The sequence below is a fragment of the Miniopterus natalensis genome, chromosome 2, assembly GCF_054644295.1.
Source record: "Miniopterus natalensis isolate mMinNat1 chromosome 2, mMinNat1.hap1, whole genome shotgun sequence".
Classification (NCBI taxonomy): domain Eukaryota; kingdom Metazoa; phylum Chordata; class Mammalia; order Chiroptera; family Miniopteridae; genus Miniopterus; species Miniopterus natalensis.
The window spans coordinates 83,734,983-83,801,864 of NC_142082.1; the positions used below are offsets into that span (position 1 = coordinate 83,734,983).

At 38.9% G+C, this 66,882-nt stretch overlaps 1 protein-coding gene across 1 annotated transcript; it reads left to right on the forward strand.

Moving 5' to 3' along the window:
• The first annotated feature begins 6,662 nt into the window (after window positions 1-6,662).
• Window positions 6,663-54,947, forward strand: KL (klotho). Its single transcript, XM_016199526.2, has 5 exons — window positions 6,663-7,481; window positions 43,424-43,934; window positions 44,633-44,901; window positions 49,521-50,622; window positions 54,006-54,947. The coding sequence occupies exons 1-5, from the start codon at window positions 6,672-6,674 to the stop codon at window positions 54,338-54,340; spliced, it is 3,027 nt and encodes a 1,008-aa protein (XP_016055012.2). The 5' UTR covers window positions 6,663-6,671; the 3' UTR covers window positions 54,341-54,947.
• Window positions 54,948-66,882: the final 11,935 nt, after the last annotated feature.

Sequence of the window (66,882 nt, forward strand, 5' to 3'; positions counted from 1 at the left end):
CTGGCAGGGACTCTCTTACTTTCTAATGGTTTACTTTTTGTACTAGTTCCTAACAGATTTTTTTTGTTGTTGTTTTCCAACAATTGTACCAATTTTTAAATTTTATTTTTGTTATATTCTTAATTTCCAAGAATTCTCTTTTGGCTTTCTATTGTTCCTATTTTCATTCTTATCCTGTTCTTGTATCATAGATGCAATACTTTCTCTTACTTGAAAATATTAATGACAGTTTTTGTACTCTTTCATGAAGAGATTCCCTTCATATATCTGGTACTCCTTGGCTGTTCCTTTATACTTAAGAATGAGCCACTAAAAGGCTGTCTGGAAGGTTTATGTGCATAGATAGGGCTTGTGACAGATGGGGCTTTATTGCCAGGTGCTGTGAGGAAGTCCTGGAGCCAGCCTGGGGAAGCTTTGCAGAATATGATTTACTCTCTGATTTTTAGTCCCATGACTCACCCATTCTATTCTCCATATATGCTGTCCCCAGAGCTATAGCCTTTTTGGATCTGTTTCAGAAAGAACAATTTCCCTGTGGAGCTAGGGGGTGCCAGACTAAGGGTACTCCTAAGGGCAGAAAATTGGAATTTGACCATTTCTGTTTTCAGGCTTCCAGATGCTTCTCTCCTTTTGTGGTATCTCAGACCTTAAGCCTTTCTTGAGCCAGGTAAAGCATCTTGTCTCTCATGCACCTTTCCCTCAGCTAACTTACTTACCAGTCCTTCATCTTCATTCCCTTTCCATACACTAATCTCTCTCAATTTTGTTGAAAACAGATTTGGCTCTTATTCTCCTTGTTATATTGGGGATAATTTTGAAAGAAAAAGTAGAGACATCTTGGCTCTATCAACTCATTATCGAGTCCTTGATGTCATGTTTCCTGCTTCTAGACATAAGCCTTGTAAGGACATGTTTCGTTGGTGTGCAAAGCAATTCCAGGCTGTGGAGGCAGCAGTGTTCCTTAGTAGGACATGGTGGGGAAGGGAGGTGCAGGATCCAAGCCCTCAGGCTCCCTGCTCCACTCCCAGGAAATGAAGCCATCCTGGAACAGTCAGTTTTCGTGGGCTGCAGAAGCACCCAGAGCCCCATCTAATATCTCCACAGTCTACTTTAGTTTCAGAGAACTCAACAGAGTTGAAGCTTCCCAGAAACCCATTTGCCATTCTCTTGGGAGCTCCCTTTTGCCACCTTTGTAGAAGCTTTTTGTCTACCACCCCAATGTGCTGGTTTATGCTCCCTTTTCCAACATTATGGCATTTCAGCTGCATGCTCTTTGTTCTTCTGGTCTTGGTACTGTCTCTGTGTTTAATGTGGTGGGATCTAAAAGTCTACAATCAGGTGGTACTCTATGCTATCTTGCTTCATCCTTCCCTCTAAACTCCCTATTCTCCTTCTCCTGAACGTCCCACCTCTGTGCACAAATATGTGCAGAGTTCCTCATCTTGAGAAATTTTCTCTGAACTGTGCTAACCCCTCAAGTGACCATCCTTTCTCATTCCTTCTCATGGCCAACTTCTCAGAAGAATATATAATATGGCCTCTATTTTCTCACCTCCCATGGACTCTCATTAATGCCTTATATTGTAATCTGGTCTAAGTCCTCATTGCAATTTAAAAAATATGCCTCAAAAGTCACCAAATGATCAAATTTCTAGATCAGTTTTCTATTCTCATCAAGTTTGATTATCCCTCCTTTTTGAAATGCTCATCTCCTTAGCTTAGAAAACACATTATCCTAGGACTTCTGGCACTCCCCTTGGTTTTGTTTTTGTTTTTTGTCTCCTTTCCACCTGACCTACTCCCACAGACAGAGACATATATCAAGGCTCAGCCTATGACTTTAGTTGTTTCTTTTTGAACACCCTCATCTTATCCACTATCCTAGTCTCAAAATTCCTGGTCCAAATCTGCAGTCTGTCTTCTGAGCTTCAAAGATATATCTCCAATTATTTGCTTTATATTCTCACTTTTATCTTTGATGGACACTTCAATTTCAACATAGTTAGCATTGAATTCATCTTTCATCAAAAATTAATTATACATCCTACACATAGGTATACCCATGGTACTATTATTTGTATTTTCAACTAAGCTCAAAAATATTCAAATCATCACTTGGTTTTCCCTCTCACTTACCTCCTATGTTTAATTTTTTCCCCTTTCTGTCATTGTTTTGCCTCACACTTTCCCTTCTTTTTCTTGGCATTTTTTCACCATGCTAGGCATAAGCCTTCCTGAATTCATTATACAGGTTACTGTAGTTGCTTTCAAAGTGATCGTCCATGTTTCAGTATCTTCCCCTCAATTTGTGTTACTTCCAAATCAGTTGCTTGGTAAATTAATATTGTTCCTTCTTAAAATAAGTTGAGGCACCTTGCTCTTTGCCCTTGTAACTCAACTGCAAAAACTTTCAGTGGCTACTGAGTTAGGCTGGACTACAAAGGCCCTTACAGATTTGAAGTTCAACTCCTGAATTAGAAATCATTTTCATTTTTGTTTTGCTGGCAAATAAGCAGAACAAAGATACTAGTGGGTGGGAATGAATCCTGTGGCCTTCTTAGTTCTTCATAGGGGTGCTAATGTTTAGTGGTTCTGAAAACTTCTGTGGGATGAAGAATTTGCTAGGTCAGAGAAGCTTGAAACCCTAATATCACTGCCTTTTCAATCTTTTTGGGCTTGTCAGAGGTGTACCAGGTATACCAGGGGCAGAGGGGTATGTTGGCACTAGACCTATTCCACAGCAACATAGTTTTGTGTTCTATTTCTTGTGTCATCAGACCTACCTGAACTTTAGTAGAGTGGACTTGGACATGGCCTGCCATAGTCCATATGCAGGATGTCAAATATGGCACTGTTATGACTACTTCTCTTTCTTGTGTTCAAAGCAGACATTACTAATCAACCACAGCCTCCTCTAGAAGCCAGAATGTGGCTTCACCATTCTCAACAATGTTCTTCAGCCATCTCTTACCAATTCATTCATTCATTCATTCATTCCACAAATACATGTGGAATGTGTACAATGTGAAAGCACTGTTCTAAGTCTTAGAGATACTGTAAAGAAAAAAACAGATGCCTATTCTCATGGAGCTTACATTTTTAGTTGGGGATAAAGAAAGTAAACAAAGATAATCTGAGATACTCAGAAACTCAATGAGAAAGATAAAACAGGGCACTGTAATATTAGAGTGACTGTGTTAACTGCTTTCATTGGAGAGGTCAAAGAACACTGCTCTTAGAATGTGGCTTTTGCTCTAAGACCTGACTGAAGAGAAACAGGCAGTCAGTCCTGTGCAGAGCATTCCAGAGAGCAGCCAGCCAGTCAAAGGCCCTGAGGCTGGGAGCCAGTCTGGCTTGTTTCAAAGACAACCAGGAGGCAACTATGGCTGGAGCAGAGTAAAGAGTGGAAGAGTAGTGTAAGAGGAGGGCAGGAATTGTTGGCCTTTTTTTGTTAACTGCTACCCTCTTAGTGCCTAGAATGGTGCTCAGCACAATACAAACATTTGTTTAATGAGTAAATAAAGGTAGAGGCTCTGATGCAATATAATGATAAAACCTTATTAAAGACTCTTTACGGTCTCACCCCTACCTATCTTTTCAGTTCACTGTTTCCTTGCACAAATAGATTTATTATTTATTTTAATTCTATATATATTTTTTACCACAAATATACTGCAAACACTTTTTCTTCCATGGTGCTTCCCTATTATCTTTGCTTCCAGGTCTCCTTGCAAGTTTTACTCTTTAAACCCCAGATATTATCACATTGCTATGAAACTTTTCCAGCTGCTAAAAATGAGACTTCTCCTTCCCCTGAATTCCTCTAACAGCTATCACATGTCTCATTTGTTAATGCTCAACATAATAAACTAAACAATTTATTGTTACTTCCCTTACTCTGGTTCTCTAACCCAGGGTTGTCTTTAGGGCAGAGGTTGTAGTCTGTGTTTTGAAGTCTTAAGTTTCTCATGGTGACTTTGCCCATGGTTGTTGCTCAGTGTTGGTGATGATGTCAATAACTCCTCAGTGAAGCCAAGTGTCTGGTGAGGTGTGAGGTTGGTGATGTGATTTGGCCCATGTGGAGTAAGCCTCCTTCTATTACCTTCGCCAGGGAGGGCTCTGGGTCCCAGGAACGCACAGGAGAAGAACTGGCCACAAGGGACTGATGAAGGAATGTGTCAGCTTGATGACCACCTTAGGTTATTGAAAATCATCACCATTGCAAAAGTCAGTACTGTAAGTAAATTTAGACATTTCCTTTCCTTTAATGCACCAATAACTTCATTTTCATATTCAAAGCACAACAAATATTAAAACTCTTATTTGTGGGAGAACAAAACATTGAATGAAAGCCACATTTTAGATGTTCAAAGGTGGCTGTAAAAAGTAAGAATCAAAATGAAACAAAGCAAATGAGGATGAGTAGTAGCTGTTAGTCACACTTCAGGAATCCAGAGCATAACAACTATCAACAGACTTGATAAACATCGATTTCTGGGAAGAAAGTTTAATTATCATGCAATCTTTATCACTGGGTTAAATTAACTATCACTTGAGAACATCTCTGCAAACGCTGAAATCGTTGATGTCTAACTTAGGGTATATATGTGCTTTATGGCCCCTCCGAGAGAGGCATGAACTTTAAATGTGAAGAATTTAGTCAACTTGGTTCTTTTTTTAAATCACTATTAAAAACAAAAAAACAAAAACAACTTTCTTTTTTTTTTTTTACTGTTGGTTAAATAAAAGTAACAATAGACACAATCTGCCCTGAGCAAACAGACCATACATCAATAAGTGAACACTTAGCCTAAGCTATTTTCCATGAGACCCATGAAGCATTTCTAACAGAAACTTAACAAGTTACAACACAGTAAACAATCCAATCTTCAGCTCTAGAAAGGAAATGTGATCCTGCATGCAGACATAGAAGCTTCTTAATTTACCTGGAAGAGAGTGTGACTGTGCAGTTAGGTGGTGTAATTTTTTAAATTGCTGAAGTGTCATTGTTTTTTATTTTACATTTATTGAAAAATAGAAATGCCACATGTAGCAGAAGCAGTAAGTCTTGTTCCAGTCTGATGGCTTAATCTTACTAATTATGAAAATATATGCTAGCTGCAGTTTAACAAAATATTGGAATTTCTTATGCTTACATTTTAAGGGATTAATAAAAGTACCTTCATCTGTAATATTTAAAACTTTATTGATTTGTATGAAAGTGCAGGGATGATCACTGGACAAGAATGGATGTACCTCTGTGAGGATCTTCCTCATTCAACACACTGCAGGTGTGTGGGGACTGAGGCAGAAGGTACTGGAACAGGAGGTAACGGTATTATTAGCAAGATCTTACATTTGTCTGGACCTTTCATGCTTGAGTCATCTGTGTGCACATTTTTCATTTGAGCCTCACAAGCCTCTAAGGCAGCAGGGTCAACATACCTGTTTCCATTTGATAGATGAGGATCCTAAAACTTATCCAGGCTTCATGTACACACATTCTCAAATAAACATTGTGTCTCCGCAGCTTCTGTCCAAAGGGCTCTTTGGCAACTGGAAAGACGTCATGACCCTATTTTGTTGCACAGGGAGTGGACGCTTGGGCTAAATCCCTCCTCCTCTTTCCTTTCACAGCTCAGGAGACATTTGTGGGACCCAGGGACCTCTGGCTCCAGCAAAACTGCGTGCGAAACTTTACACAGTCAAGTTCCCTGCTAAGCCGGAGCTGAAAGCTAAAATGTGGTAATTCATAAAACTGATGAAAAGGGTAATAAAGGTGAAAGACAGTTACTTAAAGCAGAAACCATGGTGTTTTTTCGTTCTTTCCTTCCTTTTTTTTTTTTCAGAACAATCAACAACAGCTGTCTTCAAGCTCACCAAGCAATTCTGCACGATCTAACTAAAGAACAAGCGCTGGTCTGCAATGGTTAAGCGGTAACAGCATGAGGGACAGTCCCAAGGCAACCGCGTCTCCCGTGTCCTCCTCGAAGGCTACCTAGCCTGGGCCGCCGGCCCCGCGCCAGTGCGCGGCCCTCACCTGAAGGCTTTAAGGAGAGTCCACCTCCGTTCCCTGTCTTGCAACATTCTAAGTTCCCACCTAAGGCTCCCCACCTTGCCATCCCCATATGACTTCAGCCAATTCCTAATCGGCTCTAGTCACGTCAACCTAAAGCTTATCTGGGCCTCCCAGGGGTAGAAAAGAGAAACCAGGTGCCTCCGGGTCGGCGGACCCGCGAGGCTGGCAAAGGCCCCGAGCCAGACTCGGAGGAAGTTGGCTTCCCTCCAGGACCAACACCGGCTCGGCGGCTTCTTCCAGGAACGCGAGGGGACGGGAAAGAGAAGGCGGCACGCAGAGAACTCGTGTCGCCCAAGCATCCTCCGCGGCTCAGGGGCGCGACGGGGCTCCGGGGCCTTTTCTCCGACGTCCGGGAGCGGCGCCTGCAGCCCCTGCCGGTTGTCCCGCCCCCTCCCCAGGCACCCGCTCGCCTTCCGCGCCCTTGCCCCACCACTGCAGGGCGGGGCAGGCGCCGGCTTGCAGGTAATTATTGCCAGCAGGGCCAGCCGGGTAAGCGGGGGTGGGCGCGCGGCGGGGGGCGCGCGGCGGGCGGCGGGCGGCGGGGCGCGGGCTTAAAGGAGCGGCGCGGGGCCGGTGCTGGATCCCGCGCAGCATGCCGGCGCGCGCCCCGCCTCGCCGCCCGCGGTCGCCTCTGCTGCCGCTTGTGCTGCTGTTGGTCCTGGGCGGCCGCCGCCTGCGCGCCGAGCCTGGAGACGGTGCGCAGACCTGGGCCCGCTTCGCGCGCCCTCCGGCCCCCGAGGCCGCGGGCCTCCTCTACGACACCTTCCCCGACGGCTTCTTCTGGGGTGTGGGCACCGCCGCCTACCAGACCGAGGGCGGCTGGCGGCAGCACGGCAAGGGCGCGTCCATCTGGGACACGTTCACCCACCTACCCCCAAAGCTCCCAGGCGACCCCCCGGTAGCCGGTCTGCCGTCGGGCGCCCTGGCACCGTCCCTGCCCGCCACCGGGGACGTGGCCAGCGACAGCTACAACAACGTCTTCCGAGACACTGAAGGGCTGCGTGAGCTCGGGGTCACCCACTACCGCTTCTCCATCTCGTGGGCGCGAGTGCTCCCCAATGGCAGCGCGGACGCCCCTAACCGCGAAGGGCTGCGCTACTACCGACGCCTGCTGGAGCGGCTGCGGGAGCTGGGAGTGCAGCCCGTGGTCACCCTCTACCATTGGGACCTACCCCAGCACCTGCAAGACGCCTATGGCGGCTGGGCCAACCGCGCCCTGGCCGACCACTTCAGGGATTACGCCGAGCTCTGCTTCCGCCACTTTGGCGGCCAGGTCAAGTACTGGATCACCATCGACAACCCCTACGTGGTGGCCTGGCACGGCTACGCCACCGGGCGCCTGGCCCCCGGCGTCCGGGGCAGCGCGCGGCTTGGGTACCTGGTGGCGCACAACCTCCTCCTGGTGAGTTCGAGGGGCCAGGCGGAGGGCCACGCCGGGGACAGGGCCTCTGGAGACGCCGGGGAAAGCGGGGTGCCTGAGCCTCCAGCTCAGACGAACACATTTGCGAGGTCACCTAGGAGTCGCACGGGGCTGTGGGGGTCCGGGGGACTGAGCAGTTCAGGCTTTCCTTGCGGGGCGTGGAGTTGGGGTTGGGAATGGGAAGGAAATGCCGCTGTGGGCAGTGGGTGCGCGAATGAGTGCCCGGAGTGAGTGCCCCTTGGAGACCGTTTGTCAGATACTGGGATCAGTTTCTAGGGTGAGAAAAGGGCGCTCCTTTTAATGGGTGTAGAGGAACCCCTAGAGGTAAGGCGGGGAGGATCTGTTAATGGTAGCCGTGGGGAGAAGGAGAAGGGTGGGTGAAAGACCAGTTTGTTCAGAAGCTGCGCAGACTTCTTTACTCTCTGCTAGAGTTTGTGGGGATGGCCGGAGTTCAATGTTAATCCAATAAGATCTGTGTTGCTTGTGGCTCAGTCCACACCGGCTGCAAATGCAAAGGTGCTAAAATCGCGTATCGTGGAGAGGTGGGTTTAAATGTCTTTGGAAGTTCTTTCTCTCTAACCTTACTTAATTGGCAGGGATGTGAAAACCCTTAAAACAGTCTTAAACAAAGCTAGCCATAAAAAGACATAATTATAGAATGATATAGGTTGTGTCCTCCAAGTATATTCCCAGATTGCTCTCTCCAATGGGAAGGATTCCTCCGGATGAGATCCTTAATCTGATAAAACTGATTTTAACACTCTTGTACAAAAAGCTGAATAAAATTTGGCTGTAGAAAGTGTTGATATGCCATGATGAAGTTGTCTCCCAAACAATTCTCCCTCTTTTTTCTCCTTTATTTAATGTTCAAAATTAGGTCCCTTTGATTTGAGGGTTCATAATGTCAGTTGTTGGTACACCTTGCACAGTTTTGTATCAAGAGAATATTTTATTTGTATGTACAAACATTTTAATAAAAGTGGTTAAATGTATAACTTTTGGTACTGTATTTTGGTGACTCGTGGGCCTACTGGAAGATCTATTTTTAAAGCCACGTATTCTGAACAAATTCAAGACAGACTACTTCTGCATACTTTTCACTGAAGCTGCAGAAAATTGAGGGGCCACATAGTGGGTTATTGGGTTGGCTTAGTGCTCTGAGATGCCAGCAATGTAACAATGGCTAAGTAGGTTGTATGTCAGCTCCACAAAACCTGCTACTACAGGTCATAGAAGAGTGCTGGACGAGTTCGAAAAAAATTGAGATGTTAGTGATTTTATATTGATATATATCTTTTCATTAACATACTTCAGAACAATGCTAATAAGCTTTCTCAGTCTGGCTATCCTTTTAAGGAATCAGAAGATCCTAAGCACCACCTGTTTATGATTGTGATAGAAAAACCATGGGAAGAACTGGCCCCTCTTTTGAGGAAGACAAGCAAATTTCAATCCATACCAGAAAAAATAATAAATTAGTGGACCAGCTAGAGGACCAAATAGACCATTTCTGCAAAATTACCATTTTAGATTTAAATCATACAAGTTATATTTTTAGAGTGTATGTAATAACTCTGTGTATCTATACAAAAGTCACCAGTTGCTATTTTAGTGACTTACATGATTATTTCATATATAAAATCAAGTAGTGAGACAGCAGGAGCTTTCTGGTACTCTGGTATTTACACAGTCAGCATGCTTTTGATTCTTATGCCCACTCTCAGCCCTTTGATTAACTTTTCAGTTATATTTTTGGATCCTTACACACACAAAAACTTGCCAAACACTAACCATCCTTCCCAGAAATGCAGTGGACTCTGAATTCATAAGAAATTAGTGACAAGTGGACACTTTCTTTTGCTGATGCTGCAAACAAAATGCTGGTTGCTGTAAAACATTAATTTTGCTTTCAAATTTCTTTGGTTTGGAGCTTAGTCATTTTTGTATCTTAAGAAGTAAGTTGTCATTATCAAATAATACCTTAAATTATTTTTTTCATGAGATATTTTTATTCTCTTTTTAATATCCTTTCTTGGTGTAGTGTTGCAGGGAGGGGGATAGGGAACTTTTGACTCTACTTAAAAAGATAAAACATATTCTGCAGTTTTTGTTAATAGAACATTTCATCTAGGGCTTACATATTACTGTTAGAAGCCACTGAGCTCCTTACACATTCGTTTTTATTTGGAGATCTGATGCTAGTGAAGGATAAAGCTGGCCAGCACCCCTCCCCTGAGGTTCTGTTCTGTGCTTCCACTCCTTTAAAAGTAGGCTAAGGGACCACCTGAGGACATTGGAAATTTGACATCCCCCCCCCCCCCACACACACACACCCTCAGAGATTCAAGAATCATTGGTGGGATGGAAGACAGGAGGCAGGTCAAACTACAGGATGAATAATGAGGGAATGTGCTCATAATGGAGGTCTCCATGTTCCTTTGTGGGTTCCTGATACTGGGATAAACCGAGAGGGTGGGGGGAGGGAGAGAGAGATGGAGAGAGAAAGAAACATAGCATTTAGAACTGAAAGAATTTCCCTGCAGAGCTATGGGAGGCTGGGCTGCTTTGCTCATCTGAGTACAACACAGAAAGAGAACACACCTTTTCTCTCTGATTTGAAGAGGGACTGTGTGTCTTCACAGCTCTTCAAAGATGGTTCTTTTGAACCCCTGAAAAACAAGCATTGATGCCTATAGTTAGGAGTTCAGCCTCTGAGTTTTTGCTCTGCCCATAGTTTCCTGAGAGGAACAGGACTGAGTTGAAGATACACATGGGCCTCCCAAGGAGTCTTGCCTAGGTCTGTACAGCCCAACTGTGGAAAAAGACAACTTATTTCACTTAAGGAGGTGAGGCCAGGAGATGTTACTTTGGGCATTGATGTATAGTACAAACATGATGGGTACTGAGTGTTTACATATGCATCAACATCCGTGCTCATGTCTTAGCTGACTTGTCTGCAACATTTGTCTAGACGTTCTTATCTCTTCCTTGACACACCTCCTCAACTCCTCTTCCAGAACCCCACTCTCTCTTGCTTCTCTTCTCAGCTCACTGGTGATACCTTCTCAGTTCCCTCTGCTTATGCCTCCTCACTTTGTCTCTGATATTGGCATGCCCAGGACTTCACCCCGGGGCCTGTTCTCTAGATTCACGCCAAGTGATTTCTTTGAATACTCTCTATATCCTGATGACAGCAGACTTTGAGTTTCCAGCCAGAACTTCTTCCCTGAGCTCTGGATATGTATAGATAGCTGCCTTCTCCACTTAGATGTCCAATAGGCATGTCACATTGAACACATCCAAATGCAAACTCCTGTTTTTCCCCATCTCCATTATGGCAACTGCTCTTTCAGTTGGTTGAGCCACAAACCTTAACTCCTCCCTTTCTCTCACATCTTATTTTTAATCCATCAACAGATTTGACAGCTCCAACTACCTTCAAAATGTATCCAGAATCCAACCACTTCTCTCCCTGTTTAAAGTTACAGTCAGAGCACCCATCAGATTCTGCCAAGATAATTGGAATAGCTTCCTAGCTGATGTCCTTGCTTCTGCCCTCACCCCTTGCAGTGTACTGTGATGGATAATCTCAAGGATATTGTTATATGGGAACCAGATAAAGTTCCTTGTTTATGAAAATCTCACCTTCAAGAACCAGCTAATTTGCTCCCTTCGGTCCCACACCTGAATGCTATTTCTTCCTTCTGTGGAATCCCACAATGCTTCATTTTGATGGCTCCTACCACGTTGTTCCCTTATTTAACCATTTACCTCCTTACACCATTTCACTTGCTGGGCATTTCCTTAAGTGAGGAAACCATGTTCACTTCATCTATCCTAAAATGCCATCTTTCCCTTGGTAGGTGCTCAGCAAATGACTTTTAACTGTTTAATAGACTGACGCTGCCTTTATGAATGATGCTTCTAGGATTTATTCTCTTTGTCAGTCTTTCTGGCTACTTTCCACTGGGAAGTACCAAATCCTAACCAGATAGGAAAATCAGTAAACATAATGGGGCAGAATTTGACAATTTCAGTAAAAGCTTAAGGTTCATCAAATTGATGATTCCATTGTAAAAATTTCCAAGTAATTATATTTAGTTAAAAAACTATCTATAATCACTATGGAACTTTATGAAGAAGTTTTCAGAATGAGAGGTAGGGGAAGTCTCCTGGCTGGATTTAGGAGCATGAATTGGAAGTTGCTTTGTTTTCTGGTTGAATTTTCATTCCCCAAGTAATAGGAGAGGCAATTTATCTACTAGATACATGCTCAAATTATATATGCTATGTGCTTTTGGGAAGCACTGTAACCATTTTCCTCTAATTAAAATGTATTTAGTACCTGGATGCAATAACCAACTGGGTTGAAACTATGTATTTTACAGAATGCTACTAAATTCAATTGCATGTTTAATCAGAAATAGTTAAAATCTCCCAAAGAGCTTGATCACTCCTCTTTGAATACCTGATTGAACAAAGTGTTTCTTGAAGGTTACAGTCAAGTCCAAGAAAAAAATTAAGAATAGAAAAAGAAGTAAAAATTTAAAATCGTAGCAATGTTTAACAATGTCGATTATTTTGAGTTGAAGAAAAGAGGCAAAATACAGATTACTAAGCATTCAAATAATGTCATTGTGCATTTCTTAAGTACAAAATGAATGAGTGCACAATTGTATTACCTGGGTATGTAGTTAGTCATGACTTTTGCACATAGATGTCTTCTGAGTTATCTTAATTTTTCAAACAATATGATTGCTCTAAGTCAGAATTTTATTATAATTAATTTGTACGAAAGGAGCCTTTCTTTCAATGGATGTTATCTTTTAAAGCATAAAGTAAACTTTAGCTATAGGAGGAGAATAGAATACATATCTATTGGGAGGACAAGAAATAAAGAATGAGTGAATAAAAATACATACTGTTACTGAATCCTCCAAGATCACATCTTCTGAGGAAACTCCAAAGTTGTATTTGCAATTTCTACTTAAACAGATAAGCATAATCTACCGTTTATATACTCTTATCTTGACATATCTGGGTACAAAGTTAATTTGAAGGATCGCTATACTTCTTCTCTCCATTATCTAGGGATAAACTCTTATTTATCCTACAAAGAGTTGACATAAATACTCCTATTTTGTGATAACAGAATGGATTATAGACTACATATCATATTTATTTAAAAATTTTAAGTGCTTATTTTAGCCCTTGGAACAGAGGAAATATTCAATGCAATATTTAATGAATGAATACAGATGTAAAATGATCTGTACTTGTTTCAATATGCCATTTTTCTTTCTTGCAGATTGGATAGTTACAGTCTGCTTCTTCACACAGTGTCTAGGAGGGAATTTTAGAGTTAGGAAGAATGGAAAAAATTCCCGCCTAGATAGGTTTATGACCTTTGTGCATTTCCAGGACAAATAATATCCCAGTTTCCTCCACTGCACAGGGAAGGAGCAGAAGGGGAAGAATGTGGCTGACCTGGAGGCTGTACCATCCTTTCCACTCACATTCTATTGGCAGTACCCAGTCATATGGTGTAAATAGCCTGGGAATTATTGTCTGTTGTGGAGCCCTGTGCTCAGTGAATAATTTTATTATGTTGAAATCAGGTGGAAACAAACCATTCAGGGCAACCAGCCACCTCTGCCACACTGCCTACCTCTGAGATATATCGTGAGAATTAAAATCATGTATGTCAACATATTTTGAAAAATATAAAGAGCCCCACAAAAGTGAGGTATGAATTTATTATCAATAATAATAATGGCAAAAGTACTGGAGAAATGATCCTCTTGAGCTGTTTAGAAGAAAGAAATTAGATAAATGCTTAGAAATTAGAAACTGTTGTCTCACTTCTTCTTTTGCAACATGTAGCATGCAGTGGGATGAAGTCTTTGAAAATTTTTTAGTAGTATTTGGTTAAATATTTTCAAGAAATAACTGATTTTATATAAAACATAGTATTACCAAGTAACTTTTCTGGACACAGCTTGATGTTTATATTTTTTAAATTAAAAAAAATAAATTATTTTTAGAGAGAGAGGGAGGGAGGAGAGAAAGATAAATGTGAGAGAAAAACATCAATTGACTGCCTCCTGCATGCCTCCTACCAGAGATAGAGCCTGCAACCCAAGGCATGTGCCCTGACTGGCAATCAAACCAGCAATCTTTCAATGCACAGGATGACTTCTAACCAGCTGAGCCACATGGGCCAGGGCTGGACACATCTTGATATTTAAAAGAAGTATATTCAGTTTATTATTGATATAATTTCATATATTGACTAAAGGTAAATATTTAGTAAACTCTTGTGGCCCCAGTCTGAATATATATATTTTTATCAATAACATTATTGTTTAAAGTATGAATGTCAGAACATCATCTCTGAATCAATATCATAGTTAGATAAAATACTCAAACTGAGAGCAGTGATATACATTAAATTTAAGCAAACATTTCTATGTCTGTAAGTGCACTTTTATTTGATGATTAGAATGCTAGAATTAGAAGGGATCAGGGGATTCCAGGTCTAATTTCTTCCCAGGAAAAACTCCTTGTAGTGGCCCTCGTGGGGTGCTCCAGCTTCTACTGCACTATTTGCTGCAAGAGGAACTCGGTACCACTCCATTTTACCTTTGTATTGAATGAAAACCTGCCTCTGTACTGGACTTATCCCTGGTTGTCTCTTTGATTTTCCAAATCTCAAAGAATAAAACGAATTGTTTTTTGAAGAGGTAGCTTTTCAAATATCTGAAAAAGCCACTATGTTTTTCAGGTATGTTGCTGAATGGTGAAACAAATGTGACCCAAGAGAGGCCCTTTTATCTTCTGACACTTGAGGATAAGGTGGGGAAAGAGATGGAAAACTTGACCTTTCTATCTACTCAGTGGGGTGGGTCATGGTCTTCCAGAAACCAAGCAATCTCAGATTGTCTGTGGGACACACCTCTGTCCCATCTTCCTTAACAAGGGGCTGCTGGTGAGGATAGATGACTGAGGATGAGGGACCCCATGTCTCTGGTCTCTGGACCCTGAAGAGAATTGGAACTACTGTGCCTCAGATGCATTTAGAGGTTTTTTATGTCAGGGACCAGGAGGTGGCCCCAAAACCACAACTGAGGGGAGGGGAGGGGAATGCATGTCACATTTGGGAACGCATGACACCTCCTCCCCACTTGACTCCCCCTTCTCTCTGGATTCTTCATTGAAAGGTCCTCTCCCTCTTGGTGACCTGCATTCTTCCTCAGTGTCTGGCCTTCCTCTGCAGAGGTGGAGGCAAAGTTGATAGGGGTCTGTCACCTTGGGCTCAGGTACATTCTCCTTGATATTATCTGAGGTCAAATATAACTCTGTAGCATGGTTATTTCTTTACTAAAAGCACACTGGGCTTCCTGAGAGATTCTGTGCCCTCCTATTTATTAATGTGGACTGTGCTCACTGTGAACAAGTCACCTGGCCCCTTTCTTCACCTCATAACCAGGTCACATTGCACAGCTCTCAGCAAAGAGGGCAAAAGATTGTCTCTGGGTCTGCAGGTTTGCCCCAGCTCTAGAGGGGGCTAGGATCCAGAGGGTGGGGAACGATCTGGCAGTTTAGTCTGGTGAACCAGCAATCTTTTGGTGCAGCTAAGGACACCCAACCAACTGTGAGCCACACTGGCCAGGGCTGTTGTTTATTTTTGGACTTTAAATCTTATTAAATTTCTTCTTCAATGTGCAGAGATAAGAGGAGAGTTCCCACAGATGGGTGATTCTTAAAAATTGGAAATAACCTAAATATATTTAAGTGATCAGTTAAAGAAATAGTGGTACACATGTCCAGTGGAATAGTATTTGGCTATTAAATTGTCAATGTATGGTCATTAAAAGTCACACACAAAAAAGCCAGTTATATTATGCTTCTTCCATATCTCTGTTGTATGGAAGTATGACTAAGTAGTAAGCACTTTACTGCTCTTCAGCTGTGCTGGGCTCTCTGCCTCCTGTCCTTTCCCCCAGGTCCCTTCCTTGACATGCTGAAGCCTAGGTTTGATATTCCTGCTTTCTGCTTTGTAAAATCTCATCCTACCCTCTTTTAGCACATTTATTGAAATTGTTTGTCTTCCCACAAAAGCCCTCAGGTTTGAGATGCCAGGAGCCATGTTTGTCTTGTTTTCCACTTTATACCGACAGTCTTCCAGGGCCCGGAGAGAGGAAGCATGCAGGTATTTGTGGAATGAATGAAAGAATGCACACACACCCTGGCTTCCCCCCAGAGGTGAAGGAAAAAAGGAAAATGTTAACAGTGCATTATTACTGAACTGTGGGATTAAAGGCGATTCTTTCATTTTGTTCTGATTATCTGGATTCTCTAATTTTTCTCTAAGTAAAATGTATTGTTTTGTGATGAGAAATAGTAAGCAGTGTTTCCCGTAAAAGAGGGCAGATTGTATTTACCCATCTAATTATTTTCTCTCTTGAAACCCAATAAACTTTGGTAAAGAAATGGTTAAAACAAAGAAAGAAAGAGGGAGGAGGAAGAAGAGAGAGTAGGAGAGAAGGGAGAGGAAGAAAGAGCCACAGAGATGGACAAGAGCAAAGTAGCAGCAGCATTTTAGAAGCTGAAAAGCAGATGGTGAAGCTATTGACTTAGAAGACCTAAGAAAGCTGACTGCTACGTTGGCAGTGGGAGAAGCAAAGAACCTATCCCAAGTTGCATAACCTTCAAGAGTCACAGAGGGTAGGAAGACCAGATACTTTGGAACTGGAGGGCATGGGAGAGAGTGTAACATGAGAATTGGTTGTAAGCTATTTAAGAAACAACTAGATTTTTAGGTCCCTTCCTTAATTCCTCATTGCTGGGCATCTGCCCCCTCTTCAGTCAGAGAGAAAACCAGAAGTTAATTTTTTGGAGAATATAAAATGGGAGGTATCTGAACTGAGAGACACCAGACACATTTGAAGTCATGAGCACTATATTGAAAATAAGCATTAAGTTAACATGAGCAACTGAAAGCTGAAGACTCTCCCACCCCCAGCTCAAACCCCCGTACCAGCCCTCTTCTCCCACCATGCTTTCAGAATGGTGGCAGCGTGATTTTGCCCTCCAGGTAGAGATTGGAAGAGTCTTCTCCAGGGAATCTGATGAGCTCCTGAGGAAAGACCTAAGGTGCTGATCCTACAGGTTCCACAACATATATCAGAGACAGATCACTCTGCAGTGAAGCTCAAAGTCAACAGACCCTACCGACATGCTCAGACCTTCCAATCGGGTATTTTGTTTCTCATTCTTAAAGATGAGTAGACAATCAAGAATCAACAGACATCTGAGAAAAACTTCCAACATGAAAGATTGAGACCCATACAAATAAACAAAACAGAAAAGCAACTTGGAGGAAACAAATTATGCAGGGAGAAATATCAACTAAAACAAACAACACAGTCAAAAGGTACAAATATCTAGTTATAAAATAAATTAAATCATGGGATGTAATGTATAGCATGGTGACTATAGTTAATAATTTTGTATTGTGTATTTGAAAATTGCTAAGAGAGTAGATCTTAAAAGTTCTCATCACAAGAAAAAATATCATAATTATGGAGATGGATGTTAACTTGACTTATTGTGGTGATCATTCCATAATACATACAATGTTGAATCATTATGTTATACAGCTGAAACTAATATAATGTTATATGTCAATATGTCAAGTATCTGAATAAAATAAATATTTTAAACACCCAATAAATATTTAAAGAGAGAAGAAAAGATACTGCGTCTAGAAAATAAGAATAGGATAACAAAATATGGGGGTAGGGAGGAAACACTTGGAAATTAAATACATTATAGCAGAATTGAAAAAAAATAATGGGTTGGAAAATAAAGGCAATAAAGTCTCTCCAAGAACAGAGTAAGAAGGCAAAGAGATGGAAAATAGTAGAAAAAAGTAAGAAAATGTAGTGGACCAGCCAGAGGTCCAACATTCAAATAACAGGGATTCCAGAAAGAGAGTATGGCAGGTACTGTAGGGTGTTATGCCAGCGGCCCTTCTTGAATCATGTAGCTAAGCATTCATGCCTTGTGTACTTGCCTCCCGTAGAATGTGGGCTTGACCATGTGATTTGTTTCATTCAGTAGGACAGTAGTTAGTATGATACAAACAAAAGCTTGATAAATACATTCACATTAGAATGTTTCTTCTTGGATCACTTCTTAAAAGACAGCTTCAGTAGTTGGGCTAGGTTACTGAAAGATGAGAAGCCATATGAAGAGAGACTTTGTGGGATTTAAAAATGGCTTGGACATTCTTGCCCCAATTGAGATCTCTGTTAAATATAGCCATATGAGTAACCCCTTTGATGTTACATGGGGTAGAAGAGCTATCAGCTAAGCCCAGTTAACCCACAGAGTCAAGAGAAATAATAAATCCATGTTACTTCAGTACCCTAATTGGGGTGGTTAGTTTGATAGCAATAGAGAGCTAAAATAAAGAGAAAGGAAATAATGAAGTAATTTAAAATAATTTTTCCTAGAATGGAGGGCATGGATTTCCATACTGAATGCAAAGTACTATGGGAATCATTACAGAGCATACCTGCTGTGTTATTGCAGGGTCTTTCCTCCTAGGGACTCGGCCACCTCTTTGGCTGTCTGCAACCTCTTTGGGTTACAGATCTGGCAATTGGCTGTATGGGAACTGAGCAAGTGATCATGGATTTTTATTTTGCCATACTTTATCTGTCTGTGCTAGCAACCCATTGGACCATTCCATTGTAATGGTATTTGTGGCCTCCTGGCTTCTGGCTTTAAATGCTATCCACTACCTGCTTGTTCTCTGTTACTTCAGAGTCTCATAATGTCCATGGATGGTAATAAGCCCAATTCTGTGACCCAATACTATCAACCCTGGAGGAGCACCACCACTGAATTTCTTAGTGATGCTGGTGGCCCTTGACAAGCATATTCATGATGGCCTTGGTAAATGGTGTGTCTCCTTCCCTGGCATTCCTGTGGTGGGTTGTTTGGCCTCACATAATATATCCATTCCAGCAAGTCTACTTCTCTCAGCTTCTTTTAGTTCTTCCTCTACCAGCTGTCAGGGCAACTCAAGCATTTCTGCCCACTCAGCATTGGCCATCACTTTTTCTAGGCTTCTCAGAGCCATCCTAGCAGCAAGATTTTTTTTGCCCATTCCCTGGAGTCACTGCCAAAGCATTAAAGGGCACTTCTGGAGAAAGTGCACCCTAGTCATTGAATTCTGTCTCATCCTGTCTTATATTCCAGGCCCTTGGTCAAAGACCCTCACAATTCAATCCCTGGGGTTTTGGCCAGTACATGCTAAATCTTGAAGCTACTTTAATACATAACATCTTTTTCCCTCTATCAGGCCTTGCTGTTTCCAGGTGGGTTATACTGGGATTTAACTCTAGTTAGTGTGGCCTGTCAGCCCCTAAGGGGGGACAACTGTTACCTTTTAGGCATGAGCCCTCTTTAGCATAGGGATGTGCTATCTCTTACTAGGGAAGGCTGGGCCATCTCTGTAAGCTCCAAGTGTTTCAAGGGGTCTAAAGAGCCCAGCTCCTCGGGGGCTTCAACTTCATCAGTAGTTATTGGCCTATTCAGGTTTTCTGACTTCTGATTGTGTTTTGGAAGGTTCTATTTTTCTAGGAATTTGTCCATTTTATCCAGGTTGTCCAGCTTGTTGGCATATAGTTGTTCATAGTATTTTCTTATAATCCTTTGTATTTCCGTTGGGTTGTTACTTCATCTCTTTTGTTTCTAATTTTGTTTATTTGGGTCCTCTCTCTCTATTTCTTGATGAGTCTGGTTAAAGGTTCATCAATCTTATTTATCTTTTCGAACAATCAGCTCTTGGTTTCATTGATTATTTGTAGTTTTTTTAGTCTCTATGTCATTTATTTCCACTCTCATCTTTACTATTTCCTTCCTTCTACTTTGGGCTTTTCTTGTTGTTTTCTTTCTAAGTTGTAGGGCTGGATAGTTTATTAGTTTTTCTTGTTTTTTGAGGTAGGCCTGTAGTGCTATGAATTTCCATCTCAGGGCTGCTTTCACTGTGTCCCATAGATTTTGGGTTGTGTGTCCATTTTCATTTATTTTCAAAAAGTTTTTGATTTCTTCTGTGATCTCTTTGGTAACTCATTCATTGTTTAATAACATGCTATTTAGCCTCCATGTGTTTCAGTGTTTTTGTGTGTTTTTATTGTAGTTGGTTTCTAATTTCATGCCATTGTGATCCGAGAAGATGCTTGATATGATTTCAGTCATCTTGAACTTGTAGAGACTTGTTTTGTGGCCTAACATGTGTTCTATCTTTGTGAATGTCCTATGTGCCTTGAGTACAATGTATATTCTGTAGCTTTGGGGTGAAATGTTCTCTAAATGTCAATTAAATCCATCTGATCTAGTGTGTCATTTAAGACCACTCTGCCCTTGTTGATTTTTTTGTCTAGAAGATCTGTCCAATGATGTCAGTAGGGTGTTAAAGTCTCCTACTATGATTGTCTTGCTGTCAATCTCCCCTTTAAAATCCTCCAGAGGATTTTTTATGTATTTGGGGTCTCCTATATTGGGTGCATATATGTTTACCAGGGTTATAGCCTCTTGTTGGATCGACCCCTTTAGTAATATGTAGTGACCTTCATTGTCTCTTGTTATGGCTTTCATTTTGAAGTCTATTTTGTCAGATATGAGTATTGCGATCCCAGCTTCTTTTTCATTTCTGTTTGCATGGACATTTTTTTCCCATCCTTTCAGTTTCTTCCTGTGTGAGTCCTTTATTCTGAAGTGGGTCTCTTGTAGACATCATATATATGGGTCATGTTTTCTTATCCATTCAGCTACCATATGTCTTTTGATTGGTAACACTTAACCCATTTACATTTATGGTTATTATTGATAGGTACTTCTTTGTTGCTATTCTTTTTTTATGTCTGTGTTCCTCTCTCTATATTTCTTCTTCCTCTTCTTAGCATTTCTTGTAGTGCTGGTTTCATAGTAATAAATTTCTTTAGCTTTTTTTTTTGTCTGTGAAGCTGTTTATTTCACCATCTATTTTGAATGATAGCCTTGCTAGATAGAATAGTCTTGGATTCAGTCCCTTAATTTTTTATTACTTTGAATACTTCATGTCACTCCCTTCTGGCCTGAAGTGTTTCTATTGAGGAATCAGCTGCCATTCTACTGAGAGCTCCCTTGTAGGTAACTTTCTGCCTCTCTCTTGCTGCTTTTAAGATTCTTTCTTTATCTTTAATGTTTGCCATTTTAATTATGATGTGTCTAGGTGTGGATCTTTTAGGGTTCATTTTGATTGGGACTCTGTGTTTCCTGAACTTGAGTGACTTTTTCCTTCACCAGGTTATGGAAGTTTTCTATCATTCTTTAAACACCTTCTCTAGTCCTTGCTTGGATTGTTCTCCTTCTGCCACGCCTACAATGCAGATGTTGTTATGTTTCATGTTGTCCCAAAGCTCCTTAAACTGTCCTCCTTTAAAAATATTTTTTCTAATTGCTGCTCTGATTGGGTGTTTTATTCCACCTTTTGTCTAATTTGCTGATTCAGTCCTCAAATTCTTCTAATCTACTGTTGATTCCTTCCAATGTATTATTTACTTCAACTATGTGATTCTTCATTTATTCTTCAATAAATATGTTAAAATGCAGTCCTTATCTAATTATTCAAGTAGCAATTATACTATCTTCTATATAAGCTACTTTTCTTCTTCTTCACCTAAACAGTATCGTAAGATGATCTGGCAATTTTCAAAATTATTACATCCAGAAGTAGGCCTATTGTGTTCCCAGATAAGCTATGCAATATAATAAAAAATTATTTGAGGTCAGTTTGGCAGATTTATTTTTTGAATCCAGATTACCTCCTCATTATCGTTACTTTCTCAGTACTGGTGTATTTTTTTAAAAAATTTTTATTGAATTTATTCCTGTGACATTGGTTAATAAAATTATATAGTTTTCAGGGAGATTAAAGATGGCAGTAGACTGAGTGGAAGCTACACTGACACTCTACCGGGACCAAACTGGAATTACAACTAAAGTATAGAAAAACCGTCCTGAATAATCTACTGCAACTGAAGACAAGCTGGAGACAACCCTCATAACCAAGGAGGGAAAGTGGAGACCACATACAGACTGGTAGGAAATGCAGAAGCACAAGGGGGCTGGCTGGGCTCCCACAGGCAGCAGCTGAAGGTCCAGAGGGATATGTCAGCTGTAGGGAATTCCCTCTGGGGCCTAAACCCCAGGCTGGGCTTCCCAACCAAGAGCAACAGAACTGGGAAAGGTGCCCACATAACATCTGACTGTGAAAAGCAGCCAGGTTTCTGTCTGGCAGGGAGAGATGGCTGGAAATGCAGGCACCCTTTTAAAAAGCCACAGCACAAAGTTTTGTGTGCAGCCACTTACCTTGGGCTCTAGCAAAGGGCAGGCAGAGTGAACTGGACCTGTGTGAGGAGAATCTAGGGTTATGGGCTCTGGAGATAGACCTCAGAGGGCAACCCTCCCAGATTCCTGTGTCTCAAGTCATTTCCCCATACTGCAGAGGCAGACATTTACCTTCTAAGCAGCTTTTGCCTGAGGGGGAGGCAGTTGCCCCACCCTGCTTGAAAACTTCTTGCCTTATCCCCTGGAGTTTCTATAGTGTGAAGCACATTAAGAGACTGATAACAGTCAGCTGCCCCACCCTGTGGAGTTGCTATAGCCTGAGGCTCATTAAGAGAATCAGATTAATCAGCCTGCAGACAGAGGCAAATGTCAGAGTGCTTTGAGCCTTTGCCTGATCAGCTTCTGGACCCCTGCCTTGGAAAAGCAGACTTTGATATGCATCTTGGTTCTGTCCAAACACACCCAGCCTCAACAGAGGGGACCTCAAGCTGTGGTTTGTTGATAGCTCTGAACAGGGTACTCAAGGCCAGTCACAACAGCATCTGACATTGGCCTGCACCAGAGACCTTCCAAAAAGACTGAGAGTCCTAGCAGGCCTACCTAATACATAGAAACAAACTCAAATAGGCAGCCAAAATGGGGAGGCAAAGAAACAAGCCTCAAATGAAAGAACAAGAGAAGTCTCCAGAAAAAGAGCTAAATGAAATGGAGATAAGTAATCTAACAGATATAGAGTTCAGAATACTGATTATAAGGGTGCTCAACTGCAAGAAAAAAGATATGGAAACTATGAAAAATAACCAGTCAGAAATCAAGAATGACATAGCAGAAATAAATAATATATTGGAAGGAATAAATAACAGAATAGAGAAAGCTGAGGATTGGATCAGCAAATTAGGAGACAGGTTAGAAAAAGTCACTCAATCAGAGATCCATAAAGAAAAATCAATTAAAAAACAGAACAGTCTAAGGGAGCTGTGGGACAACATGAAATGTAACAATATTTGCATCAAAGGAGTGCCAGAAGAGGTTGAAAGTAAGCAAGGGTTAGAGAACCTGTTTGAGGAAATAGTGGCATAAATCTTCCCTAACCTGGTAAAGGAAAAAGTCACGGAGAATCCCAAGCAAGAAGAATCCAAAGAGGCCCATGCCTAGACACCTCATAATTAAAATGCCAAAAATTCAAGTCAGCGAATTCTTGAAGGCTGCAAGAGAAAAGCAATCTATTACCTACAAAGGAGTTCCCACAAGGCTGTTATCTGATTTTTCATCAGAAATTCTACAGACCAGAAGGGAATGGCATGAAGTACTCAGGCAATGCAAAACAAGTATCTGAACCCAAGACTATGCTATCCAGCAAGGCTATCGTTAAAAACAGATGGTGAAATAAAGAGCTTCCCAAACAACAAAAGTCTAACGGAGTTTATCACCACAAAGCCAGCATTGCAGGAAATGTTAAAGGGACTGCTGAAATTAGAAGTAGAAATAGAGAAACATAGGCATAAAGAATTAAAATGGCAGTAAATAAAGACCTATCAATAATTACCTCAAGGACTTTAAGGGAGAGATCAACAGCAATACAGTCATAGTCATGGACTTCTACACCCCACTAACTTCACTGAATAGATTTTCCAAACAAAAAGTCAATACAGAAACAGAGACTAAATGGCACACTAGATCAGATGGATTTAATTGATGTTTACAGAACATTTCACCCCAAAGCTACAGAATATATATTCTTCTCAAGTGCACATGGGTCATGCTCAAAGATAGACCACATGTTAGGATACAAAGCAAGTCTCTACAAGTTCAAGAAGATTGACATCATATCAAGCATCAGATCACAATGGAATGAAATTTTAAATCAAGTACAGTAAAAACACTCAAAAACATTCAAACATATGGAGGTTAAATAGCATGTTCTTAAACAATGAATGGGTTACCAATAAGATCAAGAAAGAGATCAAAAACTTCCTCGAAACAAATGAAAATGAACACACAACAACCCCAAATCTATGGGACACAGCAAAAGCAGTCCTAGGAGGGAAGTTCATAACACTACATCCTACCTCTAAAAGCAAGAATTTTTTTTTTTTTTAAATATATCTTTATTGATTTCAGACAGAGGAAAGGAGGGGGAGAGAGAGAGAGAGAAAACATCAATGATAAGAGAGTCATTGATCGGCTACCCTCTGCATGCCCCCGACTGGGGATCGAGCCTGCAACCCGGGCATGTGCCCCGACCGGGAATCAAACCCGGATCACCTGGTCGACACAACCGCTGAGCCATGCCTGGCCAGGCACAAGAAAAATTTTTAGTAAACTATCTAACCCTGCAACTTAAAGAACTAGAAAGCTCCCCTGTGAAGCTGTCTGGAGCAGGGCTTTTGTTTGCTGGGATTTTTTTTTTTTTTTTATTACTGCTTCGATTTCATCAGTTATTATTCGCCTATTCAGCTTTTCTGATTCTTCCTGATTCAGTTTTATATGATCTCATGCATATGTGGAATCTAATAAACAAAATAGACTGAGGGACAAAATAGATCCACAGACATAGAAGCATGGAACAGACTGATGAATCTCAGTGGGAAAGCGGGGGTGGGGGACTGGATGGAGAGAGATTAATCAAAGAATTGATATGTATATATGCATAACCCATGGGCACAGACAATAGTGTGGTAAAAGCCTGTGGGGGTGCGGATGTGGGGTGGACAGGATCAATGGGGGAAATAGGGGGGATATCTATAATACTTTCAATAATAAAGATAAATTAATAAAAATTATATAGGTTTCAAGTGTATAAGTCTGTAACGCATCATCTATAAATTGTATTGTGTATTCGCCTGTCAGGAACCAGCCTGAAAGACGAACAAACCTGAGTTCAAGGGGTGGGAATGAAAAAGACAAACACAGTTATGGGATCAGGAGGGCTGCCCTCCAATGAGGTGCAGCAGCCTCAAATGGCTTCAACGCCTTTATTATATAGTGAGTAACAAACAACTGGTAAGGAACTGAGGGTGATACAAAGTAGTTCTTTCATGGCTGCACAAACACACTTTCAGCGTAAACATCCTGCCTCCTGCATGAGCTCAGACCTTTGTAACTATCTTCATTTCGGCTCCCCACAGGAACCTGCCGGGAGGGTTGAGTCCCTGGCTCCAGGCCCTCAGGCTGTGTGGACCATGTCCAGACACATAGCGGGCTCTCAATATCAAGGGTAATTGTGGGGAGGGTCGAGTCCCTGACTCCAGACCCTCGGGTGGCGTGGACCATGTCCAGACACGTCACCGGCTCCCAACATTCACCATCCAATGTTGTGTCTTTCTGTCACCATTTATTCCCCCTATACCCTCGTCTACCTACCTCCAACTCCCTTTACACTCTTGTCACCATACTCTTGCCAGTGTCTATGAGGGGCTTTTTCACTTAATCCCTTCGCCTTTTTCACCCAGTCCCCCAACCTCCCTCCCCTCTGACAGCCGTCTATCTCTTCTCTGTATATATGAGTCTGTTCCTATTTTGTTTGTTAGTTTACTTGGTTTATTAGATTCCACATATAAGTAAAATTATATGGTATTTGTCTTTCTCTGACTGGCTTATTTCATTTAGTATAATACTTTTCAGGTTTATCAATGCTGTTCCAAAAGGTAAGATTTCTTTCTTTTTTATAGCCAAGTAGCATTCTGTTGTATAAATGTACCACAGCGATTTTATCCACTGGTCTACTGATTGGCACTTGGGCTGCTTCCAAATCTTAGCTACTGTAAAGGACACTGCAACATATGGGTGAATATATTCTTTCAAATTAGTCTTTTGGGTTTCTTCGTATATATTCCCAGAAGTGAAATTGCTGGGTCTTAAGGCAGTTCCATTTTTTATTTTTTAAGGTAAGCCCATGCTGCTTTCCACAGTGGCTGCACTGATCTGCATTCCCATTATCAGTGCACAAGGGCTCCCTTTTCTCCACATGATCAGCAGCACTTGTTGATTTCTTGATGATAGCCATTCTGACAGCCCTGAGATGATATCTCACTGTGGTTTAATTTGCATTTCTCTGATGTTTAGTGGCGTTGAGCATCTTTTCATATGGCTATTGGCCATCTGTATGTCCTCTATGGAGAAATGTCTATTCAGATCCTTTGCCCATATTTCAATTGGATTGTTTGTTTATTTGGTGTTGAGTTGTATAAATTCTGTATAGATTTTGGATATTAGCCCCTTATCAGATGTATGAGAGAATATGTTCTCCCACTCAGTGGGTAGTCTTTTCATTTTGTTGATTGTTTCCTTTGCTGTACAAAAACTTTTTAGTTTGATGTAATCCTATTTGTTTATTTTTTTTTCTTTCAGTACTGGTGTATTTTTATTAAGCCATTACATAATTTTGCTTAATGGGTCTATTGTTTCTGAAATCCACACGTTCTTCCTTTTTAAGTTATGAAAATTTTCATTCTTCATCACCATGTTTCCTACAATCCCTCAAAGTTCCATGATCATACCTGCAAATTCTTTTGCTGGGTCCCTCTTGGAGATGATAAATTTATAATGGCATGTAGGCTCCTGTTTGCTTTCCTCTTGCAATAATCAAGAATTCAAGTTTAAGGATGTAGTCTTAGGATAGGTAAAATAGAAGGACAAGAGGAAATAGAATAAAAAATGCTGCTGACAGTAGTTAAAATGATGCCTCAAGATTGATAAAGACAATCTGAGAAAGACCTAGAAGACATGAGCAGTACTGATGTGCTTCAGGAGACCTACCAGGTGTAGTGAATTAAGGAAGTCAGAGAATCAAATGTTATTGATTGCCTCCATCTATTACACAACTAAAATAAAGTATGTAATCTGGATTTAATTTCATGTAGACACAGTTCTGCTGATGAAGCTCAGAGTAACATATGGGTTGATATATTAGTAAATTCATGATCTGCTGGGTGACCTGCTGTAAGGTATAATGCCTAACAGAAGCACACAGGGGGAGGAAAAGGTATGACCTTTGACAAGCATTTGCCCCAACTAACTCTTTGTCAAGAAGGGTGAGGAGTGATTCTCTGATTTCAAAGGAAGCTTGAAATTCAGAATTTTGAGTGAGATTTAAAAATTTTTTTAAAAGATTATCTCGAAAAAATTTTTTAAGCATGACGAAGGCCAAACAAATCTGTGGATGTTGAGTTTATAATCCCTGAGCATCTGGTTCATCTAACAGGAGCATGATGCCAAACTCTCTAGTGTGTCTCATCCATCATTATCTGCCTGAGGTTTGAGACCAAGGCTGTGGTCTCCTCCAGGTGTTACCTCCCACTGGAGTGGTGCTCACAGACTAAGGAAGGTCAAATGGTGATGTATGTTGGAGAATGTGGATTTTTGAGTGCATAGCTCTTTAATGTATGGATTCTGCAATATTAAATACATCATGATATTCATTAAAACTTGTTTTATTTTATAAGATAACTAGGCTTTTGTGAAATCATTAGACAGTCTACTTAATCACACGGAATGCTCATACACTGGCCGCACTCCCAGGCCTGAGACTAGAGGTTTACTTTCAGGGAATTGAAAGAAAGGAAAATGGATCTTTGGGGCACTGCATAGAACAAAGGACTGAGGATGAGACACAGGGAAGAATGCAGGGACTCAGTTGGAATTGTACCTACAAAATTCCCATCACCCCTCCACAGTCTCATCACTCTGTAAGTAGATAGCGTCTGTCTCCCTGGTAAGAAAAGGGAAAATTTTACTCCCTGAAAACCCTGAATGGCTCCAAAGTAAAGATCTCACAGGCATTTGGAGATGTGTTTCCTAATGAAATGACTGACTTTCTGGCCAATCAACATAGTGTATAGCTCTCTATAAGGTGTCTACATGACTGTAATTGTTGACCAGTTTTTAAGTATTTTTAAGTATGAACGGATAGCCAAACTTCAAAAGATATTTGAGGAAAGTGCTCAATATGAAACAGTAAATAAAATAAAGAAACAGAAAAGCAAACCAGGAAAACAGATTATGCAAGATATTAACTACACACAAATTGAATAAGGAACAATAAAGAGAATATTTAAAAATTTTTGAACATCAACTATATGATTGTTGAAATAAAATGTTTAGTAGAAAGATTAAAAAGTAAAAGAAATGCCCCCGATATAATACAAAATGATGAAGAAATGAAAATATTTAAAGAAATGGGGAGCCCGGCCGGGCATGGCTCAGCAGTTGAGCGATCGGGGGTCGATTCCCGGTCAGGGCACAAGCCCGGGTTGCAGGCTCAATCAGTGACTCTCTCATCATTGATGTTTCTATCTCTCTCTCTTCCTCTCCTTTCCTCTCCCTGAAATCAATAAAAATATATTTTTAAAAAATAAAAAAATAAAGAAATGGGGAAAAGATTTAAAACATCAAGCACAAAAGCCCAACATCAGACTAACAGCAGTTCTAGAAAGAGAGTAAGGAAATGGAGGGCAGACAATTATTAAAGAAATAATTTTTTAAAATGCCCCAGCACTGAAGAACACGAACCCTCAGCTTTAAAGACCCCCCTGAGTTCCTAGCACATTAATCTCTACAACAAATGCACAGTTATGCAGAGATTTAGAAAGCTGACCTTCAGTGTAATCTTTTCTAAGAAGCTAATTGAAGGTATGCACCAGCAAAAATTACAGAGTAAATAAATAGGAAGAAGTAGGATTTTGAAAAGTATGGCAACAATCCAGAAGTAAAGGAAAATCCTAGGATGAGAGCAGCTCTAGATAGCATCTAGTTCAGATGGAACAAGGAAAGTGGAAGATTCTAGCAGAGAAGGGAAAAAGTAGACTCGATAGAATAGATGGTAATGGTAGTAAATATGGAGAATTGCAAAAGCATTAAAACACATGTGGAATATGATCCAAGTTTAATAATGAGGTGATTATTTATTCAAGGGGAAATAAACAGCTGTCGAAAAAAGGTGGGTGGTGGTGGGAGATGTTATAGTGTCCTATTTGGCTCTGTAACGAATAAGATTTATATAATAACCTTGCTATAAATACTGGTTGATGATTTAAATAAAAACAGACATTTGGGAGAATAAGGGAAGAAAATTGGGGGGGATATAAAAGAGGTAGCTCTTCATTATCAGGATGAATTGTTAAATTTTGTAATAAACATATTACTTAGGAATATAATGGTATTTACTAGAAGAAACAGCTAAAAGTTAAAAGTAGTTGTCTTCAGGGAGCAGAAGACGCTTATTGTTTATCATGATAAGCCTTTGGTACTATTTGATTTTAAACTACACAAATGAATTTATTTAATTAAAAATAATTTTTAAAAACCCATACTACTGAAAAATGCTTTATAGTTTCTGAAGTGCTTTTGTGTATTGGGTGGAGGTGGGAGGGAATTAGCTGAATCTCAGAGAGTTTAGCTGACTTTCCTCTGACTGCCAAGGGCTTGAGCTGGAATGAGAACTAGGTTTTCTGAAGCCCTGTTCCCAGTGCTCATTCCATTACTGCATGCTGCCTCCAACACAGTACAGATTTCATCTAGGGCAGGGGTGGGGAAACTTTTCTCCACCGTATAAATATCCAAGACCATTTGGATATTTATAACATCATTCGCGGACAATGCAAAATGATCAACTTAAAAATTAACTATGGAAAAAGCTCCTAGATTTATTGAATTTTCAGTCTGGCCTGCGGTTGCCTTGGCAGGGCCAGACCAAATAATTTTGCAGGCCATATGTGGCCCTCGGGATGTTTCCCACTCCTGATCTAGGGTATGCTAGTAATGTCTCCAGACCAAGAGTAAGTTCCCTCCTTGTCCACATGTTAGCACTCTGAAATGAGGAGAATGTCAGTCCCAAATTGTCACCAGCATCTTTAACCTTTATTAACATCTAGAGACTCACCATTACCAATTCTTTAAAAATCACTAACCCATATACATCCATCTGTTCCAGTTACTCTTGCTATATAATACCTCCAAACTTAGTGGCTTTAAATAACCATTTTATTTTGCTTACATATTGCAGGTCAGAATTAGAGATGGGCTCACCAGGGGTAGTGAAGATGAATTTCTTGGGTTTGGTTTTTAGCTTCGGAATAGAAGACTCTATAAGAGCAATTTAAAAACAAAATAAACAAACAAAAGCCCTCTGGCATAATAGTGGCTATTAAAAAAAATCTTTGATTCCTTCTGTGACCCCCTCCCCCCCCAAAGTAAGCCAAGTCTGTGGATTTAGTAGTTGTTCAACACCCTAAGATGAACTTTTGGAAATGAATCCAACCAAAATTTTGTGTGTGCTTGTGTGTGTGATAAAAAATAAAGTTTGGAGGTTATTTATGACCACAAAGGGAGACTGTCAGGAAAAATGTCCTAGATTTGGAAATTGGGCAAAAGGATTGCTAGTTTTCTTCAGAACTGACGCTGCAGCTGGTGTGCCCAGGTTAACCCCATTCTCTGACTGGTATTCTCTGTGAGTGGGAGGGAAGTCGGTGGGCAGAAGAGAGTGTACCTTTGTTGGATTTGCTATGGATTAGGGGATGTTAAATTCTGTAAGGGTAGATGTTAATAGAAATGAGTCTTGCATTATAAGAACACATGGATTTTGTCCACATATCTCTACAGAGATATAAAATGAAGATTAAAACCCCAAGATATTTAATGAAATAAAAATAAAAATTCCTGAGCATGTAAAAAGAAAAAAATGCTTCTCCTCTCCTTGGCACCCAGGCTTCCCTTAATTTGTTCTATTTTTCTTTTCTTTTTTTAAAAAAAATTAAATTATATATTTTTGACACTATTGCAGATGTCCCACATTTTCCCCACCTTTTCCTACCTCCACCCAACCATGCCCCCCTCCTTTAGCCCTCCCCACACTATTGTTTGTGTCTTTGGGCTATGCATATATATTATTTGACTAATCCCTTCATTTTCCTTTATCCAGTCCCCACCACCGACCTTCTTCTCTCACATTTGTCAGTCTGTTCCATGCTTCCATTCCTCTGGTTCTATTTTATTCATCAGTTTCTTTTGTTCATTAAATTCCACATATTAGTAAGATCATATGGTATTTTGTCTTTCTCTGACTGGTTTATTTCACTTAGCATAATAATCTCTAGGTCCATCCACGCTGTCGCAAAGGGTAAGAGATCCTTCTTTTTAATAGCACCATAGTGTTGCATTGTGTAAGTGTACCACAGATTTTTTACCCACTCATCTGCTGGCCTGTTTCCAGATCTGGGCTATTGTAAATGAAATGTCTATGAATATAGGGGTGCATATATACTTTCTTGAAGTTTTGTGATTCTTTTGGTATACCCAGAAGTGGGATTACTGGATCAAATGATGGTGCCATTTTAATTTTTTGAGGAAACTCCATACTGTTTTACACAGTGGCTGAGCCAGTCTTCATTCCCACCAACAGTGCACTAGGGTTCCCTTTTCCCCACATCCTTGCCAGCACTTGTTGTTTGTTGATTTATTGATAGTAGCCATTCTCACAGTTGTGAGGTGATACCTCATTATAGTTTTAATGTGCACCTCCCTGATGATTAGTGACGTTGGGCATTTGTTCATATGTTTATTGGCCATCTGTATGTCCTTTTAGGAGAAGGGTCTATTCAGGACTTTTGCCCATTTTAAGTTGGATTGCTTGTCTTCCTGGTGTGGAGTTGTATTAGTTTTTTGTATATTTTGGAGATTAACCAAATAAGATGAATTATAGGTGAATATATTCTCCCATACAGTGCGTTTCCTTTTTGTTTTGTTGATGGCTTTTTTTTTTTTTTTTTTTTTGCTGTGCAGAAGCCTTTTAGTTTGATGTAGTCCCATTTGTTTACTTTTCCCCTTGTTTCTCTTGCCCTTGGAGACATATTGGCAAAATATTGCTCTGAAAGATGTCTGAGATTTTACTGCCTATGTCTTCTTGTGGGATTTTTATGGTTCTGTGACTTACAATTAAGTCTGTTATGCATTTTGAGTTTATTTTTGTGTATGGCGGAAGTTGGTGGTCAAGTTGCATTTTTTTGCATGTGCCTGTCCAGTTTTCTTTACAACATGTATTGAAGAGACTGCTTTTACTCCATTGTATGCTTTTGCCTCCTTTGTCAAATATTAATTGACCATAATGGCATGGGTCAATTTCTGGGTTCTCTGTTCTGTTCCACTGATCTATATATCTGTTCTTGTGCCAGTACCAAGCTGTTTTAATTACAGTGGTTTGTAGTATAGTTTGATATCTGGTATTGTGATCCCTCCAACTTTGTTGTTCTTTCTCAAGATTGCTGAGGCTATTTGCAGTCTTTTTTGGTTCCATATAAATTTTTGGAAAATTTGTTCTAGATCTGTGAGATATGCCATTGGTATTTTAATAGGAATTGCATTGCATATATAGATTGCTTTGGGTAGTATGGACATTTTAACAATGTTAATTCTTACAATCTGTGAACACGGCATATGCTTCCACCCATTTGTATCTACCTCTATTTCTATCGTCAGTGTCCTATAGTTTTCCAAGTACAGATCTTTTATCTCCTTGGTTAAGGCTTTCCTAGGTACCTCATATTTTTGTTGCAATAATAAATGGGATTGTTTTCTTAGTTTCTCTTTCTGAGAGTTCATTTTTGGTGTATAAAAATGCAACTGATTTCAGGATATTAATTTTGTATCATGCTACTTTGCCAAATTATTTATTAGATCTAGTAGTTTTGGTGGAGTCTTTAGGGTTTTCTATGTACGATATCATGTCATCTGTGAATAATGACAGTTTTACTTCCTCCTTTCTAATTTTGATGCCTTTTATTTCTTCTCTCTGATCACAGTGGCTAGGACTTCCAGCACTATGTTGAATGTAAGAGTGGTAAAAGTGGACATCCCTGTCTTGTTCCTGATGAAAAGAAAAACACTTTTAGTTTTTGCCCATTGTGTATGATATTGGCTGTAAGTTTTTCATATATGACCTTTATTATGTTGAGGTATGATGCCTTTATTCCCACCTTATCATAATGGGTGCTGGATTTTATCAAATACTTTTTCTGCATCTACTGATATGATCATGTGCTTTTTATATTTCATTTTGTATGTGTGATGTATCACACTTATTTTTTGCAGATATTGTACCAGCCTTGCACCCATGGAATAAATCCCACTTGCTCATGTTGTATGAACTTTTTAATGTCTGCTAAATCAGTTTTGTAATATTTTGTTGAGGATTTTATCATCTCTGTTCATCAGGGACATTGACCTGTAATTTTCTTTCTTTGTAGTATCTTTATCTGGTTTTGGAAATAGGATAATGCTGGCCTCGTTACAAGAGCTTGGAAGTGTTCCTTCCTCTTGGATTTTTTGGAATAGTTTGAGAAGGATAGGTGTTAGTTCTTATCTGAATGTTTGGTATTATTTACCTGTGAAGCCATCTGGTCCAGGACTTTTGTTTGCTGGGAATTTTTTATTTTAATTAATTAATTAATTATTTTTTAAAATATATCTTTATTGATTTCAGAGAGAGGAAGGGAGAGGGAGAGACAGAGATAGAAACATCAGTGATGAGAGAGTCGTTGATTGGATGCAGCCCACAACCCAGGCATGTGCCCTGACCAGGAATCGAACCCCGATCACCTGGATCCTAGGTTGATGATCAACCACTGAGCCACGCCCGGCCGGGCACTGGGAGTTTTTTAATTACTCCTTCAATTTCGTTAGTTATTATTAGCCTATTCATGTTTTCAGATTGTTCCTGATTGAGTTTTGGAAGATTGTATGTATCTAAGAATTTGTCCATTTTACCCAGATTGTCCAATTTGTTTGCAAAATTGTTGTTTATCATATTTTCTTACAATCCTTTGTATTTCTGTTGGGTCAGTTGTTATATTGCCTCTTTCATTTCTGATTTTATTTATATAGACCCTCCTCTTTGTTTCTTGGTGAGTCTGGCTAAAAGTATAGCGCTCTTGTTTACCTTTTCTAAGAACCAACTCTTGGTTTCAGTGATCTTTTGTATTGTTTTTTTAGCCTCTATGTCATTTATTTCTCTCTGATCTTTATTATTTCCTTCCTTCTGCTTACTTTGGGCTCTTCTTGTTGTTCTCTTTCTAGTTCTTTAAAATAGGGTTAGATTGTTTATTTGGTACTTTTCTTATTTCTTGAGGTAGGCCAAAGATGCTATAAACTTCCCTTTCAAGACTGCTTTTGCTGTGTCCCATAGATTTGGGGTTGTTGTGTGTTCATTTTCATTTATTTTCAGATAATTTTTAAATTTTTTCCTTGATCTCATTGTTAATAACATGTTCTTTAACCTCTACATGTTTTTGAGGTTTTTTCTATTTTCGTTGTTTTCCAGTTTCATGCCATTGTGATCTGAGAAGATGCTCGGTATGATTTCAATATCCTTAAATATGTTAAAACTTATTTTGTGTTCTAACATGTGGTCTATCTTTGAGAATGTTCCATGTGTACTTGAAAAGAATGTATAGTCTGCAGCTTTGGGATGAAATGTTCTGCAAATGTCAATCAAATCTGTCTGATCCAGTGTGTCATTTAATGTTGTTTCCTTATTGAGTTTTTCTCTCGAGGATCTATCCAGTGATGTCAGTGGGGTGTTAAAGTCCTTTACTATGACTGTATTGCTGTTGATTTCTCTCTTAAAGTCTACCAAATTTTAAAAATATTTTTAGTGGTTCTTATATAGGATGCATATATGTTTACAAGGGTTATGTCCTCTTTTTGGATAGATCCCTTTAGTATTATGTAGTGGCATTCTTTGTCTCTTGTTATGGTCTTTGTTTTGAAGTCTGTTTTGTCAGATATAAGTATTGCTATCCAAGCTTTTTTTATGTTTTCATTTGCATGGAATATTTTTTTCCATTCCTTCATTTTTAGTCTGTATGAATATTTTGTTCTGAGATGGGTCTCCTGTAGGCAGCATGTATATGGGTCATGTTTTCTTATCCATTTAGCTGCCCTATATCTTTTGATTGAAACATTTAATCCATTTACATTTAAGGCTATTATTGATAGGTAATTATTTATTGCCATTTTTTCTTTCATACCTATGCTCCTTTCTCTATTCATTTTTTTAAAAACAGTCCCTTTAACATTTCTTGCAATGCTGGTATGGTAGTGAACTCCATTAGCTATTTTTGTTTGTTTGTTTTTTGTCTGTGAAGCTCTTATTTTACCTTCAGTTTTAAATGATAGTCTTGCTGGATAGAGTAGTCTTGTTTTCAGATCCTTGCTTTTCATTATTTGAATACTTCTTGCCAATCCCTTTTTTCCTGAAGTGTTTCTGTTTAAAAATCAGCTGACAGCCTTATGGGAACTCCCTGGTAGGTAACAAACTGTTTCTCTTTTGCTCCCTTAAGATTTCCTCTTTGTCTTTAGCCTTTTCCATTTAAATTATGAAGTGTCTTGGTGTGGGTCTCTTTAGGTTAATCTTGAATGGGACTCTCTGTGCTTCCTGAACTTCTGTGAATTTTTTCTTCACTAGGTTAAGGAAGTTTTCTGTTATTATTTATTCAAATAAGTTTTCTGTTCATTGCTCACTTTCTTTCTTTTTCTGTTTCCCCTATGATGTGGATATTTTTATGTTTCGTGTTGTCCCAAGGTTCCCTTAAATTAACCTTATTTTTTTAAATTCTTTTTTTTTTTTGCTGCTCGAATTTGCTGTTTTTTCTTCCTTGTCTTCCAAATCTCTCATTGAATCCTCTGCTTCATCCAGCCTACTTTTAATTACCTCCAGTATATTTTTGATGTATGATATGATATTCTTCATTTCTGACTGGTTCTTATGGTCTCTATGGCCTTTTTTATGCCGATGTAGTTCCCACTAAGTTTCTTGTAGCTTCCATTGAGTTTCTTGTAATTCTCGCTAAGTTCCTTGAGCATCCTTATAATCATTACTCTGAACTCTACATCTGATAAATTTCTTGCCTCCATTTCGTTTAACTCTTTTTCTGGAGATTCCTCCTTTTCTCTCATTTGAGGGTTGTTTCTTTGTTTCCCCATTTTAACTGGTTCTTTGTGTTTGTTTGTACTTATTAGATAGGACTACTATGGCTCCCAGTTTTTTTGATGTGGCCTTATGTACTATAATAAGTGTCCGGTGGTACAGTCTCTTTGCTCTCCTGAGCTGGGTGCTCTAAGAATGCCCCTTGTGTGGGTAATTTGGGTTCTCCTGTTGTAACCTGGTCTTGAATGTTGTTGTTGCATTTATGTGTGGGATCTCCTCTTAGGCTGAATGAATGTGCGTTTCAGCCCTGACTACGTCATCAAGCTGTTGTACAGGTGTTGACAGAACAAAACAACAAAACAAGAGACAGAGCAAAAACATACAAAAGACCCCAACAACAACAGCAAAAACAACCACAAAAGAAAAGAGAAATAGGAAAGAGAAAACAGGACAGGATTAATAAAAGAGAAAAAATATGAGAAAGAATAAAAGGGCAGGAAAAAATAATATGACAGGAAAGAAGGGAGAGAAAAACATCAGAATAATGAATAAGAAAAGGGAAATGGTAAAAAAAACACGATGGTGAGCCCCACCTGGGGTCCAAGCCTCACTCCTCTCAGAGGGATACTCCCACCTCCCCCCAACCGGGGGCCAAGATATCCCTTTGTACCCTGGGCCTGCCACCCTTGGGAGCTGGGCCAGCCCCGCTCACGACCTCATCCTTCCTACTAGCCTCAAGGTGGTTTCTGCCTTTCCTTGTTTGAAAAGGCTCCTCTTCAGCAAGTCTTCAGTTGGTAATTCATGGTGAATGTCCCCCAGTTTAGTTTCATTTCCAGTTTGTTTCTTGGACGAGGTGCAGGAAAGATCCACCTACTCTGCTGCCATCTTTAACCTCTTGTTCTTTTTCCATACCACTTACCATCTTCTCACAGTCTTTTGAGTTTACATTTATTACATGTCCTGTTTATTTTTCTCTTTCTGCTAAAATGGAAGCTCCTTGAGAGCAGAGGTTTTTGTCTGATTAGTTCATTCTTTCATCCTAAAGCCCTAGAACTGTACCAGGCATGTAGTAAGTGTTTAATAAATACTTGTGGAATGAAAATATCTCTTAAACCAGTGACTTTCAAACTTTTTGACCTTGACCCACAGTAAGAAAGGAATTTTACACATTGACACATATACAACTAAAGCCGAACTTTCATGAAGCAATACTTTTTACATGCAGTGCACTCTGATATTTTCTAATTAGTTCTGTTCTATTTCAATTTTCAAAGTGGCCGGGGTAACCTATGACTTGATTTCACAATTGGGACCTTTCATACAAAACACTGATTTAAGACCACGTAGAAACTATTACCACAAAAAGGCAAATGGAAAAGAGAGGGAGAACAGGGCAGGTAGATTGCTTTCTACTACTAGCTACTCCATAAAACATATTTCATATTCCTGTAATCTTATCCTGTCTGACAATGTAGAGGCCCTCACACATTCACATGTCACTTTTTCTTCAGGTGAAAAGTGTTCTCTACTGCATATGGAATTGAGTTATTTCAAAAGCAATGAGCTATAAATGAACTTGAGAATTGATAAATGATCTTAAAGTCTCAGAGTCAATAACTGGTTGGCATCTGCTGTTGATAATTCAAAGCAGGAGAATTAGGTGAGCAGGCGGAGGTAAAACATTTAGAAAGTAAAGGTGAAAAACACTTCTTTCAATTTTGTTGAAATTGGAGAATAGCTGTTTCATGAGGGTATTATAGAATTACTTTGGTGATTATAATAATAGATGTTTACTGAAAAGATCCCAGCTGACTGATGAACCACTGGAGGCTTCTGCTGACCTTGTGCATCCCTGATCTCAGTCCTTTATCTTCTTGTCTCTTTTTCTCATTTAGCCTGATGTTTCCCTCCCTGTTCCTTTATGGTTCTCATTTTTTTGCTATTAGAAAAACAAATAAAAAACCAGGAATTGGAACTCCTCTGTGTCTCAGATAATATTGTGATTAATGCACTAGACAGATTCTGGTCATAGACCAGATATTTTGTTAACAACAGAGCATCAATAATTTGGAAAGATTTTCATAGCAGCATGATTTAATATTAAACAGAATGATTTAACTGATGTTGATTAGTTCTGTACAAATAAATTAATGAGTCAAGAAACTTAAACTCTGATTTATTTATGTATTTACCCAAAATGAGTTATAAAATAATTTTTACTTGATTTGAAGGAAGTTTTTCTTTAAAATAAATAAAGTCTTTTATGTAACTTACTTTGAAAAACTCCAGATGAAATTATCATAAGTAATAAAACTCCAAAACTACACCGTAATTTTAAAAAATTTACCCTGGACTTTATTTTGCCTAGTTGTAAAAGCATGCCTTTAACTGAGTGAGTTTTTATAGAATCTCAAATTTGGTTACATGTGTATTAAGGAATTCTATATTTGCAAATGACCAATTCTAACTAAAACTAGGTTAAGGAAGAAAAGGGACTTTATTAAGACATTGTTATAATTCATAAAATTGGAGAAGAGCTTTAGGGATTTTAGGAATTGGACTTTGAAGTGATCATTACTATCAAGGAGGGCAATCTTTCTCCCTCATTACATAAAAAAACACAGGGGTCAGTTTGGCCTCTTTACATCCCACTGCAGAAGAGCTCTTCCCATGTCAGCACCTCTGGATTCACTTTCTTCCTCTCCAGACTTAGGAGAGACTGTTGCTCCACTCCAGCAGAACAGTCTTAGAGAAGATATCTCACTGGCCTGGCCTGGGACATTCAACTGAAGTAGAGGAAGATAAACTAATGTCCTTTTATTTTTACAATTTTCCTACAAGATCAATAAATAACACTGAAAATTGAGAGCAAGTATTGTACCTTATGCACGTCCTTTATTTCTAGAACCTTTTATGCTCGTATATAGTAGATGCTTAATACACCAGTTATCAATTTGTACACTTAAAAATGATTAAAAGAGTAAATTTTGTGCTGTGTATATTTTACTGCAGTAAAAAGGAAAATAAGTCTATTATCTAACTTTTTGTCCATTTCTCAAAATCTAGGATATGCCATAATTTCTTGTGATTTCCAGAAGAGACCTAATCTCAAACTTAGTTCTATAGGATATAATAGTAGAGTTTTAGAAATCATATGCAGCAATCTGTTTCACCTTGAATATTTAAATAAAGGTTTAAATTAAAAATTTATGATATGGAACATACCAATATATTGGGGTTGGGTGGAAAGGTCTTAATATCGGGGTCATATATTTCCTTTTTGGTGAACATTGGGGATCCGATTTTCTATCTGCTATGTATGCAGTAAGTATTGGCATACATCTAAGCCTGGGGTTTTGTTATTTCTGTATCCCCAGCACTTAACGTATCTAACATATAGTAGGTGTTTAATAATGTGATTGTTTCAACTAATCTAAAAACTGGCACACGGTAGCTACTTAAACAATATTTTCCTAAAAGAATAAATAAATGAATAAGCTCATGTTGAATGTTCAGGTTGATAGAGAGTGAAAATGTTTGGTGAAGAGCCACTGACAGGAAAAACTTTGATGCATGATACTTAGTCCAACTTTGTATGTACAAAGTGTATGGGAAGTCAAACAAAGCTTCACAGGGGAGGTGAGAATTGAACTAAATTTGGAAGGAGCAAGAATTTTTCTTTGACTAACTGGGGAAAATAGCACTTAAGAGTAAAGGGGTTATTTAGGAACTGGTTCTTGGAAGAGACAAGTCTAAAACAGAAGGGAGAGAGGGCTATAGATAATAGAGGAAAAGCAGAATGTTATTTTTTTAGGTTCACAGGTATAGTCCTGGCTGAGGGATAAAGAGAAATTGACCTGGCTGTAACAAAAGGGCTGGGCTGGGGAGTTATGATATTTACATTTACATGAAAACTGTACTGGTCTTCCTGTTAATTTGTGGGTGACTATATGGCTTGGTGCTTAAGCTAAAAAATCCTACTTATTTAATTTATTAAGGAGACCTCAGTAAAAAGGCAAGCAGGCCTAGTTGCTGCCTATTTTCATATATTTGACTAGGTGTCTGGGAAGGTAGACATGAGGCCCTAACACAGCTTAGTGCATGAATGAAAGAGGTAGATCCCAGACAAGTTTTAAGGAACTGCACACAGAGAGTACTGGATATTTTCATGGACAAAATCTGTAGATGACTATTTTGGGGCAATTATTTGTTATAACTATCTAATAATTATTAGATAGTTATTTTGTGTGAGGTCGCTTGAAATTCTCTCTGAAGGAAATGTAGTTTATAATCCAGGAAGCTGTGCTGATAGACACAAGAGGAATAATTTGGTATTCAAACATGATCATTAGGCTAATTGGAATACTTGCATAATAGCACAGGATAGTAGTGACTTTTAAGAAAGTCCTTAGACAAATAATCATGACACTATTCTTGAATTTGTAAAAGGATGCAAAAACGAAAAAAAAATTCCAGGGTTCTCTGAAATTTGTCTAGTCCTGTGACCTTTCTCAAAAATAATGTACCTTTCATTTAGACTACAACAACATCTTGGAGGCTCTTCTTGTGTAAGGAGTAGACACAAATGAGCTATTTGAGTTACTTTCTGTTTATGGGCTGTATTTTAGTTCTGTAATCACTGGTCTCAGTCAATTTAATTAAGATGATTTATAGGATTAAATTAATCCTTTAAGAATTATTCCATTTTCATTTTAAAAAAATCTAATAATGATAGCAAAAAGTGACCCATTTAGTATTACCTCTGAAATTTATTCTAGTAATTAATACCATCCATGTCTTCTCCAACTTTAGAATTCTACACCCAGCTACAAACCAGGCATCTTCATTGAGACAGCAAAACCATGACCTATATAGAATTTGATTCCTTTCCTTCCCCAATCCCTTATTTTTGCTTTCCCTGTTGTCTTTGATTCTTTCCCCCTTTCACAAGTCTGTCACCATGCAATAATTTTTAACTTCATGTAAATGCAATGATGTAACCATATGAATGTATTCTTTGTGTCTTGGTTCTTTTGCTCTACATTGTTCTTTTAAAGGTGAATCCATTTTGTGATGTGAAACACTAGTTTACACCTTTTATAGCTGAGTGGTATTGCAATATATACACAGACCACAGTGTTTATATATAACTCCTGTTGATGGACAATTGTGTTGTGTTCAGTTTTTTGCTATTGTGAATAAAACTACTATAAATATCATTAAACAAATTATTTTTATAAGTTATTATCTTTATATTGTACAAGACTTTTTGTGGACTTTGCCATTTCTCTTGTGTGTGGAATTGCTGAATTGTAAAGAAGACCTGTTTAATTTTTAAGAAACTGCCAGAGAGTTTTCCAAAGTGGTGGCACTATTTATAGTCCTACTAGCAGTGTATGAAGTTCCAGTGCTTTTCATCCATGTCAGATTTTGTCATCAGTCTTTAATGCAGGTATTTCAGTGGGTGTGATTGCTTATTGTGGTTTTAATTTTTATTTCCCTGATAATGCTGATATCGAGCATTGGTGGAGATGCTCTGGTGAAATGTCTATTCAAAGCTTTTGTTCACTGTGGGGAAAAGGGTGTTGTTTCCTTTTTATTATTGATTTGCTGAAGTCCTGTATTTTTTAATATAATTTTTGTCAGATATACATATTTTTAGTATTTCCCTTCAGTGGTTTATCTTTTCATATTTTTAACTTTTGAAGAGCAGATTTTAATTTGGATGAAGTCTACTTTATCATTTTTTCTTGTATGATTTGTGCTTTCTGTGTCTTAGGAAATCTTTACTTACCTCATGATCAAAAGGCCATGTTTTGTTCTACAAGATTAATACTTTTAGCTTTTACATTTGGACCTGTTATCTGTCTCAAATGAATTTTTATGCAAGGTGTAAGGTTGCGTTCATTTTTTCCCCATACATTTTCCAAATACAGGACCATTTATTGAAAAGACTTTCCTTTTGCCATGTAAATGCTTTGGTGCATTGGTTGCAAAATCACTTGGCTCTGGGTTTAGTTTTGAATTCTCTATTCTTTTTTTAAAATCTATTTGTCTGTCCTTATGCCAGCATCACACTATGTTGATTATTATAGCTTTATAGTAAGTCTTGAAGTCAGGTATTGTTAACGCTTCTACTTTGTTCTTCCTTTTCAAATTATTTTAACTGCTCTATATCCTTTGAATTCTCATATTTATTTTAAAATCAACTTGCCAACTTCTACAAAAAATTTGTTGAGATATTGGATGGGATAGCATTGAATCTATAGATCATTTTGGGGGAGAATGAATAGCTTAACAATATTGAGTCTTCTGATCCGTAAAAAAATGGTATCACCCTTCATTTGTTTAGACCTTAGTAATGTTTTGTAGATGTCATTGTAACAGTCTTGCACATTTTTCACTATTTTAGTTAACTTGTCCTAGGTATTTTATGGTTTTGGTGTTATTCTAAATGGTATTGTATTTAAAATTTACTTTCCAAATGTTTATTGCGCATATATAAAAATACTATTGATTTTTGCATATTGACGTATTTTGTTAACTTGCTAAATTCACTTGTTAGTTCTAATAGTTTATTTTTAGATTCCTTAGAATTTCTATATAGACAATCATGTTTTCTATGAATAATAGGGTTATTTTCCTTTCCAATCAATGTGCTTTCATTTCTTTGATTTGCCTTACTACACTGTCTAGGACCTCCAGTACAACGTAAATAAAAGTTGTCAGAATGGTTAAATTTATTCCTAAGTGTTTTATTTTTTTGAACCTATTGTATTGAATTAATTTTTAAATTTTTTGGATTGTTCATTGTTATTGTATGGAAATACAATGGATTTTTGAGTGTTGATATTGTACCCTGCAATTTTCCTGAATTTGTTTATTAGCTCTAATAGTTTATTTGTGTGGATTATTTAGCATTTTCCTTATGTAAGATCATGTCCTCTGTGACAGAGGGTTTTTATTTATTTTCCAACTTGGATACCCCTTTTTTTCTTGCTTAATTGATCTGGCTAATATTTTGTTGAGGTTTTTCATATCTATTTAATAAGGGATATTGGCCTGTAGCTTTCTGTGGGAAGGATTGGTGCTAATTCTTCTTTAAATATTAAATTGATGCCAACAACTTGAGTCAACTTGAAAACCCCCAGTCTCTTAGGAAAAAAAAATATAATCCTATTTAGAAATCCCTGGTGCAATCACAGGTTTGGGATTTGTTCTTTTAATGAAGTCTATTAATTAAAAAGTACATAATCCAAAGTCAATTAAGCAGTAAGATATAATAACAGATTCTTATTTCATTAGTTTTTCAAAGTATGAATAATAACTACACATTCAACACCAGAAATTCTCATTTTTCAACTGGCTGCTGAAAAAAAATGGAAATAATTCCAGTCAGGGTAGCAGCTCACTGTGGGCTGACCTACCTCTGAAATAATTTATTGATTCCAGGTGACTTTTACATTGTGGGATGAGTCATTAGGTTAGGTTTGATGAGAAACAGATACAACTAGGGTTGGAAATTCAAATATGTATTATATTTCTCCTCACAATCATAAACAATTTTACCAGGTTCTTTTGTTTTTGTTTTCCTTTTTAGGCTCATGCCAAAATCTGGCATCTCTACAATACTTCTTTCCGTCCAACTCAGGGAGGCCAGGTGTCCATTGCCCTAAGTTCCCACTGGATCAATCCACGAAGAATGACAGACCACAGCATCAAAGAATGTCAAAAATCTCTTGACTTTGTTCTAGGTTGGTTTGCCAAACCCATATTTATTGATGGTGACTATCCTGAGAGCATGAAGAATAATCTTTCATCTCTTCTGCCTGCTTTTACTGAACCTGAGAAAAAGTTCATCAAAGGAACAGCTGACTTTTTTGCTCTTTCCTTTGGACCAACCTTGAGTTTTCAACTATTGGACCCTCACATGAAGTTCCGCCAATTAGAATCTCCCAGCCTGAGGCAACTGCTTTCTTGGATTAACCTTGAATATAACCACCCCCAAATATTTATTGTGGAAAATGGCTGGTTTGTCTCAGGGACCACCAAGAGAGATGATGCCAAGTATATGTATTACCTCAAAAAATTTATAATGGAAACCTTAAAAGGTAGGATTGGGGATAAAATTCTAATTTCTTGCCAAAATCCACTGGTAAAACAATCTTTAAGATGATCTATAATAAATTATGTAAATTTATAGTTTTTAATTAATGTAGAAATTCATTTTGGCAATAATAGGAATGCATTTATGTAGCACTTTTCTCATTTTGGGCCTTAAGGAACTTAAATAATTTTTAAACCCATTTTGTAAATGAGAAACTGGGTTATAATGTGTGAAGTCACTTGACTTTCAGAGTTACTACTCTAGATTTTTAGATTACATTAAGGATTAAGTAAATCCCAGGGTATCTAGCTCTCCTAAAATGTATTTGGGTTCTTATTGCTTGTACTGAATGAAACATTTTTTAAAGAAAAAAAGAATATCAACATTTTCTGGAGAAAATAGTAAATAGTTCATGCTTTTAAAGACTTTCTTCGTTTATCTCATCTGGCACAATGTTAGGTGCCTAGGATAAAAAGGGGAACATCTTCCCAGGCCCAAAGAGCATCCACTGGAAATAACAGAAATCCAAATAAAAACTTACTGAAGATAAGCCTATTTGTGAAGACATTTATATATAGAGTTATCTAGGTTTGATTGGATCCTTTTGTAGGTCATTGGTTTACCAAACAATAAGCACATTATATAATTTATTTCCTTAAGTAGTAAAACCCTCAAATCTCTTGTCCTCTCTTCCGTTTACAGCCATCAGGCTGGATGGGGTGGACATCATCGGGTACACAGCATGGTCCCTCATAGATGGCTTTGAGTGGCACAGAGGCTACAGCATCAGGCGTGGACTCTTCTACATTGACTTTCTGAGCCAGGATAAGAAGCTGTTGCCGAAGTCTTCAGCCTTGTTCTACCAACAGCTGATAGAGAAAAATGGCTTCCCTCCTTTACCTGAAAATCAACCCCTAGAAGGGACATTTCCCTGTGACTTTGCTTGGGGAATTGTTGACAACTACATTCAAGTAAGTCAGCTGAAAAACCAATCAGCAGTCTCACCAAGCCCTGTCACTAGTAAGTAGAGCTTCCTTATTAGGTTGTCATGGCACATTGTCCATTCTTCAGACCAAACACTGTTCCTTATGGTCATTTTTTGGAACGCTGCATCCTTCTCTCAAAAAATCTCCCTAGCTTCACCTTGACTTTAAATCAGCCCTCAAAGGGGAACAAATAAAACATATATAAATATTTAAGATCTGATAAAATAAAATACCTTTTAACACAGCGATTTTCAAACCTTTGTAAAGCAGTTGAGTTCTTCCATAAATAGGATGTAACACAGAACTCCAAATTGCCTGAGATCTCAGTGGAGCTGCTGAAACCCAAGCAGGAAGAGCCTTTCTGAAACAGAACTTTGGACCCCCCAAATCTTGCTGAAATAAGTAGAGAATGAAAACCCTTGCTCGAAATCATCTTGAGCAATAGTCAATGAGATGGTAAGGAAGTTCTTCAAAATGGTCAACCAATATTTATTAAGTACCTACTAGGTAGTTAGTTCTCAGTATTATTTTAAATTTAATTTTTAAATATTTTAATTTACATATTTTTTAAAAATTTAAAAATAAAATATTTTAATTTAATTACTTATTATTTTTAAACTTTAATTTTCTTTAATTTTAAAGAAATTTGTTTTCTAGAGTTTGATCAAATAGTAAGCACATGTTGGATGTTTAGCATGTACACAGCCCTGTGCTAGTTGCTGGGGTGCTTCTTTGAGGGGAATGTACAGTGAGATGAGTAAGATATGACCCCTGCTGTGAAAGGAGTCTTGAGAGAAAATGATGGATACACAAATAACATAACAGAATGAAGAAAGCATGATGGTAAGTGAGCAGGTGGTAGTGGGGTGCTGCAGAGCAGAGTCTAAAAACAGACAAAGTTCAGTATCCACAGATAAGCAATGGGATTTTGCATGCTGAGTGCTTTGAGCAATTCATTGGTTCTGTAGGGGAGGAAAAATAACTTTTTCTCTACTCTTCTGGGTTCTTACCTGAGACTCCTATAATAAAAGACAGATTAATATGAGAAGAACAAACAGAAGTTTATTAACATTATATATTAACCTCATATATATAGTATATATCTATATGTTTTATATATATATATATATATATATATATATATATATATATATATATATATGGGAGATACTCAGAGAAAAATGAATAACTGCAGGGGTGGCTTAGAATTCAAGCTTAAATACCATATTAATAGGGAAATGGGAGTGGGGATATAGATCCCTTAAGGGAGAGTAAATGATTTTTAGAAAACGTAACTGGGCCCACATAAGAATAGATGGGAACTGTGAGAGTTTGTGACAAAGTTTGGGTGTGTTATTGATTTCTAGTCTCCTCTTCTGTGACAAGAGTCAATCTTCCCTGGTTGATGAAACTCAGGGGAGGGGATTTATGACACTCAGTTCCTGTTGGAGGATCTGTCTTCAGGCAGATAAAGGTAGTGCTGAGGAAGTCTCTCCCTGCATTTGATGTTTTTCAAGTGCCTGCAGCTCAAAATAATCAATACACCAAAGGGGCATATTTTGGGGTGGCATGTTCTGTTACCCTTCAGTTCAAAAGTATTTGGAAGAATGTTTGGATCTGAGGGAAGTCCTAGTTGAAATGGGTTGCTCTTTTCTTGTAAATATCAAATTGCAATCTTTTATTTATAAGAAAATATACCAACACTATACTTAATATTTTTTTATTGGTTTGTATTACTCCTATGTCTTTTTCAGACCTCCAGTTAGTTTTAGGGGCGGTCTCAGAGGTAAATCCCTTCCTTACCTGTTAGCAAGGATATCTGAGGCAACAGCAAATCCTCTCAGCTCCACCCACTCAGTGGGAGATTTTCCAGCCTCCTCCCTCTCTCCTCCCTCAGCCCACTGCTATTTGCAACCTACCTATTCTAACTTTCCTCCTGCAAAGGGGATAAATTGTGGGGTTCAAGTGAGATTTGAAGGGGCAAATGAGGGAGAAGGAGCAAGGGAAAGGGACAAGGGTGGAAGGTAGACTCAATCTCCTATCATGCCTCACTCCCTGCTGGGCCATGCACCCCTTGTCCTTGAGGGCTCATGCTCCTCTGAGATCTCTGATGGTAGCCTGAGCTTGGGCAAGTAATTCCCAGTTCAGTCCTTTGTGAAGAGATGTCTCCACCAGCATCGCTATGCAGACAATGTGAGGGAGGAGACATTGGAGGGAGTCCTTTCACTCTGCTCATTCCCCGCACAAGGGCCCTGTTTGCCTGGCAGACTGGTAAGGAGTGAGAAAGCCTTAAGAATATATCCCATTTACTAGAAACTCTGGTCAGATGCAACAAATATGTCAGTGAGGAGGAAGGGAGATGGGGAGAGAACCCCGTTTTCTACTCCTGGAGGCATTTGATTTAGAATTTGATCTAATGCCAGCCACTCATCAGCCCTGGACCTTTCCTCTCAGGAGGCATTCCCTTTTACATCATCAGATCAGGGCCCCTACTCCTCCACCCAGCAGAGCCCCCCAGTGCTCTCCTATGCAGAACCAGACAAACACAAAATTAAATCACTCTCAACCTCACTGTGGACTTGAACTTCTCCTGAAGCTCTTTAGTGGGAAAAAGCTGCAATTGTTATTTTATTTTTTCTGCTTTTCACTGTGAACTATGTATTATTTTGGTAGTGCCCTTCCCAAGCTAGCTTCCTAATTGACAAAGTAAAAGTAAGTTTTTTGTTAGGGCAGTTCTTAGGAATGTGGGTGTATGTTTTAATTTATAAGTAGTGCTCTATCCTTTTAATACATTATATTAAAGTCCTGAGAAGTGACTTTTAAACCACTGAAATTTATCTTTTTCCTGCTGTCTAGCATTTCAAAATCCTAATATAAACGAGGCATGCATTTTACTTGAAAAACTTTAAAATTATATCCCATTAATCACACAACTTGTCTGAAGTCTGACCTTAGGCTTATTTGCATGGATTGTCGTGTTATTTGGACCGAATTTTCCAGTTGACTGTATTTTTCCACAACTACTAATTCTCATACTGAATCAGGTATGGAACTTGCTACACATTGGGAACATACGGCTTCTTTAGCAGTGGTCATGCTAGGAGAAAGTTTCTTCCATAACATATGCAATGCATACTGTATACCCATTTCTTCTGATTCATCTTTATCTCATTTTTCATTAAGAAATAAGTAAACTAATTAATGGAGGTTAGATAAAATTTTGCCTAAATTATATTATTTCTAAATGCTCTGTATTTTTAAGGAATAGATCCCCACCCCCAAGGCTTATACTTTAGTCTCTCATATTTGTTTTCAAATGGACTGAATAAAAGCTGGTGTTATGGAACAATTATAGTAGAAAAGATACAAATTTAGTCAACTCAGAGTTCTATAAAAATAATCGAAAAATTCCTTCAAACTATGCACACTTTTACTTCAAAAGAGCATGCAAATATTTTCTCTTGCAAAGCCAAGGAAACATGATTTGTGGGTACATCACAGTGGAAAAATACTTCTGACAGCATTCCCACAGCACTAGGGGAAATGCATTCATGGGTGATCTACAAGGGACAATTGTCCGGAAAAAGCAAGTTCCCTCTGATACACTGGTTTTTATTACTTTCCTTCACTAACACAGCACCGACCCCTTCAGAGAAACAACAGCCCATTTGCAACAGGCCCCCAAAACTGCAAGGAAATGTCTACTAGTGATTCAAAATTGGAGTTCGTCTGACACCCTTCTCTAAGGAGACTATTTCTCAGGAAAAAACAGGCAGAGGCAGTGTGTCTGGGGTGCACTTTCAGTTTGCATTCCCTTCATGGTTTACACCTGGAGGGAGGATTTTGTCATTATGAGTTTACAATTTGTGCACTGTCCTGAATACTTGTTTTCAGTATGGAGAATTTGATGTCAGATGTTGAGAACCATATTATCATGATTGTCACAGAAAAACAATTAGGAAAAAATTTTAAACCATTATGGATGGATGACAGTATTGTTCCTTATGTCCACATTCTTTATCACTTTCTACCATCAGTCAGATTGAATTTGTTAAAATCTGTCATCAGCCCCAAAGCTAATAAAAGGCTACGGTTATGCTTATTTAGCACCTCCTTTTCTGAGAGCAAATCTCAGTGTAGAATGTGATTTTAAGAAGTACAATTTAATTTTAAATGTCATTTTATTTTTTTTACTCTCACTCAGTTTTTAAGCTTTACCTTTTCCATTAAAAAGATTAGTCTAATCTCAATAGTATTATATTAAAAGAAAAATGTCCAAAAATACTCTGCATGCTTAACAAAGACCAGAGATATGTGAGAATCACTACTAATGTTTGTTATCTGAAGTATGGAAAAACATTCAGATTTTTAAAAAACATTAAAGTAACAAAGAGTACTATGGATAAAACAAATGTGCATAAAAGAAAATGGGGAGTTTTCTTCAGGAACTCACTATTTATGAAAAATCGTTTCAATTTTAAGCCAGAAAGGTTATTGTTTTTGCTTATCTTGCTAGCTAGTTTCATGGAAAGAACAGCACTGAACTACTTTTCCAGGCCTGCCCTGGTGAAGTCATAGACTTATGCTCCCTCTGCTTCTTCTAGGTTGACACCACCCTGTCTCAGTTTACCGACCCGAACGTTTACTTGTGGGACATCCACCACAGTAAGGGGCTCATTAAGGTGGATGGCCTTGTGACCAAGAAGAGGAAACCCTATTGTGTGGACTTCGCTGCCATCCTGCCCCAGATCGCCCTACTCCAGGAAATGCATGTGACGCATTTCCACTTCTCCCTCGACTGGGCCCTGATCCTCCCTCTGGGTGACCAGTCCCAGGTGAACCGCACAGTCCTGCACTACTATCGCTGCATTGCCAGTGAACTCCTGCATGCCAACATAACCCCTGTGGTGGCCCTGTGGCGACCTGAGGCTCCACACCAAGGCCTGCCGGAGCCCCTGGCCAAGCAGGGCGCCTGGGAGAATCCCCACACGGCCCTGGCGTTTGCAGATTATGCCAAGCTGTGCTTTAAAGATCTCGGTTCCCATGTCAAGTTTTGGATCACGATGAGCGAGCCCTACACAAGGAACATGACCTACAGTGCAGGGCACAACCTGCTGAAGGCCCACGCCCTGGCTTGGCATGTGTATGATGATATGTTTAGGCACTCTCAGAAAGGAAAAATATCCATAGCCTTGCAGGCTGACTGGATAGAACCAGCCTGCCCTTTCTCCCCAAGGGACAAAGAAGTGGCAGAAAGAGTTTTGGAATTTGACATTGGCTGGCTGGCTGAGCCCATTTTTGGCTCTGGGGATTATCCACGTGTGATGAGGGACTGGCTGAACCAAAGAAACAATTTCCTTCTACCTTATTTCACTGAAGATGAAAAAAAGCTTATACGGGGTTCCTTTGACTTTTTGGCTTTAAGCCATTACACCACCATCCTTGTAGACTGGGAAAAAGAAGATCCAATAAAATATAATGACTACCTGGAAGTGCAAGAAATGACGGACATCACATGGATCAACTCCCCCAGTCAGGTAGCAGTAGTGCCCTGGGGCTTACGCAAAGTCCTGAGCTGGCTAAAGTTGAAGTACGGAGACCTCCCTATGTATATAATCTCCAACGGCATTGATGACGATCTGCAAGCAGGCCAAGATAAGCTGAGGGTGCATTATATGCAGAATTATGTAAATGAAGCTCTGAAAGGTAAGGCCTTCTGAAAACTCTCTTTTTTCACTTTTTTAAAAAAATAAAAATGTTTTTTTAAAAACATAATTAAAAACATATCATTATTGAGGAAACAAGATGGCGGCGTAGGTAGCAGCTGCAGCTGCACCCACCGCCTCCCGCAACCACATCAAAATTACAACTAAAATACAGAACCACCATCACTCAGAACCTCCTGAAATATGGCTGAACAGAAGCCCTACAACCAGGGAACTGAGGCAGAACAGAGACGGATAGGAGGGGCGGGACACGGGCGGATCAGGGCTGGATCCTGGAGACGGGCCCACGGGCCCACACTCAGCGCTGTGGATTAAACCCGGGAGGGAATCTCAGCTGTGGGGGTTTCCCAGAGGAGTGAGGGGTCCTAGCCCCACAGCAGGCCCCCAGCCCAGGGCCCCAGGGCCGGGAAGAGAAGTCCCCACAACTCCAGGTTGTGAAACAAGTGGGGACTGTTACTGAGAGTCATGGAGGCTGCAGGAGTCCCAGGCTTTCCTTTTAAAGGGCCCACACACGGGCTCACTCGTAAGTGCTCCCTCTGGGCTCCAGGGCTGGGCAGCAGCTTGAAAAGAACCTGAGGCACTTGGGGAGGAACTAACCTGCCTGAAATTGGGATGAGAGGTGGAGGGGCAGCTTTCTCCCAGGCAGAAGAGATGGCAGAGGCCATTGATCCTTTGGTGAGCCCTCCCCACACAGAGCCGGCAGGCAGGTGCCATATTTGAATCTCCAGCACCTGACTCACACCTTTGGCCCTGTCCCTGTGATCCCTGGAGACCCCGCCCCTCCCCACCTGCAAGCTCAATCAGGCCGTTTCCACTGGCTTTTTTATGCAAGAGTCCTCTTGAGCCTCATGCTTAGGACTTTCCTAAAATCTCTCAAACAAGCAACAGAATGCCCCATATGGCTTGGTAAGTGGCCCCAGGCCTGGCACTAGTGGCAGCCTACATTGGCTCATAGCTTGGCCTCTCCTGGACACCTCCAAGCCCAGCACAAGTAGCAGCCAACTACGGTTTGCTGTGTAGCTCATGCTGGGTGGCCCTGGTAAAGGCACAGGCAGAGGATGACTTTGCACCTCCTGGAGGCCCCAGAGACAGTGCACCTGGTGGTCAGACTCGACCATGCTGGATTACAACCCTACCACATCCACAAGTGACACACTCAAGGGGAGCACTTGGTGAACACCAAAGCTCCACTGAAATAAATTCTGCTCCATAGGGGTGTCTCCAGCACAGCAGCTCTTCAGCTGTAGTGCAGCTGGTCCTCACAGCCGATTGGCCTGGGGGTCAATTCCTCCCAGGGACACCAACAGCAACCAAGGCTCAAGTACAACAAGACAGTGCACACAGCCCACACAGGGGAGCACCTAGAAGGCCCAGCTCAGGTGACTGGGGAGGCTGAACCACTGGACCCTACAGGACACCTACTACATGAAGCCACTCTACAAATTCCAGGAGACATAGCAGCTTTACCTAATGCATAGAAACAAACACCAGGAAGCAGCCAAAATGCGGAGGCAAAGAATCATATCACAAAGGAAAGAACAGAAGAAATCTCTAGAAAAGGAACTAAATGAAATAGATCCAAGCAAGCTAACAGATACAGAGTTCAGAATAATGGTTATAAGGATGCTCAAGGATATTAGTAAGAGTATGATGAAAATAATTGAGAAGATGGATGACATAATAAAGTACCAATTTGAAATGAAGGCTACATGAACTGAAATGAAGAATAATTTACAGGGAATCAACAGTAGAGGACTCTGAGAATCAAATCAGCAATTTGGAACATGAAGAAACAAAAAACACCCAACCAGAAGAGCAAAAAGAAAAAAGAATCCAGAAATATGAAGATAGCATAAGGAGCCTCTGGGACAACTTCAAGAGGCCCAACATTTGTATTATTGGGGTGCCAGAAGGAGAAGAAAGAGAGCAAGAAATTGAAAACCTATTTGAAAAAATGACAGAAAACTTCCCCTACCTAGGGAAAGAAATAGACTTACAAGTCCAGGAAGCACAGAGGATCCCAACCAAGAGGAACCCAAAGAGGCCCACAACAAGACACATCATAATTAAAATGCCAAAGGTTAAAGGCAAAGAGAGAATCTTAAAAGCAGCAAGAGAAAAGCAATTAGTTACCTACAAGGGAGCACTCATACGACTGTCAGCTGATTTCTCAACAGAAACCTTGCAGGCAAGAAGGGAGTGGCAAGAAATATTCAAAGTGATGAAAAAGATAGAACTACAACCAAGGTTACTCTACCCAGCAAAGCTATTATTTAGAATTGAAGGGCAGATAAAGAGCTTCTCAGACAAGGAAAAGCTAAAGGAGTTCACCACCACCAAACCAGCACTACAGGAAATGTTGAAGGGTCTTCTTTAACAAGAAGCTAATGAACAAGAGAATCTGATGAACTAAATAGATCCAGAGACACTGACGCATGTAACAGACGATCATATTTCAGAGGGAAGAGGGAAGGGGGGTGGAGGGTGGGAAGAGCTTAACCAAGGAAGTTATATGCATGTATGCATAGCCCATGGACACAGTCAATAACTGGGTAGGGGCCTGGGGAGGGGGTGGAAGTGAAGTGGAGGGGGTCAATTGGGGGGGTGGAAATGGGACACCTGTAATACTTTAAACAATAAAGATAAATTTAAAAAAAAAGATCACAGAAACCCGCAAAAAAAAAAAAAAAAAATATATATATATATATAATTGTTGAAAGTATTACAGATGTCCCCTTTTTACCCCCTACTGATCCCTTCTACCCTGAACCCATCCCCCACCCTGGGCTTTCACCACACTATGAAAACTCTCTCTTGAAGGTTATGTTACCCGAAGGCATGATAACCACTTAGAAATTTTCAAATACACACACTGTCACCTTCAAAGAGAAGTGGTGTCCATTTGTTGCCACCCTGAAAAAGTTCTACAAAGAGTATTTTCCCCAGAGATAAAGGAGTTTAGCTAAAAGTGGCAGACTCAAAATCCTTACCACCTACTCTGGGCCTATGAAAGCATGGACTGTCCTGTCCTCCATCCTCAGATGGCCTCACAGCAGTCTGACCTGCTTCAGGTATATGAAGATTAACCCAAGTACCTCATAGTAGGTTTCATTATGTAAAACCTACTGTGTTAAATGTAGCTCAATGTTTGTCTTGATATTTGCCTATTTGTCTTTCCATGAAAGCAGTCTTTTCTAATTAAATACAATTTAGTCTGAAGTGTTTTCTGATTAAATACAATTTAGTCTGAAATTTTATTAAATGGTATTAAAAATATTTCCTGATGCACCAAGGCCATGTACAGGTAAAGTGTTGTGTGCAAAATATTTTAATAACTATTCTCCTGTTCTTTTGTTTCTCCAGCCTACATATTGGATGGGATCAACCTTTGTGGCTACTTTGTGTATTCATTTAATGATCGCACAGCTCCGAAGTTTGGCCTCTATCGTTATGCTGCCAATCAGTTTGAGCCCAAACCATCCATGAAACATTACAGGAAAATTATTGACAACAATGGCTTCCCAGGTCCTGAAACCCTGAGGAGATTTTGTCCAGAAGAATTCACCCTGTGCACAGAGTGCAGCTTTTTTCATACTCGAAAGACTTTACTAGCTTTCATAGCTTTTCTACTTTTTGCTTTTATTATTTCACTTTCTCTTATTTTTTACTATAAGAAAGGCAAGAGAAATTACAAATAGTCCTGAACTTATTCCTATTCATTTACTTTGAAATAATTACGCACACACGTTAGCTGTTAACCATTTGCACTTGTCAGTGTTGTGAAGCTATAGATTTCATATACCTGATTCCTACAAAACCTTTCTGTGGCATGTGACAGAGGTTTTCAAATAAGCATAGGTGATTGTAAAATCTTGAATAATGTGAATAGTGCCTGGATTTGTTTCTCTTTGGAGGGTGATCAAAAACACAGACAGGGCCATCATTCCTACAACACATTGTGTAATAAAAGCATGAGAAACGGCAACCATTCTGTAACATTTTTACAGAAATTTAATGACAAGATTAGGCTATTTTTATCTGGGACCATTCCTAAATATAATGTTTACTTAAAGTAATAATTGCAAGTGTTAGAATACAAAGTTATGTCCCAAGCAACCATCTTCCAACTGCCATGATATGCCTAATGGTCTCTGTCGAACCAAGTTTCCCTTGAAAAAGAAGATGATAGAATATAGGAGAGATGGCAAAGGGCCCTTTTAAAAGCAGCATTTCTGTCAAATGCTGTTAATGTTAATTTATATATCTGGTTAATGATATACTTAGCAGGGCAAATTACAGAACTTTATATTTGTATGTGACTTTCAAGGCTTAAAGCCCGAGTCCTTGAAGGCTTTGTGTCACTGGGCCTTGTTGAGGGTCTGCTCATAGGGGATTTTCATTGAATGTTTGCAGAAAAATAAACATGACTCATGAGATGTTGGGCTCTTCAGGAAGCATAAACCGATTGTGAAGCACATTATCCTGCAGTAGCTCTAGGAGGAGGGAAGGAATAAAAAGTATGCATTATGAACAGCATTATGATTAATTTGATGATAAACCCTTTCATTTTAGAACAGACCGTGGAATGAATGAGGTGACCTTTCTTGAGAGAATAAGAACAAAATAATAACTCATCCTGTGAAGAATGACTTCACTTTCTGCTCTTTCGAATGCGCCATAATTTCTCTGAGTTGAGTTTTAAATTTTCTTAATACATTCAAAAGCATTGGTCTGATAACACTGGAAACTTTGCTTTTGTGATTCCTGAAGTCCAGTTTATTATTTTTGCTGCTACTTCTTTGGAACTAGCTTTGAACTAGTCTTGCTTTAAAATTTTTTTAATTAAAAAAATGTATATCTTTTTTTTATTGATTTCAGAGAGAAGAAAGGAGAGGGAGATAGAAATATCAATGATGAGAGAGAGTCATTGATTGGCTGCCCCCTACAACGCCCCCGACGGGGGATGGAGCCCGAAACCCGGGCATGTGCCCTGACCAGGAATTGAACCTCGATCTGCTGGATCCTAAGCGGAAGCTCAACCGCTGAGCCACGCCCAGCCAGGCTGAATTTTTACACTAAAACATACTGCTGATTTCCAGAAAGGGTTAAGTCTTATCCTGTAATGCCCTTTAAATAAATCTTGCTGATTTTCAGACAGGGGAATCTATTACACTAGAGTTGTAGCTGATCTTAATGTTTATTTTATAGATGAGCCAACATCATGCCAGGCAAGATAAACCAACATCATATCAGGCATAACTTATCTTGCTGACACAGTAATACAATGGATACGAAATATTGTACTGTATTATGTATCATCTTTAGAGGTGGTATGATTGTTTTCATTGAAAGATAAGCTTTGGGTTAATCTTTTTAAAACTGGACTTATTAAAATTGGAAACTAGAGAATCATAGTTTATTTTATGCATTTATTTTTCTGATTATAAGATTAATATATAGTCATTGTAAAAAATTTTAAAACACAGAAACTATATGTAAAAAAATTACTTGTAATTTCACCACCCTGAGGTAGCCACTATTAGCATAGTCTATGTATTTTATTTTACTTAATTAGAGTCAGCTCATATTGTAAATTATTATGTATCTTCACTGATTTTTATTCTGTGCATTTTCTTTGTCATTTATCTTCAAAAGCATCCAATTTTTAATGGAGTAATTCCACTACATAAATTATCACAACTTATTCAACTATTCCTATTTGTTGGCCCAGTTTCTTATTGTTAATTACTGTTAATAATGAATGTTATTTTAAAATGATTTTCTTGCTACAATAATTTTTTGAGTGTATAGAGAAGTAATTTTGTTCCTTGATAATGGATTAAAATAAATTGGCCTACAACTTTGCCTTCTTTCATAACCGTATGACTGATTGCTAGATAAACTTCTTAAAAAATTTTTTTGAGTTGTCTAAACCACATAGAATATGATTGGAGCAGTGAAGAAAAAGTTCTGACAGCAAGAGGGAGCAAACTGCAAGGTAGGTTGCGGAGGGTGGCCCAGGGTAGTCTCTGGTTGAGCTGAGAGATAATTTCAGACACTGAGAAAGCAAAATAGGAGAAGAGCTGAAAGTGACAAAACAGATGCCAAAGTACTGAGGAGAAATGACATTTCAAAATCATTCAACTGACTTATGGTGAGAGCATCATGCTAACATTGAGTCCCCATAGGCCTTAGGGGGAGATCCGAGGCTCAGGGCCATCTTGAAAGGAGAGAGGGTGCTTCTCAGATCAGTCCAGAGCATGCTCATTTCTTAAGCACTACACTCCTTCCATTGATGCTCTACTCTCAGGAATTCTGGACTTTTCACCATGCCACATAGAGGGGTGGGCAAAAGTAGGTTTACAGCTGTGAGTGACATTCTTGAGTTAAAAACAACTATAAACCTACTTTTGCCCACCTCATATATTCATATATATTTATAAACATATACATATATTTATGTATATATATGTGTATATATTTAAATATAGAGACCATTCCCCTGGAACTCCTACATCTCTCAGTAGTTGTGGGGCCAATTCTACAGGGGCATTGAGTGATATGCTGTGGTTCCCTGAGGTACTCTCAGGCTATTTTCTGCCATATTTGCATTTGCCCTACATTCACAGTTCCTGCCCTTGAACCCAGGTGGGCCTCTTGCACTTAGGCCCAGTTCATTTTGCCTTTGTTTCAAAAGACTGGTTTTCAGATTCATTAAGGATATTTTCCATTTCATTTTTTCTGTCTTCCATAGACAATATTAGAATCTACTTATGCCTTAGAAGCTTTCTTTTGTATTAATTATAACAGCACTTTCCAACAGAGATATAAGCCACATAACTTAAATTTTCTAATAGTCACATTAACACAATAAAAAAAGCACAGAAGCAACCAATTTTAAACTACATTGTATTTCCCCTACACATACAAAATATTATAATTTCAACAGGCAATCAATATAAAGGGGATTAAAATTTTACATAATTTTTTGGGTACTAAGTCTTAGAAATATGGTATGTGTTTTACAAGTACAGTACATCTTGAGCTCAATTTGGATTAACTACACTGTGAGTGCTCAATAGCACATGTGCTTATTGGCTACTGCTGTGGACAGTGCAGGCCTATAAGGAAAGCCTTGCTTTGCCACTCACTCCATAGCATAATTAATATATCCAAAATATTTGACAACTTCGCAGACTAAACTTTTTCCAAGAATCTTCTAAGCTCCATAATCCATAGAAATGGTCAGCATGTAAGTTTTCAATTAAATTTAACTATTGGTAAAAACAAATATTTTAAAGACATCAATGTGGACAAAAGCATTTTGCAATTCTGAATGTTAATTCAGGTGGTGAGATTAAATTGCTTTTCTTTTTACATAGTCTATAATTGAGTTTTTTTCTCTAAATCAAATTGCCCCTTTCCAAATTAATAGAGCAACTATATTGTTCTATAGCATCTTAATTCAATATTTAATATGAAGAGCACAGCTCAAAAATTTCTGCCTTGGAAGAAAATGTTACTTTGGGTAATATGGACTGGCCTTGACAGAAGGCCTTGATTCTAGAGGGGAAAGAAGAGGCCATGCCCTTTTTGTTTTATTTCTTTACTTAGCCCAGTGTTTTTTAATAAATATTGTTAAATAAATGCTGATTAATTGAATAAATGTAGGAATGAGTGATGGAATAAATTAATGAACAGAATTACCTCACTGATACTACCTTTGTCCAGAGATTGCTTTAATAGAGATTGATTGTCAAGAATCAGAAACTGCTATGTGTTAGACACCACACATTGCAACTCTATGTACTCAGAGGAAGGAATGATACACTTGAATGTAAAACCTTTAATAGCCAGTCTTTTTAGAGGATGAGTCAGTAAAACTGCTGTCCTAAGTCATCACCTCTAGCTTAATCACTGAGATTATAATTTTTTTTCTTCATTATTGACACTGTCCCTCAACTAGTCAACCTTTTTGTTTGCAAGACTTGTTATCAGGTTCCATTCTTTATATGAAAATATAAAAAGGGAACTCATCGTCTAGAAGGAATCCCTTTGCATCATCTCTAAATACTTACAATTTCCTAGAACATGTAGCTTTTTGCTCAGACCCATTACATTTTTCCATTTTTATATCCATTTAATATTGTTGGAGTTTGTTTGTTGCAGTGCATTTCCTGGAATATTTTTGTTTTGTACATTTGTGGTAAATACTCATTGTTTGAAATCAAGGAGAAAAGGGTCAAGACAAACCATAGGGAACCTTAAGTAAAGGGTGTAAATGCCACTAATGATCATGAAAGAATGGCTAAAATATGGTGAATTCCTGTTTCACAGCATGATTGCTACACACCAGAAAAGACTTGGTTACTGATACTGCAGCCCCCTCTTTTGACCCAATAAGTTAGAGAAGAAGAAAAAAATTCAACTCTACATACTAATCAAGTTAGAAAAACAGGGGGAAAGAGTCAGCAAGACCTATGGTCAAAAGGTCACTGAATCTCAATTTCCTTGTCTTTGAAATAGGAGAAATGTCTATCATAGCATAATGTTGAACATGGTAAGTATTCAATAAATAAAGGCCTATCTTACACATTTTTTTCTAGACTAATTCTACTTATTCTTAATATGCATGTGATTTTTTGTTAACCAGATATTTAGAGCTCAGTCATAATAAAACCAAGGACTATTACAGTGAGTATGACTCACTCGAAGCCCTTTAATTATTTTATTTGTGACTTTGAATATACATCTCCAGAGAATTACCTTGGTAAAACTAAACTGAAAAAGTCAATCCCCTCAGTCCTTAATAATATTAGATTATTTTCTTGAATCCAAATTTTACAAATGTTGGATCGATTGAATCCTGAAGTTAATTTGGCAGAAGATGTGTTTACATCAGTTTGTGGGACCATCTGCTCTTTTGAAACAATCTAATGACACAGACAAAACACTGAAATTTGTATAGTTGTTAACCTGTTGGTAAATATTTGAAGGACCATTAACTAAAGTTTTATGTAATTCAAAATCTCTGATAGAGTTTCTGATTTTGGTTACAATCTTTCAATATGCTTATTTTATGGTAAAAACTAATTAATTTTAAATGCTCTTATTTATATAAATTATTTGCACCTGAAACATTGCCTCTTAATAATTGCAAGAATAGGCTGACAATTCTTTTTTGAATCTTAATTGATTAGCTTGTAAAATTCACTTTCCTTTCAATATTGTAGAGGTTGTTGCCTAATTATGGCATTACACATAAATGTTATATAAGCATTTCATCCTGTTTTGATCTCCAACTGCATATGAATCAAAGCTTTTGCTAATTTAGTTCCAAGTTATTAGACTACAGGTTCTTCATTGCTTCAAGGCCATACTATTTCATGTAAAACATGAGGTTTTATAATTATTTTTTTCCTCTTAAATTATTGATATTTTCTGATGAATCGCCAGACTACTTTCTATAGTGGGTGTACCAGTCTACATTCCCACCAGTACTGAATGAGGGTTCCCTTTTCTCCACAACCTCTCCAACACTTGTTGTTGCCTGTCTTGTTGATCATAGCCACTCTAACAGGTGTGAGGTGGTATCTCATTGTAGTTTTGACTTGCATTTCCCTAATTGCTAGTGAGGTTGAACATCTTTTCATATACCTATTGGCTGTTCATATGTCTTCTTGGGAGAGGTGTCTGTTCAGGTCCTCTGCCCATTTTTTGATTGGGTGGGTTGTTTGCTGTTGAGTTTTATGAGTTCTTTATATATTTTGGAAATTAAGCCCTTGTCAGAGCTACTGTTTGCAAATATCTCCCATCTGGTTGGCTGCCTCTTTGTTTTGTTGTCAGTTTCTTTTGCTCTGCAGAAGCTTTTTAGTTTGATATAGTCCCATTTATTTATTTATGCCTTTACTTCCTTCACCTTTGGGATCAAGTTCATAAAATGTTCTCTGTGACCAAGGTCCATGAGTTTGGTACCCATGTTTTCTTCTATGTAACTTATAGTTCGAGCTACCATACAACCCAGCAATTTCTCTCCTGGGTATATACTGGAAAAACTCAAAAACATGTATTCACAAAGATATATGCACCCTTATGTTCATTGCAGCATTATTCACAGTGGACAAAACATGGAAATAACCAAACTTCCCCTGCTATAGAGATGTGGTACATGTATACAGTGGAATACTACTCAACCATAAGAAAGGATTAAATATTGACATTTGCAACAACATGGATGGGCCTTGAGAATGTTATGCTAAGTGAAATAAGTCAGTCAGAAAAAGCTAAGAACCATATGATTTCACTCATATGTGGGATATAAAACTGAAACTCGTGGACAGAAACAGCAGTGTGGTGGTTGCCAGAAGGAAGGGGGTGGAGGGTAAAGGGGGCCTAATATATGATGATGGGAGATTTGACTTTGGGTGGTGGGCACCCGGTGCAATATACAGATCCTGCATCACAGAAATGTACACTTGAAACCTATATGATCCTATTGACCAGAATCACCCCAATAAATTTAATTTAAAAAGTTTAAAAAAGACTAAGATAAAAAATGAACAAGATTTTATCCCAAATTCATACCATTCTGAAATGTCCTTATTTTATCTGTGCTGTCATGGACCTCATAAACCACCAAAACAAACACAGTGAGCTTTACTATCCATCAGACTGACAACACTAGAGCTACAAGATTCTCACCTGTTGGGGAAACAGCTGCAATGGCTCTCTAGAGAGGAAGCAAGCTACAAAGCATGGGAAAGTCTTGCAGAATTGGGGGAGGGACTATGCATGGAGCAGGGCCCCTGGATCTGGGGGTCCTGGGGTACACTTTGCAAATGCAGATGACCAGGCCTATTCCTCCTAGTCTCCACTTTTTGAAGTGCCCTTCTGGAGATAGATGCAGCACCCGATTTGGCAAGAGGCTCTTCTGAGTAATTCTAACAGAGCATTCATTGAGAAACTCAGGGTGATGTGGAAGAGTATAGCCAAGGAGAGATTCAGCAGATGCAAGAAGATGAGCAAGGTTCAAGGACAAAGGGGACTGAGCCAGAAACAAGAATGTCAGAATTCAAGAGCTGACAGGTGAAGCACTTTCTGATTGCACCAGGAGAGCTGTGTTGAAGGAGCAGCAATGCCACTGGAGGCGGTAATGCTTACAGGGTGTTAGTCCAGGGTACTGGGAAGGGTATTTACAAAGAGGTCAGAAAGGCTGAGAATGGTTTCAGGGCTTTTGAGGGTAAGCCCAGTGGAGGAGGGGAGGCAAACAAAGTACTACAGATGAAAACTGTAAGAGAGGCATTAAAGTATGTTCAGAAAATTCCTAAAAGGAGGAACAAGAGCAGGTGAATGAAGATGGCCCTGGGGAGCAAGGATCATGCCAGCACCTGAGCATGGGGCAGAGTTCTGGAAGGAATGAGCTTTTATATCGTGGAGGCAATCCCAAAACCAGCCTGGGATCTTCTGCTTTCTAGTTTTCTCAAATTTACTTTATAACCTGAAGCAAAACCAATTGAGCCTTATTGTTCTGGTCTGTAAAGAGCGGGAGTTAATCCAGACTGGTAGGCTTCAACCTTGGTTTCACATCAGAATCACATGGGATCTTTTAAAAAATCTTCAGACCAATTAAATCAGATTCTCTGGGAGTGGCATCCAGGCATTGGTATTTTTTAAAGCTCCCAGGTAATCACAATGAGAGGCTAAAACTGACCCTGTGATCTAAGTCAGCGCCTCTCCAACTTTCCTGTGCACAGGAATTAGCTGGAGATCCTGGTGAAAGGCCAGTTCTAGTCTGTAGATCTGAGGTAGGCCTGAGGTCTTGCATTTCTAACTGCTCGGGGTTGCCCAAGATGCCCCTGTTCTGTGGACCACACTTTGAGTAGCAAGGGGCTAAAGATCCCTCCTCTATGGTTGCTTGGAGGATGGATATAGTTTGTACTAATAAGGATACCAAGAGATAAAAAACAAAACAAAACTAGTCTGTTTCTACTGATACAAAAAGCCAGAACAAAACAGAGCGGTGTCATGGACGGTGAACAGGTACCAGTTTAAGGCTATCATAATCGTAACTTTAAGATGCAATTTTTAATAACAAGTTCTTACCTTAAAATGCATAATCATTTTTAAACAAAACTTCTAGAGCTAAATAATTATATTTTTAAAAATAAAAAAATAATTTAATATGAAAAGTTATGACTAGAGCAGGACAAATTTTCTCCATCCAGTATTTTAGAAGAGTAATGCTGAACCAAGAGTTCTCAGGATACAAATATCCTATAAGCTCAAACATGTTGTAGTGATGTTTTTTCAATATGAAATGATAAGAACAGTTTCATATTAGTTATCACTACATAAAATTATGTATATATCTACTGATGATACAGATATCAATTGTGAGGTATAAAAGTTTTAAGTTTATTGAAACTTTCTATCATTAAGAATATATCTAGCCCGGCTGGGAGTGACTCAGCAGTTGAGTGTCGGCCTAGGATCCAGGAGATTGCGGTTTGATTCCCGGTCAGGGCACATGCTGGGGTTGTGGGCTCCATCCCCACTCGGGGGTGTGCAGGAGGCAGCTGATCAATGACTCTCTCATCATTGATGTTTCTATCTCTCTCTCCCTCTCCCTTCCTCTCTCTGAAATCAATAAAGATATATTAAAAAAAAAAAAAAGAATGTATCTAAAAATACACATTGAATGAAGAGACAATGAATCTAGTCTTGAAGGGTTGGGTTGAGCATCTTGAAGTCCGAAAAAACAACAAAGTTCTAAAAAGAACTTTTCAGAGCCTATCATAAACCAGCTCTTTTCCACCTGGAGGGGTCATGAGGCCTGAGTTTAATTGTTTGCCAGTTCTTTTCAGTGCTTGGTTCATTCATCTATGAAGTGGTTAATGACATCACTTCCCAGGGATATTACTTAGCTTAACTGGTTGATGTCATATGAGAAAGTAGCTATGTCAAAGCATTACCCAGATTAAGTTATTATCTGGCTCTCTCTCACATGAATACACTCTTATCACTTTTAGAGAAGTGGTATAATTTCTTTCTTAAATGTTTGGTAAAAGTCACCAGTGAACCCAATGGGCATGGTGCTTTCTGTTTTAGAAGATTGTAGATTATCAATTTTTAAAATATAGACCTATTCAGAGTGTCTCTTTCTTCTTGTTTGAGTTTTGGCAGTTGTATCTTTTGAGGAATTGGTCAATTTTATCTAAATTATAAAATGTATGGGCGTAGTGTTCCTAGTATTACTTTATTATCCTTTTAATGTCCTTGAGATATGTAGTGATGTCCCTCAAATGCCATTTTGATTCAATTCACTTTTCCCTTCAAGTACTTTTAATGTGTGTCCTTGCTTCCCATGACCAGCTAACATTTGCTCTCCAGTCCTCCTATAGGTGTTCTCTGGCCTGGTCATCTTCAACCTCGCTCAACATTAGAATCTCAACCTGCGTGATTGTCTAATCTCTTCCATAGATTATAAAGTGCTCTAACATAGGGATCTCATTTATCTTATAATTCCCCAGAATGTATATTAATTGCTCAATTAACACTTCTTTTATAAATAACTGCTTAATGAAAAAGAGTAGAAACTTATTACAGGTGGTTCTTTAAAAAGAGTAAACTATTTTTCCAGTTATTGAGGCTCAGTTGAACTCTATTACCTGGAGTTTTGCCAGTCAGACTTCTTTAATAATACTTATGATGATAATAAGTGTTTATTGTGAGTAACCTGGGGCTGTACAAAATCTTGAACTGCCTTCTCCATTGCTTAAAAGAAGATCATATTAAGATGTTTGTTTCTGGATAATGGATTCATTATATTTATCATCATGGATTATTTATTTTAAAAGAATTGAAATACAATAAAAATTACAATAATATCACACTGAATATTAATCTTCATTTGATGATTAGTTCATTCAACAAATAATTAACATACAATATGTGAGTGTTAATAGAGTTATGAAGTGGGATATTCTACCGTTGTTTATGTATATTTGGAATGCCTTGTGCATCAATTGTGCTAGAAAATGGCTTGCATTAATTGACATACAGTGTGATATTTTTAATCAATTTTTTCAATAAACATTGAGCAAAATATGACTCTCTAAAATAGTATATTTTATAGAGCAATTACTAATAAGTTACCTATGAAGCAAAGTTCTATAAATCAAATCCAGTTCTTGACTATTCCTTCAAAGGTATGGTAGAGCAGGTTGGCTGCCTGATCTACTGGTATCTTTGGTTTGTGCTTCTGGACCTGAAGTGATGGTATGTCAACAACTCTTTTCCCTACATCTGCTCAGTCTAAGATAGATGCAACACTAGAAATGTCAATTCTGACTAGATGCTTTAAGTAGTGGCTCTCAAGCCTGTTTGCACATTGGAATCACCTGGGGAGTTTTCAAAAGCACTGATGCCTGGTACCATTTGCAGATATTCTAGCTGAATTGGTCTGGGATGTTGCCTTGCATCTCTGTCATTGCTCCAGTGCCCATGGATGGGCCTGCCAGCCTCTGCCTGGTGGCCCTGGTCTTCTTTATCCTATAGCTCAAAGGGGGCAGTGGTTTCCTCTTCTTGCTATTATCTGAGTTTCCTCACCATCCCTGATTGGGTTCTCAACTCTTCCATTGCCCCTATACCCAATTCTCTGTGTAACATTCCCTCTGTTGTAAAATCTCAAAGTTCCTCTTTTACTCACTCAAGTTCTCGTCGGACCTTGACTAAGACATCCGGCAGTGAAGGTGGTGAGAAGTGAATTAAGCAGAGTGTTGGATGTCCTTGGACAGTCAACCCCAGTCTTGGCTGGGAGGGCAAACAAGGCTCGGACAAGTGGAAATGGGGAGTGGGAAGGACACAAGGTTGGTGACCATTTCCAGAGGCCACTCAGCAGATACACCTGCATGTATTCTATAACATAAATCTCATGGGAGAATTGAATGAAATGTTCTCACTTTATCATTTTTTGATGATTTAACTTCCTTGTAATAGGTCACACATTTTATAAAGTTTGTCAGGGAAGAAATCAATTTTTAACATGATTTCTATCTGTTGGCACATAGCTCTGGTTAACTAACCCTGAGTCACCTTTTAGTCCATACCAGTAAAGCTGAAGAAACCTAAATGTGATTTTCTTTTTAAATTTGGAATCCTTTTTACCAAACCTGCTATTAACTTATGCTTCAAATTCATGACCAAACTTAAGGTAGGTTTGGAAAAACCTCATCCCAGTTAAAACAAATCCCTTCAAAATGCCTGTTCTTTGTCTTGTGTGTGTAAGAGGAGGTGCTCTGTTCTATGTTACTTAATGGTACTGTACCATTGGAACTCTGCTGACAGTGGCCACATAAACAAGAGGAAGCAACCCCAGTAATCAAATAAAGGCCATGTGCATTTGTTGGTTATACACACAGACACTCAGGTCTGCTTTCAAGTAAATACATGGTTGATCATTTGCAGACCCAGAGCCTTTTCTTCACACTCACACACTCATACACACACACTCCACACCCTCAGCTGATACTGAAGCAGCCTTTGCCCAAGTGTGCTTTCTGAATGGCCTGACTGAATTGGATTCTGTTTCTGCTCTTTTATAGACATCTTCAGAAAGCACTAGTGAACATCCTCTACATTGTACACAAAAAAATTCTTAGTAAAAGCTGACATTTTTGTCTTAGGAACATCACTGCTATAAGCTAAAAGAGTGAACCCCAATATGTAAACTTGTATAATAATAAAAAATATTTGTCAAGCCCTAGCTTTAAAAATATGTTACTATCCCCATTTTACAGATGAAACCAAGGTTTAAAAAATCTCACAGCAGAAAATGGAAGTAAAAGTGAGACTTGAGTAGGCAGGATTGCTCTAGACATGCAATCTGAATTATGCTACAGATTGAATTTATGTCTGTCACATTTTAAATGGCTGGATGGATCCAAAGCTTCTCTATCCTTGAGATAATTAGTCCTGGGAAAGTTAGGGGCCCAGAAAAAACAGCCTCTAATTTAAGTTATTAGTGACTATTTAGAGTTAGGTTCACATTTGTTTCCTAGAAAGGCAGACAACTGATTTACAAGGAGAAGAGAGACCATTGATGGCTTAAAGATCTGCATAAAACCTCTAGAAGAAGAGATTGTAAAGGGCAGATTTATAAGGCAAATTACTTACTACAGTGGCAATAAAAATGCACTAAACACTCCAATCCAAACTACTATTGGGTGGAAAATCAGATATT

Excerpts from the sequence above, each read along its gene's own strand:
- KL (XM_016199526.2), top strand. The coding sequence starts at position 6,672 with ATGCCGGCGCGCGCCCCGCCTCGCCGCCCGCGGTCGCCTCTGCTGCCG. Across the intron at positions 44,902-49,520 it reads TTGTTGACAACTACATTCAA|GTTGACACCACCCTGTCTCA; the intron begins GTAAGTCAGCTG and ends TGCTTCTTCTAG. Across the intron at positions 50,623-54,005 it reads TGTAAATGAAGCTCTGAAAG|CCTACATATTGGATGGGATC; the intron begins GTAAGGCCTTCT and ends TTGTTTCTCCAG.